This window comes from Brassica napus, unplaced genomic scaffold (genome assembly GCF_020379485.1).
Source record: "Brassica napus cultivar Da-Ae unplaced genomic scaffold, Da-Ae ScsIHWf_1139;HRSCAF=1618, whole genome shotgun sequence".
Classification (NCBI taxonomy): Eukaryota; Viridiplantae; Streptophyta; class Magnoliopsida; order Brassicales; family Brassicaceae; genus Brassica; species Brassica napus.
This window is the reverse complement of record NW_026014564.1, coordinates 1-64,845: the sequence shown is the minus strand read 5'-3', so window position 1 is coordinate 64,845 and position 64,845 is coordinate 1. Positions and strand designations below refer to the sequence as shown.

Here is a 64,845-nt window from a genome sequence, read left to right as displayed (position 1 = left end):
AGTGCAACAAAGGAGAAACAAGTTACAGGTTAATAGAGGATGCAAGCAACTTCATGGAAATTTGAAGTGGAGAAGTTTGATGGTAAGGGTAACTTTCGTCTATAGAAGTTATTAGATGATATGTCAGCTTGAGATTGTTGGTTTGGGTTCTGTTCTTAAGGAGAAAACTCTTTCTACTTCTATGGATGTTGAAGGTGAAGAACAGAAGGATTCTAAACCGGACCCTAAGGATCAAGACCAGGAGCTGCGTACAAGAATTTGATCAGTATGTGTCTGTCTGATCTTATCTACGGAAGGTCATGCATGAGCCAACGACATTGGCTATGTGGAAGGCTCTAGAAGCGGAGTTATCAGACAAAGACGTTACCTAATCGAATCTACATGAAGCGATATATGCAGGTTTCAGGATGGAAGAACACAAGACCATTGAAGAAAATTGGATGTGTTTCTGAAACTTGGGGCTGATCTAGCAAGTCTAGATATTAAGATCAGTGAAGAAGATCAAGCTATTCAGATCTTAATCATCTTACCTAAGTAATATGAGTCTCTCGTTGATCCTTTAAAAATACGGCAGCGGAAAAGAGACTTTAACGGTCCGTGATGTTACAAGCTCGGCTTATTCTAAGGAAGTGGAATTAAGGGAGAAGGGATTCTAACAAGTCTAAAGGTAACTCGGAGGGGCTGTTTGCTGGCGAAAATAGAGGCAGAGGTGAGAAGAAGAACGACAAGACTTGGAGAGCTAGATCTAAGAGCAAAAACAGATTAAAATCAAGACCTAAGTTCTCTAAAGAATGTTGAACGTGTTGGAGGACGGACACTTTAAAAAGCAGTGTCCAGAAAGGAAATCAGAAGCCATCAAATTCGGTCAACATAGCTGAAGAAAGAAGGAACCATTGGTACTAGTGGCTAGCCAGCAAGCTACTAAGCACAAGTGGGTACATGATTCTAGTTGCACATTCCATATCACTACGAATAAAAAGATTGTTTTATTTGATCTTGAAGACATAGAAGGAGGGAAGGTTTTGATGGGAAATAACTTTTTCAGCGAGATCAAAAGGATAGGAAAGATCCGGATCCTGAAACGATGATGGATCAAACGTGCGTTACATGCCAACAATGGGCAGAAACCTTATATCTAAGGTTTGTTGGAGAAGATGGGATGCAATATGAAGGCAAAGACTTCATGGTGCAGTTTTACAAAGGAGATCAGAAGGTTATTTCTGGAAAATACTGTGATGGCTTTTATTACTTACAAGAAACGGTATTGAATGGTGAAGTGCAGTCGCAGGGCGGATATCAATCTGACTAAGAGATGGCACTCTAGAGTTGGAAATATGAGTCTAAAGGGCATGCATATCCTAGTCAAAGATGAATACTTAAGAGAGAAGGATGTGAAGACACTGGAGTTTTGCGAGAATTGCGTTTTGGAAAAGCACATAAGTTAAGCTTTTCAAAGGGCAAGCATACGTCTAAGGAAGTCCTAGAATACATCCATTCCGATTTATGGGGTTCACCTTTGGTGGTTGAAAGTCTAGGAGGATGCTACTACTTTGTTACATTAATTGATGACTTTTCTAGGAAAGTGTGGATCTATTTCCTAAAGGATGAAGTGTTTAAAGAACTTTAAAGAATGGAAAGCCAGAATGGAGACCACAAAACATGAAAGAACGTGAAGTGTCTAGGACAGATAACGGATTTAGAATTCTGGAATACATAGATGGACACTTTGTGTAAGGAGCAGGGATTAAACGACACATAACATGCGTCTATACTCCACAACAAAACAGAGTATCAAAACGCATGAACCATATGATTATGGAGAAGGTTCAGTGTATGTTGACAGAGGCATGCTTAGAGCAAAAGTTCTGGGCGGGAGCAGCTTTGACGGCTGTCTACTTGATCAACGATCTCCAAGTTCAGAAATTAACTTCAAACTACCGGAAGAGATGTGGTCTGGAACTAAGCTGACTAAACCATCTAAGGAAGTTCAGATGCACAAATATGTTCACGTGACTCAAGCCAAAACCAGTCCAAGAGCAATGAAATGAGTTTTCATGGGATATCCTAAGGGGACTAAAGGCTATCGGATTTGACTACCAGAAGAGCTAAGATGTTCAGTAAGCAGAAACGTGATCTTTAATGAAGAAGATATATTTAAAGATATCAAAGGAATCAGCAGAGATGAAAGAAGAGAACAAAGAAAGTAATGTTCAATCCAGTGCTGATAAGGACCTTCAAATGTAGTTACTGACGAAGACACAGAGGATACAGTTCAAGGTGGATTTTCTCCAGCATCAGAAAACTCAGAAAACCGAATCCTTAAGCTCGGAAAGTGAAGAAGAAGTTATGGAAGCTTAACGAGAAAATCTAGATAACTACATCTTGCGGAGAGACAGAATCAGAAGAGAAGTGAAGAAGCCTTCTAGGCTTGATGATTCAGACTGCATGGCTTATGCTCTAGCTACAACAGAAGAGATAAATATGGATGAACCTAAATTCTATTTAGAAGCAAGAAGAAGTAAAATCTGGAAGTTATGGAACGAAGGAATGCAAGAATAAATGGACTCTTTGGAGAAAAATCAGACTTGGAAGCTGGTTGAAAAACCAGAGAATAAGAAGATCATTGGCAGCAAGTGGGTGGGTCTTCAAGCTGAATGAAGGCATTCCTGAAGTTGAGAAGCAGAGATGTAAAGCTATATTAGTAGCTAAGGGGTTTTCACAAGTTGAAGGGATCAATTACACAGAGGTGTTTACTCTACTGGTGAAACACGTGTCGATCAGAATTATGTTGTCACTTGTGCAAATTACGATTTTGATTTGAACAACTGGACGTGAAAACAGTTTCTTATACGGAACGTTGGACGAGGAGATTTTATGGCACAACCAGAAGGTTTGTTGAGAAGGGGAAAAAGAGATCAAGTTTGTCTCTTGTTGAAATCTCTTTACAAATTAAACAATCACCAGGACAATGGAATAGAATATTCGACAGCTTCATGAAACAAAAAGGCTTCGACAGAAGTGCATACGACCCTTGTCTCTACATGAAAGGTTCGGATTTATCTCATACGACAGAAGCGGCATACGACCCCTCGATGACAGTTGATAGCATCAAAGGATTCTAAAGAAATTAAGAGAATCAAAGATAGCGTGAAGAAAGAGTTTGAGATGAAGAACCTTCGAGCAGCTTCAAGAATACTTGGATGGATATTATTAAAGACATGAAGAAATGAACTCTAAAGCTATCGCAAAGAAAGTATTTATAGAAGGTTCTGGAAACTTTTAACATGGCAAAGAGCAGAGCAGTGGTTACTCCTGTCGGACCACAATTTAAACTTAAAAGTTTGACACAAGAAGAAGAAGACATGTAAGCGAGTATCATAAGGAAAGTACCACACGCATCAGCGGTTGGAAGCTTGATGTACGCAATGGTGGGATCTAGACCGAAATTATGTTTCACAGTGGGCTTGATCAGACGTTACATGAGCAAGCAAGGAAGACAACACTGGGAAGTTGTTAAGTGGGTGATGAGATACTACGAGGAGCTCTAGATTCAGACCTATTGTTTACTAAGGAGAAGATTCAAAGTACGAGGGTTATGTGACGCACACTATGCAACCGATTTGGATAGAAGAAGATCTGTTACAGGATATGTGTTTCAACTCGGAGGCAACATAATAAGCTATAGAGATCAGGTCTCCAACATATTGTCGCACTATCAACGACAGAATCAGAATATATTGCCTTAGCCGAAGCTTTTAAAGAAGCACTATGGCTAAAAGGTTTGTTAGCAAATTGGATTGAGCAAGACGATGTGAGAGTGTTGCCTGATTCTCAAAGTGATGATATACACTTAGCTAAGAATGGAGGATTCCATGAAAGGACTAAGCATATAGATACTAGACTACACTTTATGAGAGACGTAACTGAGGCTGGTGACGTTACGGTTTATAAGATTCACACATCTATCAATCCGGAGGTTTTCCTAACTAAGTGTGTACCTGGACAGAAGTTCGAGAAATGCTTGGAGATCCTCAAGGTTCTGCCTTAGTAGGTCTCATGTGGCTGCAGGTGACAAGGCTGTCGAGTTGTCACCTCGCGAAAGGCCACAAAAGAAGGAATCAGTTTCAGGAAAAGCAAACTGATGGTTTGACAGGAATTTATAAAGCTTGGTAAAAGATGAGTTCAGAAGATTGCCTGAAGTCGTATGGTTGCAGCGAGGAAACGTCTCAACAAAGCTGTAAACTTAAAGCTATTAGTTTACAGGTTTAAGTTCTTAAATAAATTGAAGAAACAATTGTGTCTGTTACCTAAAGGAAGCAACGGTGGTGAAGAGACGTCGACACCATGAGCTGGAAATTAAACAAGGAGATATGTTTAATCATTTAGCTAAGGAATTTCATTACAGGTTACAAAGGGGGCTTAAGACACTTATCAAAGTGGAAGAAGTCAAAGCAAAAGGAGATACCTTTGAGCTTTGACAAGTCTGGTTCGGTTATGTTGTGAGGTTGGTGTGCAAGAGGAACTTTGTCACCGGAGAATCACAGAAGTCAAGCTGAATCATCAAGGGACGAGCTGGAAATAGAAATCAAAGGTTAGGGTTTGTTCAAATGTCTAAGGACACAGACAGAGAGAGCAAACGAAACCTGAGATTTTAATGGTGGAGGCGGTGGAAGCTAACACGGTGAAGACAAGCGGCGGTGATGTTGGGATCTTGTCTGTTCACAGAGAATCGAAGAGAGGAAGTGTTCAAAAAGAGAAGAGAAGCAAGGATCGGAGAACGCATACGTCTCCCATAAAGACGGTGTCGAGGAACAGGTGGTGCGTCGGAGAAAACGAGGCGGCGAGCTCGTCGGAGCTTGGGTTTCTTTTCGTAGAGAGAGAGAGAGATGGAGAAACCGAGAAGCCAAGGAATGACCAAAGAGTCAAGATGGAGAATGTGAGGCCTTGATGTCTCTTGGGTCATTCTGGCCGGCTACTGAGCTTCGTACAAGACCTGAAGAATTAAAAAGATTTGGTTAGTTTCATCCTTATCCAAATTTTTTTATAAAACCTTATAAACTTAGGATAAACATGTTATTCCATTTACAACAAGAAATCACATTAGACAATTTTGTATAAATAGGGGTCTAGGCTCTCATTGTTAGACACATAAACATATAATCGTCCATAGAACACGCAACTAGTGCGAGGCTTGTAATATATTTGATTCATAGTGAAAAGTGTTTGTCTCCGGTTTTGAGAGACTTGCCAAACATATTGTAAAAACTAAAATATAATATTATGAGATTAATTCATGTATAAATATTAATATATCAAATATAAATATTAATGAAATTAAAAATTTAATGTTTTAAAAATACGGATCCGATCCGGATATCTGGACCTAAAAATTAAGATATTCGGATTCGGTTTGGACGGATCCAAGATTTTACTATCCGGATTCGGATCCGGGCACCCCAGATATCCTATTTTCGAAGCGGATCCGGAGCAGATCTCGGATCGAATCCAGATATCGGATAATAAGTCTCAGGCCTAATGTGTGGGGTGTTATGATCGTCCAATTTAACTAATTTGCAACTATATATTGTTTTGCTTGTTTTAATGATTACCATTGGTCACCATTTAGAGCCAAAATGATTCCTTGTTAAATATGGGATGGAACAACCATTCATTTTCATTCCTACAATTTTATTCCTATTCGTTCATTTTCTATTTGTTTCTCTTGTTTCCAGAATGGTCACCAGTCGGACAATATATATACATGTTTTGTTTTCTATATTTGTCCTTAATTAGTAGTTATTTTTCCTGTTTTTTCCTGTTATATATCGTCATGTCTGCATTAAAATTGTCAATATTTTGTTCTTGTTTTTGGAATAGCATACTTCAAAGGTCGTAGAAATCATTCCACATAACAATTACTGAAGAAGCAGATATCCAAACAACAGAAATGAAGTCCTCCTCCATAGAAGCACACATTACTTTCAACGTGTTAAACTAATGCTTCATAAAAAGTATGTGCATATAAACCGAGAATCAAAAACCAAACTGGAACCGAACAAAAAGAATGAATCCAGAACCAGACTGATGTTCACAAATAAAAGAGTTGTTTCTATATTTATAAAACCAAAAAAAAAAAAACAGAAACCAAACCATAACCGAATGGACATCGGAATATCTAAAATACAATTTATATATTTTAAAATGTCAATTCTATTTAATTTGAATATTACCAAATATTTTTTAAATACTACTTATAAACCGAATTACCGAGAAAAAAAACTTATCTGACTATTTTTATCCAAAATATTTAAAAATATTCTGAAAGAATTGAATTACCCAAACAGTTTTTATTCGAAATATTTAAATTTATCTAAGTTACCTAGAAAACTGAAAATGAACTAGAAACAAATTGGAACAGAAATTTAAGGGATATTACCCGTTCCTAACCATGTTACCTGAACGGAACCGAAAACAAAAATAATCAATGGATTTCATAAAAATCGAACAGTTACCGATCTCGGAATTTAAAAAAAAAATACATGAATAGAAGCACCTTGAAGATAACTATATTTTGATGAGATGAGAAGGGGATAGATCGAACCAGGCGGAAACCAACTGAAAATAGACTATTGAAGCTAGAAGACTCGCTAGACCCCACAAGATTAGAATCGGCGAAAGACATATTTGTCACAAGATCTTGATCAGAAAAAATTAAGTTGGTAATTGGAGACAAACCCCACTCAAAATATCAAAAGATATGGGACCACAAGCTCCACAATCACCCAGAATCAAATAGTTCTGACATAAGACGCATTTGCATCAAAACATCTACATGCATAAAAAACTAGACATAAAAGAGAAGAAAAAAATACACGAGCCCGACCGAAGATGGCGCTATGGCAGCCTCCATGGCTTCATCCACTGGCTGAAAAAAAAGGAAAAATGGAGGTTGATTCTTTATGTGTCCTGGCTTGCTATCATTTACACTTACTCACTAACAAAGTTACAACAATTTGTTGGAGATAGATTACATCCTCCGAACAAGATCCATCAAGGTAATTGAACTCGGCAAGAGAATAGATTTGGAGAAAATAAGGAAGGCAGTCAGCTATAAAAGGAGAATGTAAAGGATGAAGAAAAGACATTCAAAAATGCACACAAGTCGGTAAAAGATTAGGGTGTACATAGCTAATCTTGTTCTTGCCGAGTTGATCATCTCTTACGATATTTTAGTCTTTTGTAGTTACTTTTTAATCATTAAACAAGTGTCTTTTAAACACCCACCATCGAATTGTGTCTTCAATACGTATGTGCCGAATTCGTATTAAACACAACTTTACAATTAATATATTTTTAATAATTTTTGAATCTATAAAGTAACACTTTGCAATTACAGAATTAAACACTAACATATATCTTTTATATATTAATTAAGAAACATTACAATCTTTAAGTGTAGCCACGTGTCATCACCAGAATGAAATTCAAAATCCTTATAAAATAATTTGGTCCAATTAAGCATATATTATACTTTTCATTAAACTAATCATAAAATTAATTAAAGTGTACACTTACTATTTTCTTTTCTTTCCTTAAATAAAAACTACGAGATTACCAAATATGACTATATATATATGACAATTAGTGATTCTAATAATAAAGATTTGATAATATTTTTTATCTCATCCATCATTTTTTGTTTAATTTTATATTATTAAAATAAATTAAACAATCATATAAACTATAAAATTAAAATATAGATTTCGTATATGTTATATTTTGAATTTTTAAAAACGAAAAATTACTAAAACTGTTAAAATTATTATGTTAAAAATTAATGATCAAATATTTAACATCCTATATATATTAATAGAGAAACATTTAAAAAGTTTAGAACATGTAGTTTGTACTAATTAAAAAAATATCATGTTGAAGTTTGAAAATCAATTGAAATTTTGTTAGTCCAAAATTAAATTGCTAGGGAACGTTATATTATATAGTATGTTCATTATAGACCATTTATTTATCAAATTGAAATTTATTATATATTATTTTCCTTAAATAAAACCTACGGAATTACCTAATGTGATTCTGATATATATAGTAATTAATGATTTTAAATAATGAAGATTTGCTAATAACTCTATACTTTCTATAATTTTTGTTTAATTCTTAATTTTTAAAATAAATTACACAATTACATTAATCATATATTAAAATTTTAGATTTTTTTATATGTTATATTTTGAATTTTTCAAAACGAGTATAAATTACTAAAACTGTTAAAAATCTCACATAAACTTTTGTGATCAATGTTTAATTTTTTTTCTATAATAAGATACAACAATAATAAAATCATATAAATAAATATTTTATTTAATAGGTGTTTATGTATATATATATATATATGTACTTCATATCTTTGATTTATATGTGCAAGCCAATTTATTACATAATAGTAACTGATTTCTTAGTTATTTAATATACAAGACGTCTATCTTAACCTAAGTATGTATCTATTTAATAATTTTGAATCTTAAACATTTTCTAAATCTCAGGCCTAAAAAAAAAAAAAGAAATGAGAATAAACTCAAAAATCAATATTTATATCGAGCAAAACCAAAATGACACAAAAAAGAGAAAAATATCGAAGATAGATAGGATTGGCACGTGAACGTAAACTTATCATAACCATAATTAAAATTTAAATTGCTAATCATAATATAAAACCGAGCTGTCATAGTTTCATTAACCAAATAGTAGGCATGATATTCTCCGGCCTAAACGTTAGGTTTTTATGCAATAAATAATTTTTGACCTAAAATATTTTAAAAATAAGATCAGTTCACTAGTAAACAAATTATGTAATTAACAAAAAAAATTAAAAATTATTTAAGGGCCAGAAATATTAATTTGATCAATAATATAAATTTTATTTTCCTACGATATTTCTTAAATAATTTTCATATAAATTTTTAACCTGCGCAAAGCGCATGTCTTATCCTAGTAAAAGGTTATTAGTGGGCTCTACATACAGATTTTATTAAGGGAGAATTGAAAAAATGGGACACTTTGAACTTTTGTTTGTCACAATAAGATTTCTCATATTTTTACCAATTTTGGACATGTATTGCCCCCTTCTTTAATGGGAAAATAGTAAATTACATTTTAAAAATGTACAAAAATATGAAAACTATTGGAAACATAAGTATGACAATATATATGTTTAAACTTTTTTTACAAAAAATTGGAATCATATTTTATTTTATCTTCTAGGTACAGTTAGAAAACTCATTCTGGTAATCTACCTAGTTTATATGTTTGATTCTAAGTTTTAAACATAGATATATCAAGGATATATACCGTAAACTAACATTTCTTGTATATTCTAGCACATATAGAATCAATTACGTTATAATCAAGAAAGATGTATGCGGTCAACCTACAGTTTGATAACGACATATAGCCACAACTCAATGATATACTTGACATAACTTGTTCTGCCTTTTACCTTATATGACGCCTACATGAAGAATACATTTTTCACCTCCTATACGGTGTTCTGGTTATGTAGTGTACATATTCTACGCAAATCGTAAAAATATGGAAACTTCCATATTCTGTTAAAGAAGTTTCCTAAATCTAAACTAAATCTTCCCTAAATATCTCATAGAATATTATCTCCCACGTTTTTCTCCTTCTCCCACGATCTTTTCTCTTCGTTGTTTGTGTTTCTCTCTTCTTGATCAACATAGTCATCTCTTTTCTCTATCAATACAACATGATTCTAATCTATGTTAAATCTGGTGAATGGATGTCTAGTTGCAGTGATGAGTGGAGTTTCGTGGTTGACAAAAAAAAGACGTTGTCGAATGGTAACATTAGAAACTACTGCTACGTTGAAGCAGCTCAAGATCATGGTGTGTGAAGATTACGGGGTGGACCATAATGTCGTTAATACTGACTCATCATAATCATAATAGCCAATTATTGGCTTTAAAGCATTGCAAGTTCTCAAAATGTCTCAATATAAAGCTCATGTACACCAACACACTGATTAAGATGATAGAACTAATAAAGCAACCAAGCAAACACCACATTCAGTTTTTTTCGATCTTATTTCTCATATTCTTAGACAATGCCCAATGTACTTGTGAGATTATTATTGACAATCATCATTGTCCCATTGCATACTTCTGGGTCCACGATCGGGCAGTGCTCTCGTACTTGACACCGGTCTGTCTTGTAGGTGTGAGCTATTTCTGGAACCAAAGGATCATCAGGGTTTGGATCTGTCAGCAATGAACATATAGACAGAAGAACCTGTAGAAAACCAACACCAACCTGTTTTAGCACTTGAGAATATGAAAATTAAAGAATCTCAGTTTATCCACGAAAGTATATTCAAGCAAGTCACTCATGTAAAATATAAAATGGAAATCCAGATGTCATGTCATCAATATTGATAAGGAAGACCTTGATTAGAAGGTAACTCCTAATAAAATAGATAGCCCCTCGAGAATCACTGAGCTAATACCAAATATAAGCTCAATCTTTGGCCAAAACGAATAATCACAACAGAGGAGGTGGGTAAAGACGTGACTGTAACATATCATCACCGACATGACCTAAACAACAATCATCAATTTCATTAGAACCAAAATAACTCATACTGTAACATAAAAACACATTCACTATATACTGATGATACAGAGTGTGAAGCGAAGAGAAAGAAGAGACTGTCTGACGAAATCGTAGAGAACAAATCACCATTAGAGACGAAATAAAAAGGAGGAAAGACGAAAACGAGATTAGAGACGAAATAATTGATGATTTCCAATAAAGAAACAAGTATTCTCTGCTCACCTTAAATCACCATTGATAGGGGTTGAAGGTACGTTGGAGAAGAAGATTAAAGGGAAAAAGAAATTAGGGTTAAACGAATTGTTTTAACTCTTTCGTGGATTTCTATTAATATTCTTTTTTCTGTTTTTATTTTTCCCTTTTTAATAAAACTTAAATCAATTACAAAATATTAAGATTAATTAAGTTAATTGAAGGATATCAATACTATTAAAACAGAAGGCCTTTTTTTGAGGTGCCCTTCTGTTTTAACAATATTTACATGTAACTGCCACTGGCTAATACAAAACCTATGATTTTATTTACATAATCATTTTAATTCAACAGGTCATTATTTTTTTAATACTTTTCTCTTTTTAGTTAAGTTAATTAACCATAGCTACGCATCTACTATGCGACGGTTTGAAAACTAAACATATCAAAGTTGTACCTTTTTTTTCTTAAACCATCACAAGAATAGCTTAAACACACTGATTATCATTAGCAGAATATGTAACAATTTTTTGTATATTGAAATCTAGATCATCATGTTCACAAAAAAAAAAGAAGATCATCATGTTCCTTCCATCAACATTGACGCTTAAACATTTAAATTTGCTAGGTGTCTCCTCACAAATTTTGGATACTGCAAGCTTCAACATTAAAACTATACTTTCGTCAATGTTTTAACCATTCATAACTTCCAATCAATATTTTACTTACGATCAATTGCAAACTTCAACCATACATGGTGCTCTATTCAATTTTATGAATATCTAACAATCGTGTTTATATATATTTGGAAGCTTGCAATTTTAGATGTATAGCATGAAGCTACAAACGAACCCTAAACCCCAAAACCAGATTTTTTTTTATTTATTAATTAATTTATTAAAATTGTGCAATGTAAATCATATGGATAACTATTGGGGTTAAAAGCCGGTATATAAAGATATTTGATATACTAAATACCCAAATGTTGAGAATATAACGGGATTAACAACTGTGCAATATACTTGAACAGATTATTGTAGTTGCAAATCTTTTTTTCATAACAGATTTCCGGAGTTAATATACATAACAATAGTGAATATACTAAATCATAAATACCCAGCCAATCGTTATAGTTCCATATCTTCACCATATCAATCACATAAAATCAAAACAAGAAAGCGGGAACTTTGGTAACTTAAACATCCATTATAATAAACCCGAAAAACTAATTTTCCATAACTTGAATAAACTTGATAGTCAAGATATGAGATTTTCCTAAACTCACGGCCTATATTTTCTAACTAAATTGAATGCGAATAACCTAAACTCAAAGCAAACACGCTGTTTTCTATACGTTTCTCATATAATGTCTTCCAAGCAAAAGATTTTGTACCTTGATGATATTAGGCCATGGAAAACGACATTGTTGATCCAAGCCAAAGTGGTACATACCTGGAAACCAACCATTACCGGGTAGGTGAGACTTTAGAAATCATATTTGCAGACAAAAAGAGAAATACTTGCATGTTTTACGTTTATCCTTCATGATTTGGATTTATTATCTTTCATGCCATCTCTGTATTAAACTGTCTTGAGTAAAACACTAATCTTCTAAGTGTATGGATACACATCTTCGGTCCTATTTCATGGTAATTCCTGAAGTTTACAATATAAATCATATTAGAAACTTTATGTTTATATAAGTTTATAAATGACACTACTATATATATAACATATTAAGCTTTATGTTGATATAAAACACTTACCTTCAGTCAGTTTCGATTTTTTCACTCTTTAGATGACAAAACTTGGTAATTCCTGAAGTTTACAATCTTTTTCATTTGTATTGATCTTTGTGGACTCCCCTTTAGAAAACCTAAAACAAAAACCAAAACAAAAGAGAGTATTAATAATAAGAAAACAGCTTTAGAAGAATTGATAATCAAAATAATAATTAGGTCTTTAGACCTCACGGTATATCATTGAGAATACCAATTCTCTTACTGCGTTTAAGAAGATCTGCTGAATACGCTTTGGTGCTGTATATGTTGTTAACCACTTCTTCCGTTGCTCATGATTGAAAAGAATATGGAATTCCACCATACAACGTCTGGGAACTATAATACAAAATACCATATTAGTATTGTAACATTTAATATATGCTGCAATCGTTAATAATGTGACTGATCGAGAACTTCAAGACAATAGACAAAAGAGAAAACTTATCTTTAGTGTTTGAGACTTCGTACTTGCTCCCACTTTGTTGTATTTTATCCAACTACAGGACTTCCATGAAGAACATTTAAAACAAATTCATTAGAAAACGCATAATATAAGAAAATCAGAGAGAAAATATACTAAAAGCTCCAAAAGTACAGAAAGAATCTATGTTATAAGAGAACACTTATCTTTATAGTGTGAGACTTCAGTCATCCTCTGACTTTGCAGTATGAAACTCCTATAGAACAATACAGCAAAATAGCTCTTTTAGAAATCCAAAAATTATTTGGTGTCTACAGGTCAAAACTTCTACTAAGTCAAGCAAACAGTATTTTCAAGGACAAAACAAGAGACCTTATACTTTGACAATATTTCTATTAGTTTTGAGTCTTTTGACTAACAAAACAGAATAAAAAGTTCACCTTCTCTAGAGTCTTTATAGTACGATAATGTTGTTGCTAATTAAAAAAAAAAAAGTCTTCTCATTTGTTTGTCCTATCTAAAAAGTACAACATATGAAAAGAAGGATAAAAACCAGAAAATTATTTTAAACCATAGCTATATCTAAAACTTACTTCTATTTTGTCGGATTATGTGAAAAGGTGAACTTCATCTGTAGTTAAACCTTGCTTTGAACGAATCTGGACAAATCGGTGATTTCATATAAATGTACTTTTGTACTATTTTGTTAACAACTTGGATATTCTTGCATGTCAAAATACATACAGAGTAAGAGCACAAACAAAAAAATTGAGACACTAGAAATCTTTAATCAAAGCAAAAACTTACCGATTGTGAAGAGAATGCATGTTTGAAAGATCTCTTTCTGGAAAAATTTGATCCTTTAACTTCTCAATCCTATTGTTTTTCTTTCTTGAGTTTTTTCAGAATCATCGCTTTGGATGGAGAGATCTATCTGTCGGTTGTTCTTTTTTACAGACACTACTTTCTGATATTTTTCTTCTGGATAACTCCATGATTATTCAGACCACAAATTTTTAAAAAAATATAGGAGGTGATTGGTAGTGTCTGTAGAAGCTGTGGAAAGCCTATTTAACTTTTAAAACCATCTTTTAAATCAATCATGGTTTTATTTAGAAGCTGTAAATAGACTTTTAATTTCTATAGCCATTTTTAAAAGCAATCATGCTTTTATTTTTAAAATTGATTCCAAAGCCAAAACATTAAAATAAGAAATATGTTAGTTTTAGAAAGCAAAATTTTCTAGAGCTTTTAATTAGTGCTCTGAAAAATTTTCTACACCAAAATAAATTAAAGTCAAAGTTTAAAATTTAAAGCCTAAATCTTATAGCAAAAAATAGAAAGCTACAGCTTCAACCAATCACACCCAATAACTTTAGACATTTTGACAAAAAAAAAACTCTACATTGACTATTTCTGGACCAACAAAGCAACAATATTGTCTGAAGCCCAGTTCGTGTTTTACAATTAAAATTAAACAAAGTCCAAATGTAAGTATAGTTATTAAAGAAAAAACCTATATACAATAATGAAAATAATGGCTGAGCTAATCTCATCTTTATTTAAATTGTATTGATATACTATATCATTTATTCTAAAATATTTATATAATTATGCATATAAGAACCAAATTAACAGAATTAATACGAAAGTAAAAAATAAATGAGAACGCAAAGTAATAGAATTTACTATATTTATTTTAAAATTATCAATATTATAAACTAAACATAAATTGTACTGAACTTAAAATTTTTAGTTGATTTCTAACATTTTTTCTAAACAAAACCGAAAACTAAAAAAACGAAATGGAGTTTATAAAGAACTAAACAGTTATATATTTTTTTGAACCAAAAACTAACTCTCACAATCAAATCAGAACTAAATCAAAAACTAAAAAAATTACAAATTAGAACATATCCGAAAACCAAACGTCCATATCAAAATAACCAGAAATATTAACAAATATTTGACTGAAAAATATGTATACTAAAAAAATAAAATAACTTATAGACATCTAAACTCAAATGTTAAAATTCTAATAAAAATGTTGTAGCTATAAAACCAAAATAATTAATCTGAATATGAAGGATGAACCTCAAAATATTAATTATTCTTAGTTTAAAGTTGTAAAATATTTTAAAAATACTACTTATAACCGAAACACCCAAAAATAGATTACTCTACTACTTTTCATCCGAGATATTCAAAATTGTCTTAATTTTCCGAAATAACTGAATCACCCAAAAAAATTGTTTAAAATATTTAAATTTATCCGAGTTATCTGATATTGTATCTAGCAAAATCCAAAATGTAACTTTTTTATCCAAATTATTCAAAATTATCCAAATATGGAAACGAAAAAACTGAATTGAACTCTATTTTATCAGGTTCCTAAGGTTATTATCCGAATCAAACCAAAAACCAAAATAATCCAACATAAACTAAAATCATGTTCATAAATAACCAAACGGTTCCTATATATTTTGGACTGTATAAACAAAATCACAATCGAATTGGCACAAATAAAAAACTGAAACTGAACCTAAAATCCAACTCCTATGACTTAACATATTAGTGAACTGACGGATTAGTTGAATTTTCAATAAAAGATAATCCCGCGCTTTCAAAGCGCGGGTCAAAATCTAGTAATGGTATTAAAGAGAATATAAATCTTAGTTACCTAAATAATCTTCTACAAATTCTATTGGGACAAATCTTAGTTGAAAGTGTCTCTTTTTTCCAATTTTCTCTTTTATTCTTTTATTAATTGGTTGCCTTATAGTATTGAAATCTGTATTTTCCCATTTTCTAATGCATCTCATTTTTGGAGAAAAAGATGTTCCTCATTTATTTGTATTCAGTTTTCATCCTTTCAACGTTTGAACGTAATCAGTTTTTGTTGTTGTTCTGGTATGGTTGTTAAGAAAAGAAGAGATCATATATATTTGTTGCATAATGAGTACATTGCACTTTGAGTAACACGAAAATACATGAATATAAGAACTTCAAACTTATGATATGCATATTTATCATAGATATGATTTTGACCAAATTGTAATCAGAGGAACATTCTTAAATAATCATCCATACGCTTGTACTTGACATCCGGATAGAGACTTGACGCTTCTTCATCTTCTCCGACTTTGTGATCAGTGAGACATCCTTCATAGAAGATATGATAAAAATGTCCTATCCCTGCTTGATGTGGAATCTCCATGTCTACATTAATATAACAAATTAGTTAACATTTAATGGGCTTTATGTTTTAAACGGACATAAAGCCTAGTCTATTAAGCACGTGTAGCTGAAAATGATATATAGTTTATATACTATGTTACATTATTAGTGGACTTACGTTCAATGTTGGCAAGGAAGTCTTTTGCAGCAATATTGGTTTTCTCCAATTCGTTTCCGGTTAGCTTTTCCCAAATTTTAACCAATTCATTTTGAGTGAGAACGTTGTCCTGAGGTCTGATATACACGGTTTTGTTCACTGTTCGTGGATCGTCTAGTGTTTTTGCGGTGTATTTTGCGATATCGTCTTCATCAGCGAACACCACTACGAAGATAACACCATTAAAGATTGATTGCTTTAGAAACTTATGAGGTTAATCATTCAAATCTAAGAACTAATTAATGACCACACTTAGAAGAGTAAAGTTTTTCTTTGGAGGTAGTAATGATTTTTACCTTTTACGTTTCCGTCTCCATATATATTAGCTTTTTTCTTTGGAGGGAGTAAAGTTTCCATCTGAGATAAGTTTCCGGCAAAATATGCGGCGAAGCAAGCGCCAACAACGTAAGTGTAAGGTATTCCGGCAGCTTCAATAGCATGACGCACTTCCATTTTTTGGTCGAACGTTTCTCGTCCTGGTGGTAAAGCATGTCCCATACGTGGTGGATCCATACCAAACTCAGATGGTAAAAACCGCTGAAACAATTATTTTTATCAATCTTATTATTTAAAAATAAAATATAATAGACACCCATCCAAAGTACTACAATGAAATGTTTTATCAAATTAACACACTTTTGATTTGTTTGAAATATTAGGTTAAGTTTTCTATTTAAGCATGTTATTAGAAACGCAAAAAGTTAAAAACAACAAACTTATCAGCAGTTTTTTAATTTTTCTCAGCCCACCAATCTTAATCTCACCTTGACATTACCAGCCTCTATGATGGCTTCAACGAGCTTAAGCTGGACAAGGATGTTATGGCTACGGAAGTGAACGCCCGACATGGCGGAGACAACGACGTCTACGAGTTTCACGGCTGATACGAGGCTTTGGTGGTCGGAGAAAGAAGCCTCGACGAGACGAGCACCTAGTTTCTTGAATGAGAAAAGGAGTTGGACTTTCTCGATGTCTAGACCAATCTCTGGCCGCTGCAAAACATAAGTTTCGTGACCTTCAGCCAAACACGCCCTCACGATTCTCTTCCCTAAGTAACCCGTCGCTCCCACCACCAAAACGCGCGTTTTCTCGCCGCTTTTGATCCCTCCCATTTCGTTTTTCTTGATTTTTGTGTTTGGTAGAAGTCTCTCGCTCGCTTCTGTATATATATATGGGTCGAAACATATATATGTGTATATATAGATATATGTATGTACATCTAATGGATTATTGTATGCATTGTAAGTAAAGTTATTGAGGGTATATGACGCCTATAAAATAAATTAATACTTTTCAGCTGAATATTTTTTTAATGAATGATATGTAAACGAAACATACGATTTGTTTAGGAGAGATATGTTTTTAACGAATTAATGTTATGTTAAAGAAACATACAGTTTGCATCTTATGAATGAATTAATGTTATGTTATACACAGTTAGTAACATATAGTGTGGATTTCGGTTATAAAATTAAAAATATAACTTATATATACGTATTTATATATGATACTTGAGATATAATGTGATGTGAAAAAGCTTATCATTGGATTATAAACATTCATTGTGGTTACATAAAAGCACTGAAATTTGTTTATGTTCAAAATGTATTTGACATTGTATGTATCCTAGTTATATGTAGTGGTTTTTGTAAGACAGCAGTTTTGTAGTGTCTTAAAGCAATTCATTTGAAAATATAAATTTTTAAGCTTTATAATCTTTAGCGGAAAAATATTGATATATTTTTCTGGGCTTTTTGCAAAATTGACATACAACTCAAAGTCAAACACAAAACTAACTTCCTTTTTTTTAGAAATTAGTTTTACCCTTTTCACCTCACAAGTTCATATAATTCACGAAAATGCCATCAATTTTTTTTATTTTTTTTTTCGAAAATGACATTTTTACTCTCTCATCCTCATCATTTTCAAGTAATTACAAGATTGCCATTGTCATCAATATCCTAACCACCATGAACAACCAATTTGAAACTCTTAATGCTCCCAAAATCAATTTACTCTTCTTCTTTCTCCATTCTTATGAACTAAACACAACATCTCTATCACTTTCTCTCCACATTCAGCTAAAAAAAACCAAGATTTTGATTCTACATTTTTTATGGTTTATAGAGTCAAAGAAGTTAACGATTCTGGGTGGGTCACTTTCGTTTGAGATTATGTGTTCTTGGAGAAGCCTTATGTGTGCTAAGGAAGTTATTTCACCAATTTAAGGTATGAAATCGAGTTTTTTTTTCCAGATCTGTTCGTCCAGACGGCTTACAGGTAAGTCGTCTGGTTGTAGATGACTTACCTGGAAGTCGTCTGGTCAACGCAGAGGTTATTTTTGCAATTGACTTTGAAATCTGTTTTCTGAGACGACTGAAAGTTAAGTCGTCTGATTTTGTTTGGTTACAAAAAAATCTCCAAAGAACCTAGACGACTTACATTTCAGTCGTCATAGGTTAGTTTTGCATTTAACTGGATTATTTCAGAAGTTTGACTTTCCTCGACAACTTACATTTCAGTCGTCTGGTAAAAATTGAAATATCAATATTTTATTAAAACTAGACGACTTACAGTTAAGTCGTCATAGGTTAGTTTTGCAATTGAAAAAAAAACTTCAATATTTAATTATACCCAGACAACTTACAATTCAGTCGTCCGCACGACGACTTACATGTAAGTCGTCCAGGATTTTAATCTGAGATTCTGGTCAAACCTCGTAAATCATGGACGACTTACATGTAAGTCATCGGACAGACGACTGAATTGTAAGTCGTCTATATATAATTAAATATTAAAGTTTTATTTTTTAATTGTAAACTAACCTATGACGACTTAAATGTAAGTCGTCGAGTTTTAATAAATTATGGATATTTGAATTTTTCACCAGACGACTGAAATGTAAGTCGTCCAGGAAAGTCAAACTTCTGAAATAATACAGTCAAATGCAAAATTAACCTATGAAGACTGAAATATAAGTCGTCTAGCTTTTTGGAGTTTTTTAACCAAACAAAAGTAGACGACTTATTTTTCAATCGTCCCAGATAACAAATTTCAAAGTCAATTGCAAAAATAACCTCTGCGTTGACCAGACGACTTATATTTTAGTCATCTGGAAGACTTAGATTGAAGTCGTCCGCGTCGACCTAAATGGACGATTTCTCTAGAAGTCTACTAGATGACCTTCGTGGATGTCGTCTGCGTCAATGTTTAATAAACTTGCATTTTCTCTAAAATTATAAGAACTTTTTAACATTTTCTTGTTAATTCATGTTTATTAATGAATATTTGGGCTACTGAATGAAATTTATAACTTAATTGGTGATATTTATGAGGTTACCAATATTTACGTTAATTAAAATTTCTAACTGATCCGAGAAGACTTTCGTGGAAGTCTTCTCCGCTAGTTTTTAAGTCTTCTACGCTAGTTTTTGAATAACATGTATTTTTAAGAGTGATAAGTAACTTCAAGATATGTAAAACTCATATCTTAAAAATATGTTATCTTCCTTAGTTTTACTAAATTTGACTAAGTTTTTCAACACAAACTTATAAAAAATATGATATGATTTGACTAGTTACTATTGTTTGTTTCCATCTCTTAAGTATTATTGTTATAGACACTAATGATGATTATTGTTATGAGTTGTAAGAAGGATTAAAATACTTCTTAAAATGTTGTATCAATATGAAGCTACCAACATTCTTGTTTATTAAGATGAGAAAAAGGCCACTGGAGTTTATTATTGCATATGAGAGATCCAAATATAAGAAAAAGGCTACTGAACTCTATTATTTCATTGATTTGTAAATGTGTAAACACATTGTTAGCACATGTATTACATCTTGGGAAACATTATTACTGATTTTACAAAAAATTCACAACTAAAAGAGTAAACATGCAATTCACAAAACAGACCACAAACAAAACTATTATAGATCATTCCTCTACAAAGACAAGCTTGGACTCCACTTGATATGGAAAAAGACTTTTTCAAAAGACATCCAGGAAGTCCAGACGACTTCTAGGAAGTCCAGACGACTTCCAGACAACGTCCAGGAAGTCCAGACGACTTTCAGGAAGTCCAGACGACTGAAATGGAAGTCCAGACGACTGAAATGAAAGTCGTCTGGAAGACTTTCTGGAAGTCGTCTAGTGCATTATATTTTAGACGACTAACATGTAAGTCGTCCCAGAAGTTTTCCAGATCTGAAAACCTGCATATCAAATCCAGATCTGAAAATCTGCATATCCAAAAACATTCAAATGGCTTAAAACAGAAAAATGAGTGGAAGATTAGATAAATCTACCTTTATAGAACACACAAAAATACATATCTAAAATTAATAGATTTACCTATAAATGAGTGGAAGATGAGTACCATCTGATTAGAAACCTGCAAAAGAAGATAGATTAGTAAGAAAGACATGAGACAAAACTGAAAAAATCATATAAAGTTTGGTGTTTTCAAGTCAAAGAGATTAGAGAGAGGTTGAAGAGTTTTAGAATGATGAACATTACATTTTTGTTGCAGCCATTTGAGAGGAGGAGAGAGAATGTGTAAAAAAATTTATATAGGGAGACAAAAAATCCAATTAGGTTATTTAGACGACTTCCTAGACGAATTACTTGTAAGTTGTCCAGAAGGCTTTAATATTTTTAGCGAGAAATTAAAATATTTTTAGTGGAAAACTAAATAGAAGACTTCTCAGACGACTTACAAGTAAGTCGTCTTGTTTAAATTATTTAAGCGGGAATTTTTTTTTAAAAAAAAAATTAGGCGGGAATATTTGGACGACTTACATGTAAGTCGTCTGTTTTAATTTCTTCACCAGACGACTGAAATGTAAGTCGTCTAGATCCTAAACATAACCCCTAAACTTAATTAACTGACTTAACACTTCATAAAATCAAATTAAACTTCAAAAGTGTTTACTATACACAAAAATAAACACGTATATGTAAAAAAATTAATTTTTCAAAAAAAATATTCAAACTTTCCAAAATCTAACCCTAAGAATACATACAACACTACAATATATGTTGCCAAACCCTAGACCAAAGAGTACCATGATTCACTACCTACACTCATCTATGTTGAAAACAATTCAATTTTGTTATATTTTAATTTATATCACTTAAAACTGTTTATAAATACATTATTTTAATTTTTTGCTTATCAAAATATTTTTTTAAAAATTTATAAATTATTTTTAAGATAAGCTACACCAGAAGACTTACTTTGAAGTCGTCCAGATGACTTCCAACATCTTAAACGACTTAGACGATTTACTAGGGCTATATTCGTAAAAATGGCTTCTGTTTTTTTGTTTGGTCAGAAGGAGCTGGACTGTAATTTCACAAGGCTTGTAGGTTAGTTTTGCATTTGATTCAAGTTTGGGTATAAGTTTAGAGTTAAAATCAAGTTGTGGGTTAATTTTAGTAAATTTTCCTATTTTTTTCTCCATAGAAAACAATCAATTAATTTGGGATTCTTATGCATGCATTCATTTACAAGCATTATATCATTTATTTGAAATTTGATGTTGTATATATGTATTCAACCCACTATATCATAATTTTAAAGTTAATTTCAACGGTCACGAAGAAATCACCTGATCATCTTCATTTATTGTACACACGTAAACTCCTAAACATATGATAATTTGTATAACGTAGATTAAAATCATAGATCCAATGGTGTAAAAGTTTTGTATATATCTAAATTATCTCTGAAGTAAACAAACTTTTTTTTGTCTAAAAGCCGTTGAAGGGTGGATGTAATGTCCCACACGGCGCACTCTTTACAATTGTCAACCAATTTTGTTCAGTTTCATCTTTTTCTGACATGATTTCTTCAGATTTAATCTTTTACCTACTGGTTTTATATTACCCAGGGTAAGAAATTAATAACCGAAAGTTCACATATTCTCAACATCGTCACGTGAAACAGGAAAACAATATTTTACTTTACTTATTCATATTGATATTCATTAAGATGGGGCATGATCGTCTGATATAATATAATTTATAGCCTTTTTTTTTTTGCGTACAATTTCTAGCGTTTACCATAACTTTTTTTTTTAAATTGGGCATCATTAAATATAGGACGTACACTATTTTCTTACAATATAAGTTTTTTTTTTTTGAACAACATTTCTTACAATATAAGGTTAAACGTATATAGAAACTAAATTTCAACGATATATATATATATATATATATTATAATTATAAAATTTGCATGAGCTGAGGTCTTTTTTTAACACTTTTTTTTTATTGAAACTGATTTGGAATATGACATCAAAGCATAATATAGTTCCGTCTCAATACTGCAATCTGCAACATATAAAAATCCAAAAAATCAACATATAAATTCTATCCTTTGGGCTTTTTCAATTGTACGAACAACAATATTATAATTTTTAGTTTTCTAGAATAAAGATAATGATTTCATTTGAAGAAAAACAAAACTCTTCAACAACCCTAAATGGGGCGGTCTTCCATTGCCGTAAAGTAGTACTTGCAAAGCTTAAGAACAAACACAAACAAGACCAAATAATTGAGTTCATTAGCTCATAGCATGTTAACCTTTTTTTTTTAACAAAAAAAATGCATGTTAACCTTTTTTAAATACATTTTTTGTTAGAACATGCTATTTCGTTTATCATGAAACTTCACCAAATATCAAAGTTCATTTTAAAAACAAGAAAACCCATTAAAGACGATGAATGGTAAAACTACAAGTTGCTCTATACAATCATTCTAAAATTAGTGTAAATCATAAAACCAAAATTAAAATTAAAATCATGAGAAAAAAAACGAGAAGGAATTAATTATACCAATAGATAGAGGTCGATAGGGTTTGGTTGTCAAAAGAAAAAAAGAGAGAGAGAGAGAGAATGGGGTTGGTGAAGGCACCGTCATTGGTTGAGTTAGGTGCCACGTGTGAAGATATTGTGTTCTCACATTATAAAATTAAATTTTGATATCATAATCAAAAAGTATTTGAAACTTGTGTCATATGGTGATAGGAAGAAAAGCAAATGATGGTGGTTATAGTTTCAGTGTTTCACGCAATATTCAAGATACCGCTAGAGATTAGCTGAATCTTTGTTTGATATTGACATACACTCCGATTGCCGGTGGTTTTAAACCCAGGAGAAAATCTTAGAAACTCTGTACTACTTTTTGACCTTGAATCTTTTTGTTTTTTTTTTGGTAAAATATTAAAATGAAAAACTGTTTCACCTTTTTGCCAGAAAATCCGAATAATGCTTTTTGCCAGAAAATCCGAATAATGTAAAGACATCCGCATTGGCAAGTGTCTCCATAGATCTCTCATGATTAAAATAACAAAACACAAAAAAGTACTCACTCTGTTCCAAAATAGATAAAATTTTAAGATATTGCACAATTATTAAAAAAATTATTTTTTATTTAAAATATCATTAAATTATAAATTAAAAATTATTTAACCAATTAAAAAATAGTCTACAAAAACATTATTGGTTACACAGTTTTAGATAAAGTTAAAAAGTTACATTAATATATGGAAACATCATCTATTTTGAAACATCCAAACTTTCCTTAAACATCATTTATTTTGAAACAGAAGAAATAAGTAAAAGAAAAAGAGAAGGTGTTGATCGGTTCTTCTGAGAGGTGCTCACATCTTTTGTTGAGAAATTTTTATTAAATATGTTACCTTCTCATTGGGTAATATTTTTTTATCATTATAACAGGTCTTGAGAGATCCATCGTTTCTTTTTATCACTAATGTTGACCTAAATAGTTATATCCACTGTGAATTGAACCCAAATGAGGGTAGTTACAACCACAACTTCTTTATCACTGGGTCAACTCGACGTTGGTCCTTGAAATTTTCTTTGTCTAATGAAATATTCTCCACGTTTCAGTTTAGTTGTCGTTGTAGAGTAAAATTTTCGTTTTAAAACATATATTGTTTATAATTTTAATGCAAACTTTATTGACTTCATATTTCAATTTATTTTTTTACTGGTTGAAATGTGGTTTGATGTATTGGCAATGATGTTCTTTTCTAGTAAATATACAAAACTAAATTTTTCTTTAATATATGTACTCAGGTCTAAATCAATACTCCATTCCTTCCACAAAAATAAACTTTTTAGTATTTTCACACATATTAAGAAAACATATTAAATTACTATAATAAATGTATTATTTTTTGTAATTTTTAATTTTCAATAACTTTTAACCAATAGTAATTCAATTAATTCAATTAATTTTTTTGAAGTTTATAATTTTTTCATAGAAAACACAATAAATACATATATTTGTGAAACAAAAATTTTTTTCTAAAAAGTCTATCTTAATGGAATGGAGAGAATAATTTAAATGAAATGAACGAAGAAAATGGTAAAGTACATTTATTGCATGTCTCCACGGGACTAGTCAGTTGATTTTCTTGAACCGGACTTTTAGCTTGAATATTCCAATATTTTGCTGAGTCTTAGTAATTTGAAACAAACTGATTATTCTAAATTGTATATGGTTTTAGTTTCTTTTTCAAGAATTTCTATATAAGTAGTTAGATAATTGACCTTTATAGTTTTGATATTTTCACGTAATTTTCTTATGATAAATTCTGTACATGTTCAATATATGATTATATATATGTTGTACGAAAATTATTTCAAAAACATGTATATTAGCCATGGATTTCGTACTGTATTTATATAGGTGTGGTGAGTAGAGAACAAATTTACTCTATGAGCCAAATATGAAGAGAAAGATTGTGTATGTTAGTAATGGATTCGTGAAGACTCATTTTGCTCAATACCTCCAGTTGGAAGCAATATTAAAAATGCACACTATGTGTAGGTTACTATAATTTTTTTGTCTAGAGTTTCTCATTACTAATATATCTTTAAATGATAATAGTAATATCTTTTTAAGGCTTTTTTTACTAGCTTTAGTGATAAAGTCTTCTATCTTAAGAGTAAAGGTGCTATGTTCGGATTTCATCAACTGCGCCGAAGAAATGTAGCAACTAGCAACCAACTATTGTCTATGGTTCAAAAAAATTAATTATTGGTTTTCGTGTAGAATTTATTACGTACAATAAAAAATTCGTTTAAGTTTGTGATACAATTTTAGTATGTGCAAATAGAACAGTAAACACAATCTTAATTAAACATCATAATTGTTAAAGAGAATTTTAAATATGTGTATAAATTTCAGTTTATTTATTTCTGTAAAAAATATGAATATAATACATTTTCTAAAATAGTTTGAAATTTGTCTTGAGTGGTATATAAATAAAAGAAAAGTCTTTTATCTTCTCGAAAGCAGGTTTTAAGTCAACAATGTAAACTCAAATGTCAAGCACCAAATCTAACTTATACATTAACATATAAATAAATCTATTACTAAAGTTCTAGCTGACTATAAAAAGACAAGAATTCAACAAAAGTAGTTCGAACTTGGAAGTCAATTAATGTTCTGTTACTTGGCAGTTGGCACTACCAAACAACCGAGACAAACAGCCGAGACGGCGAGACATGATCATGAGCTGAACGGGAAATATTGTATTATGGTCTTATTATATTTGATAGGCTCGTCGTCGGCTTTATAATACTCGTCCTCGGCTTTATAATGCTCGTATTTATTCAAGCCCAGAGTAAAGACTGAGCCCAAAATTCTAAATAGTTCACTAAATATTCAAAGTTGACCAAATATGGATGTGACCGACCTGATAAAACAAAATCATATTATTTCTTTAGCTTTTCGATTCGCATTGTTTCTTTTCTTCACCTCTCTATCTTTCTAAATCAAATACTTATAGAGTTGGATATTAAACGTATCATCCTCTCTATCTTTTTCTTTTTGTTTTTTTTTTATCATCAGAGATTCAGAGTACTGAAACATCTTAAGTATCTTGTAAGAGGCGATAATATCCACAAAGTAAAAACTGGTAAAATATAGAGATAAATTGTTAGTTAATCCCTAACTAAACCGAAAAGAACTTTCAATTTTCTTGACAAAAATAGAAAGGAGCTAAATTCCATTATGTTACTATAAAATACCTGATCCAATCAAACTAACGTAGGTTTTCCTCTTCCTTCTACAATTATAAGATAACCTTTATCTTCATTGTATCACTATTCATACTCAATAAGAATTAAAAATCACTTTTACATCTTAAATCATACTTAAAAGATCAGTATATTAGTTTCTTGTACAACTCGTAGTATCGAATCTTAACCATAATTTCTTAGTGGATTCTGAGGTCCATCAAAAGGCATCATACAAGCCATGGAGATACACCACCACCACCACCACCAGTATGACTCATCAAAATTGTGGACAAAACAATGAGAAACAGAGCTCTCTCGCGGTGCAAACTAAAGGGCAAGCACGAGGATTGCCTTACTATATGTCGTTTTATGATTATGTACATAGATAATAGATTACAAAAACATTTATTTTCATATATTTTATAAAAAAATAATTAATTGTTCAATTAAACACAATTGGACCAATAATAAAATAGATTGCAGACTACAAATAATTATTTATTTATCTATATTATTATTTGTGAAGTGATTTTTTTGGAATCGAGCTCTCACGTTAAAAGTTAGAGTGGTCAAAGTCAATGATACTCTTAATGAATTTTATATATAATTAATTATACAATCAAAAACAAACTTTTATTAACAAAATTATTATTTTTAAATAATATAATTTTTATATATTGTGTTGTTATCTTAAAACATATTTTTCAACTATGAAAAGTTAAAAATAAGATATAAAACATTTTATAATAATTAAGTGGTTAAAGTCAATGTTACCCTTAATAAATTTTATATATAATTATTTATATAATTAAAAGCGAATTTTCATGAATAATATTAGAATTTTTTTTAAAATAAGTTAATTCTTATATATGGTGATTTTATCTTAAATTTTATTTTTTCAATTATAAAAGTTAGAAAATAACATATAAATTTTTAATTAAATATTAATTAACTAAAAACATTATTATAAACAAATTAAAAGAATTAAGTGGTTAAAGTCAATGTTGCCCTTAATGAATTTTATATATAATTAATTATATAATAAAAACAAATTTTCATTAATAATATTAGAATTTTTTTTAAAAATAAGATAATTCTTATATATGGTGTTTTTATCTTAAATTTTATTTTTTCAATTATAAAAGTTAGAAAATAACATATACATTTTTAATTAAATATTAATCAACTAAAAACATTATTATAAACAATTTATAAGAATTAAGTGGTTAAAGTCAATGTTACCCTTAATGAATTTTATATATAATTAATTATATAATTAAAAATGGATTTTCATTAATAATATTAGAATTATTTTAAATAGGATAATTCATATATATTGTGTTGTTATCTTAAAATTTGATTTTTTTTAAATTATAAAAATTATAAAATAACATATAAACAATTTATAATTAAATATTAATCAACTAAAAACATTTTGTATAAATATATTTTCTAAAATATTTCTAATATGTGAATGTTTTCTTTTAAAATTTCAACACAATAATAAACATATATATTTTAATGAAATTGCTTGTCATATATATATATGTATATATATTTATAATTTGATGTTTATTTTTTTTTGAAAATATAAATAATATGTTATCATGCTTGTTTTTGAATTAATAAAATTTAAACTAATAAATATTTATAAGACGATTAAATCCACACTTGTAGACAAAACACCAAGTATAACATAAGAATTTAATAAATTTTACATCAAAAATTGAAAACATCATCTAATGTTGAACAAATATTTTTTTCTAAATCTTCGTGTATTAAGAAACGGAGGAGTAGTTTGCAACCCGACAAAGAAAAGATATTTGATTCATTGTTCATTTATAGAAGTTGTTCTGTTTGTGGCAACTCTGTATCATCATGATTGCTACAACCTTGACTGATACATTAGGCTGTGTGGACTGATACCTCGATGGATTTTATTAGTGATCTTCCATCTTCTCTGGGAAAAACAGTGATCTATGTGATTGTGGATAGGTTCAGTAAAAGGTGCACATTTCATCGCTCTCAATCATCCTTATACATCAACATCAATAGCTCAGGCTTTCCTTGATACGTTCTACAAACTTGACGGTTTTTCACGGTCCATTGTCAGTGATGAAGACACTATGTTTGTCAGTATTTTTGGCAGAAACTCTTTAAGCTTCAAGGGTGTTCTTTAAACTTGTCTAGCGCTTATCGTCCACAAAGCGATGGACAAGCAGAAGTTGTAAACAGATGCTTGGAGACTTATTTTCGTTGTATGATAAGTGATAGACCTCATTTATGGTGTAGATTGTTACCTCTTGCTGAGTATTGGTATGACACGAGCTATCACTCATCTACTCAGACTACCCCATTGGAGATCTTTTATGGACATTTTATGGACAGCACCACCAGTCATTTACCATATGTTCCATGGGAGTCAAAATTTCAGGTGGTGGCTAGGTGTCTTCGAAAAAGAGAAAAGATATTTGTATTACTTAAATTTCATCTCTTGCGAGCTTAACATAGGATGAAACAGCAGGCAGACAAACATAGAAGTGAGAGGAGTTTTGAGATTGGAGATAAGGTCTTTTTGAAGCTTCAACTTTATCATCAATAATCAGTGGTTATTAGATCATCTTAGAAACTGGCTCTGAAGTTCTATGGACCATATGAAGTGTTGGATAGAGTGGGTGCAGTGGCTTATAAGTTAAACTTTCGTCTTCATCTCGAGTTCATCCGGTGTTTTATGATGCACAACTAAAGAAAGCGGTGGAAGTTTTCAAACAACTCACCATCTTCCTGCTATGGTTCATGATGTTTTCGTTAAAGAACCGGAATATTATCTGGAGAGGAAGATGGTGAAACGCCAAGCACGAGCTGCGACAATGGTATTGGTTAAATGGAGGTACCAAGCAGAAGAAGAAGAAACTTCGAAATTCTTATTTGATATCCAAAAGAAGTATTCAACATTTGAACCTTGTGGTCAAATTGTTTCAACTGAGGAAGATTTGATACATATATAAAGAAGAAGATGTTGAGGCACATGTCAGCTCAAAACTGGCAGAAGGAGTTTGATAGACCCAACGATTCAGCATAAACAGAGGAGGACACGTGTCGTCAACCAATTGGAAGGAAGATAAGTTCGTTGAAGTCGTTAGAAACAAAGTATAAAAACAAATTCTAGTTGTTTTTACAGATTCATTCAGAAAATTAATACTTGTAATCTCGTCTTGAATCTAATACATTATGTAATTCGTGAAGCTCATTACTGGAGAAGTTCTTCTTATTCACGAACTTCTACAAGTGGAACTACTAATTATGTGTTTCAATCGAAGCATTGTTTCAGATTATTGAGGTGAAACCTATTAACCTCAATCAAATATCAAAGTAAAATTTGATAGATCAACAATTGTGAATCATTGTATGATCTAGAAGAAGAAGAAAAGAGTAGTTTACAGCTGGAGTTACTTTTTCTTGAGTTGTAACGACTTGACATACTTCTCGTCTGAGGTATACTTTTTCCTTGCTTTATGAATTTTACATGTCCAAATTGTCCTCTCAGTAACGTGATTATGTTTTATTCGATAGGTATAAAGTAACAAGCTAGTTACTTTATGTATCATTAGTTAGTTTTAGTTTTCCATGTGTTATAAAAAAATGTATTAGTTAAAATTTTTACACCCCCATATCTTGTACATCAATATTTCATATTTAATATATAAATAAATATATATAAATGTATCTATAAAATAAACATATTTTTTTCTTTTGTTTTGATATCCATATGTATATATCAAATATATATTAAATAGAATCATTTTATTTGGTACAAATATATATCAATCATGGATAACAAAACGTGGTCAAGCCTAATAATCACTATCCTCATAACCTATGTTCGCTGACCACACGATTTATGACCCTTGCTTTTGTCCTTCAGAAGAGATCCCTGACCACATAACATATGTCCTTAACTGTTTCTCAGTTCAAGCCTATGCTTGAAGGTGGTAATTATGGTGGATTGTTCCTCCGTCAAGTCGTAGGAGATAGATTACGGGTTTTGATATTCTAGATCTACAATAGAAAGAAGGGCATTTAGGTGAATTTATAACATATGATTAGTAGATTGAAAGGGTAAATGATGTTTAGATCTAAAATTATTGATCTGCGACGGTGAGAAAGACCAACTTATCGGCGTCTAATATTAAAAGAAAAAAAAAGAGTGGGGTCAAGATATAGAAAGATAGAGTGGATCATGATAGAGAGAAAATAGTAAACTAAACTAATTTTAGTTTTGAGGGTAAATTAGACATTGCCACAGAAAAAAGTATACTGAATGGAGAAAGTACGTGTGAGTGATATGGACTTGAGAAAAAGTACGTGTAAGTGTAAAATTTTCAGAAGAAAAAAGCTCACTTAATAGCACAGACAATCTAAATTATGAAATTCAGCCTAAGGTGGTGCAATATCCAATATGATACCAAATAGCATAAGACAATACAACGAACCAGTAATTTAAATAAGAAAAAAACTGCAGTATTTGTAAGATGCGTTGCACCACGAGGTTTAGGGCCTGACTGGTTTAAACGCATCGGTTGCAGTTGCGGTTGCGGGAGTTTGTGGATGCGGACGGTTGCGGTTTCTAGCGGTTTTAAGAGATTTGTATGATTGGTACTGCGGTTAAAAATTGGTGCGTTTGCGGGTGACTTATGACTGATTAACTACCTAATGCGGTAACATTCAAAATAATAAATTAACAATATTTACATTTAATATAATTATAAAAATATCAAAAATCATAAAATTATAATAAATATAAAATTTATATTTAGAAAGTTATAATTTTAATTTTTGAAAATTTATTGAAATTGTTTTTATTATAAAATTTATAATATTAATTAAAATATAATAGATATATTTTAATATTTTCATAATTTCAATTTTAAATTTTTTATTAAATATTTTTACTTTTGTATATATATTGTTTTAAAAAAAGAAAAAAATTTTACCCTCCCGCAACCGCCCGCAACCGCAAACGCTAGCTGGAGCCAGCTTTTGAATTTATGAGATTCGGAACGGTTTGAAGCGATGTAGAGCGATTTGAGTGATTGTTGCAAACCGCCGACAACCGCTACCAACCGCAAAAGCTGCGTTTGCGGGTGGTAGCGGGAAAACCAGTCGCCCCTTTAGTGTCGATCTCAGAAAAAAACAAGTATGCTATCACCTGAATGGATATATACCGAAATTGAGACTACACAGAGTTTGCTAGGCCTCGCCATAGAAATCGATGGTCGTCGTAGAATTGCATTTATGCGGTTTTTTAGAGAAAAAGATAATTTAATGATATATGCTTTGATTTTCAGTTTTTCTTGTTAATAAAAAAATGAAAGAGAAAATTGCATTCTCGTAATAACTATCAATAAAAAGGAGTTTTGTGTGTTTCAACCTTATTAAGAAGCATGTCCAGATTACTTAGAGTTAATCTAATATTCTCTCTATTTCTGAAAGATCCATATTTTAGAAAACAAAATTGTTTAAAAAGATATTTTTTACATTTTCAATGCATAAATTAATTGTAAATTGTAAACTTCAAAACACATAATTGTTTTTATTAAAATTCTATTGTTAAAAGTTGTGGGAATACATAATTACGAAAAATAATGTATTGGTAACTAAAATCTTATATCTATCTATACCAATAAAGGAGGCTTTTCTCCCTTCTCCTTGCGCCACGTCAGCATGGAGAGAGGGGCATTCGCCGACACGTGTCGCTCAGCTAGTGACCCGCGTCTTTCCCTTCTGTTCGTGTTTCTTTTGTGTTTTAATGAGAACTGGGCTTTAAGTTAATTCGTTTGTTTTGGCCTGTGCATTTGGCCCGTTAGACCCAAAGGTGTTTAGGGTTCGTCGTTTCTTTCTTCCAGAAGCGACCTCTCCGATGTAACTCACGAAACCAAACCGTCGCCGAGCTCTGTAACGCCTCCCAATCCATTAATCCTTTCTTTACTCTGAGTTTTCCTCAATTAATCCACTCCACCCATGTTAATCAAACAAAATACCTCTTTGTTTTCAGACCTTGATTTCCATGTTCGATGCCTAAAATCCCTAGAAACCTCTGACCAGGAATGGCTGCCTCATCGACTCTGCTCGCCGGCTTGAAACACCGCCGAAGTTTGGTTGCTGAGATTTTGGGAAGCTCGGAACGATAGTCTCGCTATCAACTCAAAGAGCATGGAAGGATCTCTTGTGCTTGCTTTGATGCTGGACGAGGCATCATCCCCGGTCCACAGGTAACTATCGCTCTCTTTGCTTTGTGTCATTAGATTCATTACATACCACTCTTTGTGTGATGTTTATTTGTTTTTTTGTCCGCATATTATTAAAGGAACATACTACTAGACTCTTGATGGAACTTGCATAGCTAAAGCTCTTGAAAAGGCTAAGCCCCACGAAGTTGGAATCTTTGTTGTTGGTACTGAGAAAGGTATGCAAATAGATTCTTGGCAACTACTAATGGAAAAAGAGGGCGAATGAGTTTTAGAGAAAGTCATGTGTTTTGTTGTTGTGTGAGCAGGTAGCTTGGTGAAGGAGATTATTGAAGTCGTCTTGCAAGAACCATGAGGAGTTTAACTGGAGCAAGAGTTCCTTATGCTTTGAATTTCTTGATGTTAACAGAATATCCTCATTACATCCAGCAGTCTCAGTGTCCCACTTCAAGATTCACTTATCCGAAGGCTTTAGCTTCAAAAACCTACGTGGTATGGTCCACCAAAGGTTGTTCTTTTTATATGATTGGAACTTGGCTTGAACTATAAAATATCCTTGCTTCTACGAGTATATCCAATTTTAATCATATCAACTTATTTTTTTTGGCTTCAGGGTACCTCCTTAGCAGGGCCTTGGATGGAAGACAAACGTATATCTTCCTGGTGGCTGGTGGACTTAGGCGAACATCACCAGGTCTCCTCCATTACTTCTATTCCGATCACATCATTTTTTTCGTAAAGACACATGTAGTCCAGGAACTTCATGCTGAGTAGCAGAAAAGTTAGTTCGTGTTTAGTTTGATAGCCAAGAACCTAATCAGCTGCGTATTGTGGGATGCAGCTTATGTTCAACTACTACATTTTCAGACGATGGGTTAGAGCATACGTAAGTCCTGGAAGTTTCACATATCTTATCTATATGTTTGAGCCTAGACTTTGTCTTATTAAGACAAGCACCTTAGGAAGATTATGTGTGTCTTGATGGGCATGAAGGGATCAGTGGATGGGAAAACATGGACGAACTTGAGAACTCTACGGTTACTTGGAACTCTATGGTTACTTCCGTTGAAAATTACACTGCAATGAAATGGCCTGTTGACTGTCTCCACTACACATGTGTGCCTCTCAATTACCATATCTAGACACAGTGAATGAATTTTCCAAGTATGGATTTTTTCCTTCTATCTCTGGTGCTCAGTGAAATGTCTTTGTAATCTTACTTATACATGACATGGTGTGTTCCCAAGCTGGAGACAACAATTGATAGTGCAGGTGGTAGCAGATGAAAGCGATATGGAAGGTGTTCACCAGCTTGCTCGAGGATATTGAACTGATTTTGATAGCTTTTTCAAAAAAAAATCAAATGAGATTTTAGAATATAGTTTTCTTCTTCGTATAAATCAAAACACTATACGAACTCCTGGTATGAATCACTTCAATGTCATTTTTTATTATTTTTTTCCTGGCTTGGTAACTGAGAAACCTATTGGACCAAAGATTTATATTAAAAAAATAGAAGTTATCATTTATTAGATATTTCCTATGGAAAACACAGACATCTTCAGAAAATGAATGTACAATAACATCTTCAGAAAATGAATGTACAAACTCAGCTTCTCATCGACAAATTACTTCACAAGCAAACACAAGCAGCTCGAATAAAAATTGAATTTTAAAACTCTTCCTTCTTACATAACAAACTAGAAAGGACGTGATTTCGGAAAACGAAAAATGGAGCCACCAAATTTATTTGAACGAGAACCTATATTCTGGTTTCTTGATGATCAAGCAAATAAATTGTCTATCAATTTGACCCAGTCGTCTCAAACACATTAAAAAGTAACATAATCCATTTGTAAGGAATTATACTCAATCGCCATTTAAGTGAAATGCATAATGTCCACAAAGAAACCGTTTCATCCTAAACGGATCCTCTATAAAAACGTCTGGTTTATCAATGTATTGATTGATTTTATTGGAAGTCAACCTTAATGCTTAACTTAAAGAAGAGACATAAATATTACAGCAACTTACTGACATAAGATAGATTTCATTACACAAATACGAAATATGGTCAACCATTAATCTAAAACATTACACCAAAAATTACTAAATACAACAACATATGTGTCAAAAAAAAAACCCCACGTTAACAGACAAGAAAAAATGAGTCAAAACAAAAAATAGTTACATGGAAATCAAGGTCTGCGAACATACTAAACTAACAAAATAACTACGGCGTAAAATACATTCACATGAGTTCGCCCTATCACTCCTTCATCAGTTACCCCAAATCGCCTATAATCTAAGCTCCAAAATCCACATGCAATTCGCTCCTACATTAAGGAAAATTATAATAATTACCACTAACCATTAATACAACAGCCATAACTCAAGCAAAACAAAAGAAAATGTATAAGATATAAATGCTTACTCTTCTTCGCCACATGCTATTTGTCTTTTTCACTACACACTCAAAGAGCGAGAACCTATCATTTTCTCCTCGGCATATCTAACCATGACAACCATACGACTATAAAACTATGGAAGTACACATCTATTGACTTAAAATAAACCTATAATTAGCCCATTATAGTAAAATTACAATTCAAAATCAGCAACAAAACAATATGAAGACCAACGTTGAAAATTTAGAAACAAAAACCTCCCTTTTCTACTAAGATACTTTTGAAGATATTGTTCATTAATTGCATAATGCAATCTCTCCTAAACAAATTACTAATTTACTATTTAGTAGAAACAACTATATATCCTAATGAACAATGGAAAGAAAGAATCCCTAATAACTACAAAACACAATAACATAATCTACGTTTGCTAGAAACCGTATTGATCATCAAATGTAACATCTTCCAACAACATCATATGAAGCAGCTAAAAGAACATACACACACGATGTAAGAGCTTATCCAGAGATACTGGTTATTCCATGATTACAAACATTTTGGACTCCTTAGAGAATAAAATATATGAACCCGGCGCGTAGCGCCGGAATACCACTAAATATATATATATAAAGTAGAGTTGTGCTCTGCATACAGCCCTCCACCTCATCATCCTTTTTTGTGACACATGTCCACTCTCATTTACGTTGTTTGCTTCATTGATTTAACAGATCTCAGTTTGTAGGGTCTAAATAAAACAACCCTTTTATAGTCTTCGTTTGTTTCTCTTCAAATAAAGCCCATCAAATGATACCCTTTCTTCTCTCTAATCGACATTATTATCTAACCTGCAACCTAACGATCCCATTCCACTTCCCCCGATGAAATAACCTCCATAGTTATGGCATTCAATAAACAAAACCCGTTAATCCCACTATCATCTCTTCATTGTACCTTTAATCCATTGTTCTTAAACTTTTTCCAGTGTATACAAAGCTACAACAATGGTGAATTCTTCACCCTGCTTTGCAATCTGAACTGTTCCAAAGAGGAACAAAGGAAGCAGGAAGGTTCGAGAACACAAGTAAATGACTAGATCCATCGCACCCTCCCACTACTAACACTGTTTATAATTGTAAAACATAATTTGATATTTATGATGTTGGTGCAGTAGCAGAAACAAATGAGGAGAAGCAGACAACAACTCTAATATATCCTGGAGTAGGATTTAATCTTCTAGGCCAACACTCCGCTGAGAGGAATCAAGAAGCTACTGTTTACGTTGGGAATCTCGGCCCCCAGGTTCTTTTCCTTTCTTTCTCTCTCGCACGAACCTTAAATTTCAGATTGGTTCGGGAGATTTTCTATGTGTTTCTCAGTTTCTCTTATCTGTGAATCGTAGCTATCTGAAGAATTTCTTTGGGAATTGTTAGTACAAGCATGCCATGTTGGTAAGTTGAACGCTTTGATTCATATGAACAATCTTCGCTAAGTTTCTTCTTCTGTATCTTATGGTTTTTGGTTATACTTAGTAGAACTGGTCTTTCTCTGACATTATGCTCCTTTTTTTGTTTTTAGATTTTATCAATTAATGTCTATGTTCCCAAAGATAGGATGACAAATCTTCATCAAGGTTATGGATTCATTGAGTTCCTTAGTGAGGAAGATGCTTGCTATGTAAGTCTTTCTCTTTTCCAAGAGTTTTAACTTCTTCCTGTACACAATAGTAAACTTTTCTTTCCATGTGCAGACAATTAAGCTAGAGCTTGAAGCTTTGATATATATATTAGGATTAAGAGTGATACAGAGGAGGCTAAGAATGATCTGCGATGACCTTTCATTCAGATAGGGAGTTGGTACCGGATGGGTTCAAGACAGTCGAGTATGATGGGTTCGTCTCAAGTTATCAGAGACAGCTCTATCCATGTTCTTCCATGTGTTCTAATCGTTGCTCTTGGTCAAATTCCATTCAGTTTCACTGTAAGAAGAAAACTCCAAACCTTTTCAACTTTTTTCTTTTCCATTTGTAGAAAGTTGTGACTGATTTGTATCTTTTGGGTCCAGTGTGGTTATTCTTCTTCAACATTAGTTGCAATCCTATGGATCTCGGTTCAAATGTATCTGAGGTTCTTAACCAATCCATTGTTCTTAAACCTTTTTTTCCAGTGTTTAACCATATATATATGCTTTTTCAGTGGCCTCTCCAATTCCCGTAGAATTATTTAGATATTCTGTGATTTGTTGTTTGAAATTAAGTTCAATGTTTAAACTTGTGTGCATCTTTACACTAGTAAAAAAAGCCCCCACAGCCACATTTATTTTCGTGGCTATAACCCAAATTTCGTGGGTATATAGAGAGGAAGCCACTAAATGCTACGAAAATTAAATCGTACGTATACGATCGTAGCAAAAACTGACCGTGTCAAAGAACGTAGCAAATTGCCACGATTTGCTGCGACATTTTCGTGGCAAATATTGTTACATTTTGCTACGAAAATTTGCGTGTCTATTCTAGCTACGAAATAAATCGTGGCTAAAACGTGTGTTTTAAAAAAAAAAAATTAAAAAAAAAATTCATGAAAAATAAATTACTAAATTAGAAAAAAATAATTTTTATTAATGAAATTACAAAATATATAGAAAACAAATTATAAATATATATCATACATATATATACACAAATATATACGTCGGCTCAACCACCGGTACCGCCACCAGCTTCACCACCGACACCTCCGGATAGTTCGCCTGAAGCGGCGACTCGATTTGTTTCTGGAGCCACCGGTGGTGTTATTGATGAAGCGACGCTTCACGCCTCCTCCGCCGTCACGCTTCTTCTGCTTCCTCACCGTAGCTTCTTATCTTCAATCTTCAAGCCGGCTCAGCTCACGAGCCACCGCTTCTGCTACCTCATCCTTCATCAATCTCCTCTGCCTCCTCCACCTTCCTTTACCAAAATAAATAAACTCAGATTCAACGCTCAGAAGAGAGAAGGAGAGAGAGAGAGAGAGACGCTACCGGTGATGGTGGTGAAGAGCGTGACGGTGATGGTGGTGAAGAGCGTGACGGTGGTGGTGGTGAAGAACGCGACGGTCGTTGTTAAACGTCGTTGTTGTATATGGAGAAGAAGAAGGCTGTGAGTGATTGTGAGAGATTAAGACAGAGTTGTGTTGTTGAAGAGACAGAGAGAAGAAGATTAGAAAAGGCAGAAAAAGATATCGAGAGAAGAGACTTTGGAGAGAGAGAAAGAAACACAAATAAATGAATCTGAACCATTGATTAGATTTAATCAATGGTCAAAAATTGTGATCCTCACCCTCTTATCTTAACCAATAGAAAGTTATGAGTAATTATTAATTATGTTTACTCTATTCTACCTTCTTTTTTACAGCATTTTAGTTTTAATATATATGGAAGACAAAAGAGAATGTTTTATTTAATTTTATATTTTTTAAATTATAGATATTAAAAATTATGTTTATGATTTAAGATATGTTGATTTAGTTCAAAACAAAAATATAAAGTTAAGTGTCATGTTTATGATATATAATCTAGTGATTTAGTTCAAAATAAAAGACTAGTTTATAGTATGAAAATATAAAGTTAAGTGTCACTTTTATTAAAGTATATTTATAGTTTAGGATTTAAGAGCAAGTTTAGTTATACTATAGTGTTTAGTTTTTATTTAGAATTAAAGGTTTTAGGGTTTGAGTTTAGGGGTTATAGAGGGTTTGTTTAGGTTTAATAGTTTAAGCCTTAGAATTAAAGATACTGTTTTTTTTTAATTTTAGATGAAGTTTACATGCTTACCAAACAAAGAGATAAAGTTTTCGTGTAAAGATTTTAAATATTTATATAAATAACTAATAATTATGTATTGAGCATTATTTATTTAGTTTAAATAGTTAAATTCTTTAAAGATTAGGTTTTTGATTTGGGGTATAGAGATTGTAATTTATGTTTAACATTTGAGTTTGAAAATATTAGTTTTGGTGTTTGAATTTATGATTTAGGGTATTATGTTTAGGTTTAAAGTGTATGGTTTGGAATATAGTTTCAAGGTTAGATTAAAGATTTAAGAGTAAAACCTGAAAAACATTATTTTTTGAATTTAAGTTTGAGATTTAAAGTTAAAATAAGAATTTAAGATTTTTATTTAGAGTTTAGGGTTTTAAAAGTATATTTAGGGTTTAATATTTCAAATTTTAGTGGCTAATTCGTGATAAAATTGTGGCTTTTTTACACAGCCACGGAAAATTTAGTGGCCAAACCGTAGCAAAAAAGATATTTTTTACAAATTAGCTATGTTTATAGGGATGTTTAATTTCGTAGCAGTTTGCCACGAAAATTCGGTAGCAAAAAAACGTGGCTATAGTTTGCTACGTTTTACTTTGTGGTACTTTCGTGACTTTTTTTTGCTACGATTTACGTACGAATTGCTACGTTTCATATTTCGTGACATTTTAGTGGCATTTTCGTGGCTTTTTTTGCTACGTTTTATTTTCATAGTATTTTCGTAGCATTTTCAAATTTGCCACGAAAATTTCGTAGGTATTTCGTGGCTATGAGCAAGATTTCTACTAGTGTTAGGGATCGTATTTAGGAATGTGATTAGCCAGTTGTAGCAGCAATGATACATCATCTGCCCTTGGAGATCCAGAGAAGAAGAAGCTTTACGAAGCGAAATTGTGGGTGAAGCCATGGTTGAACTTCAAGGAGCTGCAGAATTCAAGCTTGATGGTGATGATACCCCTACCAGTACTCCCTTTGATTTTGGATGCAAAAGATATGAATACAGAATACAGAAGTTACATATATGTATGCAACAGAAAGATAAATCTTAAGTTTCAGGATGGAGGAAATTTTCAGGAGATGGTTTAGAAGACACCTCTCAGTTCAAGGCAATATATTTTGGCTTCTCAGATTACAATGACCATCTACCATCAACTCTCCAATTATAGCCAGAAATTAATATGAATGTTCTGTATGCAACGTTGATCAGAGGGTTCCATCAATGTGAAAAGTCTGAACACCTTTTGAGATCTGTTTAAGGAAGGTTCTATTTACTCAATAAGTGGGTTTGACGTAGCACGGAGCACCACCACCTTGATAAATACTTGAGAAGATGTTGCGGTATTCATTGACTCAACTCATCCGGATATTACAATACTTGAGAAGATGTTTATATTCTGCAACCACGAAAACTACTTCCGTTGGCAAATTTCAACACCCACCTACCCGGTTAGTCTCACATCCTCTGTATGTTAACCTCTGCTTTCAAGCATATCAATATTGATGACTATGTTTTTCTTGCCAAGACATTACTGGTGAGTTGTGCGTCATCAGGAATTCAGGATCACATTGAACGAAGAAACACGTACGACACAACATACAATGCAACCATTCGCCTTGACAGGTGCTTTTCCACAGTTATGTGTAACATTACGCATTTATGAATAACGTAATTCCACGCACATGGATTTTTCTGTTTGTCTTCAGGTCTTTCACGAGCTAGCCATCGCGTTTCAGAAAAAAAAGACAGTTCTATTGCTGCTCCTAATGTAGTTGTAGCCACTAGCGTTAACCCAAAAATCGTTGGTGGTGATTCTTCTTCTACCACTACTGAATCGTAACAATGGCAACCATTATGAGACTGTGAAAAACTGTAAATGCGAGTTCCATAAACCACATCACTGATACAATTCTTCTGCAGCCCGGTTATTTTTGACTGCCACCTCTTGCACCCATTTTTACTTTGATACACAGACTACAACAATTTAAAGAAAATGATGATCATGAGAATGTTCATCTATACGGCACACTGATGCTGGACCAAAAGGCCCACCCATACTTTCGTAAGGTTGTAAGACATCCACCTGTATAGACCTGAATATGTATTATAGGATAACGTTCACCTTAAACAACTCATTGTCTTTACATTCTATTTCTTGAGAGGTCGAAGTTGATGAATTTTTTCACCACCACGATCTGATTAGAAGTAACATTCAGAACAGACACATCGTCAACGACGGGTTATTGACATCCACAAGAGAACTTTTTTAGCACATAATTTAACTGAGAATAATCTGAAACATTATATACACTATTTCAGATAAAAGAAGAATATCTAATAAATAAATAAAACTATTTATATAATAATTTATAATAAAGTTACCTCAATATAAAATATCAGATTATTTTTATAAGATAATATAAAAATAAATATCAGAAGTTATTTTCATAATATAATAGAAAAATCAATATCAGAAGTTATATTTATAATATAATAACATTTTAATAATGAGTACATATATTTCTAAAAGAAGTATTATATTTGTATGGTTCTAGGAAATGTTTTTACAAAAAATACGAGGAACCAATTCCTCTTTTTCATATTATTTAAACATAATAAGTTTGAAATACAATATTTAAAATATAAAAAAATCAATAAATCCAAAATATAAACAGAGATAATAGTTTGTTATGTTTGTGTTGAATATCAACTGTAATATATTAATTTATTTTTATTCACTATATAATAAATATTGAAAAATGTAAAACAACTAAACTTTTTTAGTGGTGAGAAAAACCTATGCCCTTTTAACAAGATCAACAAATACAGATGGTTAAAATTATTATCAGTTGGATAAATTAAATATTAGAACATTAAAATTAATAAAAAAAATGTTACTTTTCTTTTATTCACTTGTCCGTAGGTTTATGGTTTAGGAACTTTGGTATAGAAACTCTTGATATGACTTTTACTCTTTTAAGGTTGCAAAATGATTCATTTGTATCTTTTTATCTTCGCTTATAAATAATATTGATAACAGTCTAACATAAAACAAACAATCAATTCATTACAAACCATTGACTCAAAAGACCAAACGCTTCTGAATTAAATTGTCCTTTAACCAAAATGTTACAAGAAATCAAGAAAATCGATAATTTAAACTCACCATCTATAAAAAAAATATAGCTATAACATCTTATACTTCTTAAAACTTTGAACTCATACAAATAACCAAAGAATGAATGACGAACCACTTTTATCTTATGAGTTCTCACACCAAACAAGATCTTAAGGAGCAAATCCCCGGCGCACACTCAAAGTCTACATCAACAGACCCAACACACAATAATCTATCATTGATTTCGAACTACCATCTATCACAGACCATCAAGATAATTTTAATGACTCAAAAAGTGAGGGCATAGAATTTATGATAACATACCATGAAATCGAACACCAACACACTTCAAGTCTATATCAACAGATCCAACACACAACAATCTATTATTAATTTCCAGCTACCACCTATCACCGACTATCAAGGTAATTTTAATGACTCCACAACTGATGGCATGGAATTCATGTTAACATACCATGAAATCGAGCAACCCGACTCAACCCTGCTTATTCAAGAAACAACCCAATACGTGATGAAATTACTAACAGATGAAGAGAATAACGTAACTGATGATCTTCAAGTTACTCTTACCATCACAGACTACAACCAAAACGCGACCGCAAGACCTGACGTCAACCTTATCATCACCGATCTTGACGCAACTAATAGGCCTCCAACTACAGAAAAAGAAAACGATACATGCACTGTATAGTTCAGAAATTACAACAATGGAACTATCTATGCTCTTTTACGCCGTACTTTCTATTTATGTTGCATTGATCAATGGCTTCGTACAAATGTAAGATTTCCCATATGTAGGGAAAGTCATATGTGATTCAGCATTATTACAATTTATATGGGGGTTTCTTATGTTCTAATTTTCAGTTTTATTTACATACTGCTTTTGATTTTCGTTTAAATTTTTAAACAATATAACATATAAATATTTTTCTTCATTTCCTAATATGTTCCATTACCAGAATTAGTTTTTTTTTAAACCAAAAATCAGATAAAAACATATATGAACAAAACTTCATTACACATGTTTAAATTCAGATTAGTCACTAAAATAAAATTTCAAATGATGTTTCTTCTATATACTATCCACATGGTACTTAACAGTATAAGTATGTTCTCTAAATAAAACATCAACTTTACTTTATATTTAAATTCCAACTAAATTAACTTTGTTACGACTATCGGCTTTTTATTATACTTTTATTGAATCGATTAGTTACAATCACTGATGCTATTTCACTTTGAACTAAGTAACTTTTTTAAAAAAAGTAATACACTAGGATCGCTAACCAGTATATTTTTATTTTCATATTTTTGAACATTTTTTTTACTAAGACCATAAAATGAATTGTAAATTCATGTAAGAATAAAACATACGAATCCGGTGCGTAGCGCCGTAATAACACTAGTATAATATATGTTCTTAATAAGTGTGAAAATCTTAAAACATACATCTTTTTAAAACAGAAGAAGTAACTAAATAAGAAATAAAAGTCAATAATAATTTTCTCTCTTTTTATTCTTTTGATTTATTTACCGTTAATGCAGCACTCATATGTAAAATAGTTTTTAATCGAAAAAAATTTATATTCATTAAAGAAAACAAAATCACAACTCCAAAACCGACTGCCTCTATGACTTGTGTAGTCAACGCTTGTGAAGTCATTGATGACATCTCCAACCATGATACTAAGTTTGGTGTTGAAATTACACCAAATTTGGTGTTTTGATGTCATACATTTTTTTTTCATATCTAACCATAACACCAAATATTACACAAAAATTAATATTATATATTATTTTATGTTTTCAGCTTTAGTAATTTTTATATTTTTATTATTTGTAACTGCTAAATAAAATTATTTGACCACACTTAAATATGTTTGTTTAATTATTTTGTAATTTTATGTTTATAATATTTATTTACATTTATGTTTTTAGTTTAAAAATATTATACTTTTATGTATTTTATTTATTATAAAATATTGTATAAAAAATACAAACTATTAATTTTTAAAAGCACATAAAAATAATATATTTCTTTTAATAAAATTCGTATTAGTTAGTAATACAAGTTTAACTATATTATAAAATAAAATAAAAATGTTATTTTAATGTTTGGTGAATTTAATAGTACTAATTAAAATTTCATATTGCTAAAATAAAATATAAAAGTTCTATGATGTTTTATTTTTTTACAATATAAAATAAATGTTAGGGGGTGTTATTGGTTCATATATTTTAAGGGATTTGAAAATACAAGTCAAATCTAGTGTTATTGGTTATGTGATTTTAAAATCTATATTCAAATTCATTGTTATTGGTTATATGATTTTAAAATCTATATTCAAATCAATTGTTATTGGTTATATGATTTTAAAATAGATTTTAAAATGGGGAATTGCCACTAATACCACTTTTCTAATACCACTTTTCAACTTTACACTAACCAATTTTACCATTAAAATTTTAATAGGCAAAATACCATTATATCCCTAACTAATTAAACCTAAAACTATTTTTTTCTTCCCCAAGATTTCTTCAAATCTCAGATCCAAAATGAACGATACCGACGAATCAGACGATATGTTGACGAGTTCTCCGGCGCTGAGGAGTTCTCCGGTAAAATTTCTGACTAGTTGTACGGCGAGATCCGACGACGCTGATGAGCTCAAATGAACAAGAAGAGTTCTCGGTGAGATTTACGAACACTGAAGAGTTTCCGACGAGATCTGACGACGAGTTTTCCGGCGAGATCTAACGATAAAGAGTTTCCGACGAAGCTGACAGACTCTACAAGCTCAGACGAACGAGACGATCTCTTTCCCTACGCCTAAGAAACGCTAACAAAGGTAAGAGGATAATAGATGGTGATTTTCGTCTCTTTCTGTAATTGTAGGTTGGTTTATCAAAATCGATCTGTTTCTCGAAAAGAAGACGAAATTTTTCTCATGAAGTTTTCAAATCTCAAATTTATAAGACCTTATAAATTGAGTCCTTTCGAATTTTACTGCTGATTTGTTAGCAATCAAAAGACATAGAGTTTAACATATATTTAATTACTAATCTAAGAGTAATATTATTCCTTGATTACTTCTTCTCTTGGTTGATCTGGTAATATTACAAAGGTGTGCTGTGAGCTTTTGGATTTAAAGGATGTTGTGGAGAATATGTGTGTGATATGCATATCAAGTACCTCACTTTCTTGAGGTAATACAATGCTACTATTTGTAGTTTGACTAGCAAGGTTTAGTATGTGCAATATATGAGTGGAAGGTTGGTATTTTGGTAATGTAACGTTATGTTTGGTACTTTATGAGATTCATTTTTTATGTCTTGTTTTGTGTATAATATCTAAAGAAGCAGTGGAGATGGAGATGAGTTTATTGAGTTACGAAAGCATATTATTTTTGAATATTGTTTTTGGAAGTGAGCTAGTGCTGATGTGTAGGAATAATATGTGATTGGCTTGCGTTCAGATTTTGAAGATCGACGAGGTTGGTGAGCTATTTGAAGAAGCAAGAGGGACTCTGAACAAGAACGTGGTTTATGCGATCAAAGAATTACATATTTATAACGCTTTATAAAAGTTGCAGAGTTGGCTTGTTAATACATTCTTCTATCTCATCTTCTTCAGACATCTCTTAATTAGGATGCTGTCGCGTCCAAGGGCTCAGACCATACTTGTAGATGGAGCTCTTAGGGAGGGCGAGCCGCTGATTCCACTTCCTTCATTTGAGATCTTGGTGCTTCTCACATTCTCTTCTCCATCCACATGAGTTAAGGTAAGTAGTAGTATTTATAAAACTAAACCTTGAAATGAGCTTGTTTGATTCTGATCACAAGCATGGTCTCTGTACAGTCTACAGAGAGGGTTGAGGCAGTATATCCTTTGCTGAAGGACGTGGCTCTTTCACCAGATATACCTTTTTGTATTGATTGTCTTTTTGAGGAACTTTAGAAAAATTAACTTGTAAGCCATTATAAATCCGTTTATAAATCATTTTTGAGTTCCTTATACTTATTCTGCCTAGCATTCCTGACAAGACTTCTCAAGTTCACACATTTATATGTTTTTATAGACATATGCGATCAACTCTTGTTTAAAAACTTCTTTATAAAGACTTATAAATCGTCAAGTTGTACTTTTAACAATATCCTGAAATCCAGATTTATAAAGAATTATAATTCTGTAAAAATGCAGTGTTCACTATCCGAAAATCTTAATCTTAACCAGAATTATTCAAATAACAAGTCCAACTAAGCCTTATTTGCTTTTTAGATAACAGAAGGAAGCAAATCCTAAAATTACTTGAACTCTTATTAAAAAACTTTTTTATAAAGACTTATAAATCGTCGAGTTGTACTTTTGACAATATCCTGAAATCCAGATTTATATTTTATAAAGGTCTAAAAAAATTGGAACAAATTTAACTTTTAGTAAATAACTGCATGATTAATGTTGTAGAGAGAAACTCACACACATTCTAAGACTGAATTGAACAACATTAAAGAGTTGACGAAGTTGGTTGTTTAGAACATATTCATATAAATTGTTTTTATAAATATTTTATAAACTCTTATAAATTATTTACATACCTTTATAAACCCTAGAAAATTATTTTATTAACTCTTATAACTTGTTTAATAAGCTTTTCTAAATAGTTATAGACTCTTATAATTGATTTAATATCTCCAATTGATTTCTAAACCTGTATATACCTCTATAAACCTTATAAATTATATACATACCCCTTATAAATGATTTATAAACTTTTATAATTTTTGTAATAAACATTTATAAATAGTATATATACTTTATAAATTGTTTTATAAGCCTTTATAGATGTTTTATAGACTCTTACAAATAATTTGTAAACCTTTATAAAAGGTTTATAATATTTATAAATTGTTTTTAATAAAATTTTATAAATGATTTATAAACTCTTATTTATTATTTTTTATGTCCTTATAAAGATTATTTTAAAAGTCTTTATAAATTGTTATAGCCTCTTATAAATGATTTAAGAGACTTTCTAAGTGATTCATAAACCAATAAACCTTATAAATTGTATGCATATCCCTTATAAATTGTTTATAAACTTTCATAACATTTTTATAAACAATTATAAATGGTTTATAGACTTTATTAATTGTTTTATAAACCTTTATAAAAATATTATAAACTTTACAAATTGTTTTATAAACTTTTATAAATGATTTATAAACTCTTGTTTGCTCTTCATCTTTCTTTTGCTCTTCATTTTTATCTTCTTTCATGTGTTATTGTCTTATATCATACGTTGCAAAATGTAAATTCACAAATCCTTGTTCCCATTAGCTTTTCTTCATTTTATATCCTTGTTGAACTGTCAAGATCCATGTTATCAAGATCAGGAGGTGTTGGGTTCACGAAATGTTTGTATTCCTCAGGGAATCCAAACATTGTATTAACCACAAGATGTAACAAAGAATAAACAACGTTTTATAAGTCTCTACAAATCTCTAATTTTTAATTTTATAAACTCCTATAAAACTACATTTATAATATTTTATATACACTTCACATTATTGACAAAGACACCGATTGGATAATCACTTTTGGATTGTCTACTGATTCTGTTCCAACTTCATAAATCCTCAGAGGCAATCTCAAAGATGTGCAATTCATTGCTATCTAACTGCAAGATGAAATAAAAAGATGATGTTAACTTTTAATCATGGTCTAAAAATACCTTATCCAATCATAATGTTTATGTATTTCGATAACAGCCTTACAAAGAATATATGATAATAAAAGACGAGACTTTTCAAATTCACACATTTATATGTTTTTTATAGACATATATGATCAACTCGTGTTTACAACCTTTATTTATAAAACCTTGTATTGCATTGAGTTGTACTATCGACAATATCCTAAGCCCCAAATTTATAAGAGGTTATAATTCTTTAAAATGCAATGTTCACTATCCGAAAATCTTTCTCCTAACTAAAACTATTCAAATGACAAGTCTAAATCAACCTTATTTGTTTTTTGGATAACAGAGGAACGAAAATCCTAAAATTACTTGAACCCAGATTTATAAAGGTTTATAATTTTTCGAAAATTCAATGTTTACTATTGAAACTCTTTTCCTTAGATCGACATGTTCTAAGCCTACCTTCGTTGACTTTCTTCGAACAAAAAAAAATACACAAAGTAGCTGCTTCCACCTCATCTGGTTCCCTTGACCATCTCAATCCACAATACTCGCCTGCTGCAACTTGCGTCGTCTTCGACGTAGCAAGAACTTTCTCCAAATCCAACTATGACAATGGCCTAGGTACCTGACAAACAAAATGATAGAAACTCACAACATCAACACTTGCTAATTTGGTGAATGCAGCAGCATTAGACATTTTCATATGAAACTTAGAGGACATGGTCTCCATTTTCATATCGGGCTCCACCCTCTCTCCCTTCAGCGTCACTTTCAATATCTCAGCTCTCTCCTTACGTTCAGGCATTCCAATCTTAAAGGCTTGAGGAAGACGCCTCATTATTGGTTCATCAAACTCTGATGGTCTGTTTGTTGCAGCAAGTACCATCACCCTCGTATATGCTACAAAGCAACCATTATACTCATTTAAAAACTACTGTATCCAAGTAGAGCATGCTCTAGACTGCACTAGAGTGATCTGAAAGGTGAAGGATGCAAATTACGATCAGTAGAAAACCCATCCCATAAAGCCATAAACTTAGTCTTCATGTTTGCCATGGCTTCGTAATCTGTGACTTTTGTACCTGTGACTTTTGTTTCATGCATCTTTTTTCTTCACTTATAAATCATTGAGTTGTATTTATCAACAATCTCATGAAACCCAGATTTATAAGGGATTATAATTAAATATTATTCAGTTTTCACTATCGTAAATTATCTCTTCCTTAATATGCAGTTTTCACTATCGGAAAATCTCTTTCTTAGCCGGAACCATTCAGATCAATCTTAATATGACTTCAAAACCAGATTTAAGTTTTCAAATACTCAATGTTTTCACTCTCAACGTTTCACTATCAAATCAGTTTCTCTTAGATCGACCTCTTTAAATGAGATATCTAAGAGAACCTTGTTTAATTTTTCGATAAGAGAAAGCACACAATCGAATCAAACAAAAATACAGAAATTAGAGAACAAACAAATACAGAAATTAGAGACATACAAGTTGTGAATCACGTATACGAGTCGACATCTTGGAGATTTTGAATCGATTTCGTCGCCAAAAGTCTACGGTGAGAGAGAGATCGACGGTGAGAGAGACACGCCGGAAACTAGACGGTGAGAGAGAGGCGCCAGAAGGAGAGAGAGACGACAGTGACTCGATGGTGAGAGAGAGACGACGGGGACTTGGGGAGAGGGAGAGAAACCGATAGTGGAGAAGAAGATAAGGTAAGGGTATTATTGTCTTTTGCTCATTAATGAAAGTGGTATTTCTGAAAATGTCCTTAGACTTATGGTAAAGTTGAAAAGTGGTATCCCACAAAGTGTAAAAGTAAAATTTCCCCTTTTAAAATCAGGTGTTATTCAATAATAGTAATTTGTTTGAAGATTTGATTTAAAATTAGATTTGAATGGATTTATGAATGATTTTAAGTTAAAAATACAAAGGAGCAAATATTGAGTTGAACCTTGATATTTTGACAAATCTGTATTATTGTACGTAGCTGCTCCTGTTTTAAATCTTGCTTCTTAAAGCAGTTAATCAGTGTCTATCTTTAATCATTGAACTTATGATTATCAGGACATAAACGAACTGATATAGAGAGTTTATTTGAACAATGTTAGCCGCAGCCAGTTACAAAGACGTTTGTTTTCTGTGTCCATGTAAAGCTAATGAGAACTTAAATGCTACAGTATGGTCCCTTCTATGCATCACATGGCTTTAACAGTTTCTTGTCTGGAACATCCCACATACCCAATCTTTATCCCTTTAGGGTTAGTCTATTTTGTATATACAGAGTGGAGGTTAATTCACTTTCATACGAAGATACAACTTGTATATAATGAGGTAAACAGTGATATAAGAAGCTGTAGGCACTATCTGGGATATTAACATGTTATCATTATGGTATCTCTACTTAACTATTTGGCTGATTTATGATAATCCAGTTATTTTGATTTTGAAATCTATATCATTGATTCTGAAATCTAATTATTTGACTTTAAAATCTATGTATTTATCAAAAATTTCTAAATCCAAGAAAGAATCCTAAATTCATTAAAATACTACAACCAATAACCTCCACTTAATAATCATTTAGTGATTCTTACTTTAAAAATAAAATAAAATATTTTAATTATGTAAAAATAATTTAAAATACAACAATACAGTATATTTGTGTTTAGTTACAAATTTGAACTAATTAATAATAATGATTGAATTGTATTATAAAATGAAACATAGTAAAATATGTATATTAAATATTTGGTGTGACGAATAAAGGCGTCAAAATGGGATAATCCATGAGTTGTTTATAGCATGAGTTACATTCTGAATTTGTCTTACATTCAGAGACACATTCAACATTTGATGCACTTTTCTTTGGCATTTGCTATTTGATCAGACAATAATGCCCTTGATGAGAGCTTTGTTATTAATTTCAGCCTCATTTATTTATCTGTTTTTATCTCAAATATTAATAAATATAAATAAATAAATTTGATGTAATAAATTTTAACTTTTCATCATGTACATTTTGACATCCATTTATATATACTTTAGAAATTTTAAAATAAAAACATAGAAAATGTTTTTATAATTAAAATATTATAGATAGTATTAGATGAATAAGTCATTTACAAAAAAAATATAAATGAATGAATTGTGGACAACGAAAATGTGGACATAATTTTATAAAAATGAGGATCAAATTTCATCAAATACATGAATTTATAGTTTGTGTTCGATATAGGAAAGGTAAGAAAGATAATCTTCTTTGTCGATAGAATCTCTCAGGTTGAAGCCACCCACTAGTTCCTAGAGATCTGTTCAAACATCCACACATTCCCAGAGATTTGTTCAACCATCCACGCTCCAGCTATCCACACACCACTTATTCATGCAACCCCCATCCACAAGCTATCCGTCCACATGTTTTGCAGATCTGGAATATGAAATCGTAACTTTGCAGATCTGGATTTTGAAATCCACAACAACACTAAGAAACCAACAAAACGGGAATCGATTAAAAAGATTTAAAAGATCAGACAAATTCGGAGAATCTAGGATTTAGAAGATCAGAAGGTTAAACTACCTTCTTCCTTTTCTACATCTTTTCATTTTTCTTACAAGCTGTAGTCTTTCAGTTTGCTTTTTTTTTTCCTTTTGTAGGAGAGAAAAAAAGAAGTGATAGAATCATTGGAAGATGAAATTTGAATAAAGTCAATTTGAAAGAATGAGAGAGACAAAAAAGTAAAAAAATGTTAATGTACATAATTTTTTAATTAGTGAGTTTTTGGTCTTTTTAACACTAGAAAGTGTTTTACGAGCACATTGTGTTTTGCAGTGTAATTGATAAGACAAAATGTGCCTCCAAATGTAAAAAAATTAATAATCCATAGCTTTAAAGTCTTTGTGAAAGGCGTTCCTTTTTTAACTTACCATGGTAGAAACATTCCAACACTTTAGAAACAGATGAAACGAAACCATACGAAAGGGATCAAGCACAACAACTTTGTCACCGTACTTATCCGCAGATGATCTCCATATATCAGGAACAGCCTTCCATTCATTAGATCTCAAATCAGTAGCAGCATCATCCCCTGGTATTGATGAGCGTTCTAAGAACGGTGAACAACGCCTTAGCTCCTTCTCCCGAACCTGTGAGAATAATACACAGATTATGATGTTACAGATTCATTCAAAAAAGCTGATAACACTGGGAACAACCGAACTAAGACAAGTCAAGAATTCAGGGATCAAGCTCTGGTGAACAAAAAGCGATATAGCTGTCGTTAGACCTAAATTAGTCTGGTTTAGTGCAACCTATAAAGTTGACAACCCAAAAGTCAACCCTCAGAAAGACAAACGCATACAACAATCTTAGCAACCAATAAGGCCAACAAAAGATCATACGTACGTCCTTTCTATCACCCTTTAGCACACATAAGAACTTAAATAAATCTAAGCAAGTCTCGTGAGTATTTCTCCAAGACTCCAACCAAACTAAAGTCCAAAAGCTACAAATCTCAGATTCGCTTTGCAAGAGCAGCTACAAAAACTTTGAAGAGACGTTGTAACGATTTAAAGAGTCAAGTGTACTTGCCTTAATAAACGAGAGCTGAGCCATAATCAAAACCAAACACAGAATCAACCCAAAAACCATAAGAATGACCAAACAAAAACACCCAAAATCAAACCAAACACGGAAGCAAACAACACAGATCTGTACGTTCAACAAGTAGATCAAACGATGAGCACCTAAAAGAAATGAAGCAATCAGATTAAGATATCAAGCTTCGATTGATCTGAGATATCTTAGAGTCAATGGAGTCTCTTCTAAACTAACGAGTTCCTCGATAGATCAAAGCAAACCAGAAAATACACTTCAATCGATCATAAATCAACAAAATCAATGACCCAAAAGGCTAAATTGAAGAAAAATAGACTTTTGACTCTCCCTCACAACGAAGGTGACGTTGGGTTGGATTGGATAATCCATAAACCCATTTTGATCCAAACCAATATTATTCCAACTCACTAAACTCATTAACCCATAAAAACCATTAATCCATTAACATCCAAATTATTGATTCATTAAAACCATGGGTTGGTTTGGTTTGGATCAATCCATTCATTTAGATCCATTTTTACACCTCTAGTGATGAATAGTGTTACAAACTTGTGATCATATTCCTTACACGTCATAAACTAAGCTAGTAATCATCACTATTCACTAACAATGTAGGCTTGTTTACAAGATATTTTTATCAATGTAAAAAAGGTCATTATGATGAAGCCATGACAAGAAACTATCTGGAGGTTACAATACCCATGATTAGTGTCATTTTTATTAAATCCGTTTGATGATATTTTGTCTCGCTAGGAAAAAAAGAGAGTAAACTAATCAATTGATTATCTAATGAAAATAAAATGAGAAGATTGTAGGGGATGGATTTAATCATCCCACAAGGCCCAAGGAATAAAAGGTCCGGCCCGGACCAGGGAAAGTGATGGCTTGGGTAGTCAGCTTAAAAGGTCAGTCTCTCGGCTCGCTTCTACAGTATCTCGAGCCGAGCGACTTCGACTAAGAGGCACCCAGCTCGGCGACCGCTCGGATGAACGCGGGCCTCTCGGCCCAATAAGGAAGGCCCACGAAGACGACCTAAATTAGGTCAAGAACGACACATCAGAGGACTATATAAGGAGAAGGAAGGGGAACGAGAAGAGAATCCGAAATCATCTGACTAACACTTGGCGGCTAGATTAGGGTTTTCACCTTTGCTCCATCTTGCCGTTGTTTGTACTTTTCCGGTAGCTCCCCGAGTTACCGGCTTCTTCTCTGTCGCACTTTCTTACCTCTCTTGTAACCGACTGATTGTCTCTTCCGACCATAATAAAACGTCTTTGTTAAACCCACGTCTTCTTTACTACCGTTTTCCGATCAAACAGTAGGCGCCCACCGTGGGGCCCCTTTTAGCAAAGTAACGTTAGTACTATGGTTGTCAGCAACGACAGTTCTTCGTCAGGCGAGGAGCGCGAAGCTCTCGAGGTGATGCCGGCTCCCGAGGTAACACCTACGCCTACACCAGTAACTCCGCTACCCCCTCCTGCGTCCATGGAAACCATCTTGGCACGCCTCGCCCTGCAAGAAGCGGCGCAGAAGGCGGCGGTCGACCAAATCACAGCGATAGCAAAAATACTCGCCCCTATCGCTGCAAACGCCGAAGCTTCAACGGCGCAGTACCGTCAACACCTGTTCGCCACTGAACGAACCACCAACGTAGCACCTGCGCGGGATAACAACAACCAGAGCACCGGTAACAACAACCAGAGCGCCGGTAACGACATCAACGCAGACACCGCAAGCGAGCTAGCCGCGTTGAAACAGTCGGTCCTCGACATCAACTCAAAGATCCACCAGGTGACGACCTCGGCGCCCCAAATCGAGCACGTACTCGCGGAATCTCTTCGCACACCCTTCACGCAAAGGGTCACCGGCGTACGGCTCCAGAAGATGGAGAAACTTCGTCTTCCAACCTTCAAGGGTCTCTCCGACCCTTCTACTCATGTCACGTCCTTCAACATAGCGATGCGACGCGCAAATCTGACCGACGAAGACAAAGACGCCGGCTTTTGCCAACTCTTTGTCGAAACCCTAGAAGGACCGGCCCTTACTTGGTTCACAGGCCTCAGAGAAAACTCCGTCGATTGTTTCCACGACCTCTCGACGGCCTTCCTGAAGAATTATATCATGTTCACCAACCAAGAAACGACCGTGTCCGACTTGTGGAACCTCACTCATACCAGCGGCCAAAGCCTCCGCGACTTCATGGAGAAGTTCAAGGCTATCGTCTCGAAAGTTGATATTCCTGATCCTATCGCTGTCGAGTCTCTGATGAACACTTTGCACGTTGACTCCACGTTCCGTCAGGATCTTTACCGATACCCGACGAAATCTGTGTCTGACGCCATCGCTCGCTCGAACAACTTCATCCGCATGGAAGAAGACACAAGAGCAAAGTTTGCAAAAGAAGCAGCAGCGAAGCAGCGACCCGCCCGAACAAACGACACCCGCCCTGAGCCCCGCCAGCACTCATCCGGTGGGAACACCACTCAGAAGCGAGGCTACGTTAGCTCGGTCGCCGACGAGGAATCGCCAAAAACAGCAGCCGTCACGCGAGAGAAAGCCTGGAACCACTGGGATCGCGAGTCCGCCTCGAAGCAATCAAAGTCGTCCGAGCCAACGAGTTTAAACTCCGAGGAGCCAAAGAAATGGTGCCTTTACCACAAAAGGGATTCCCATGATACGAAAGAGTGCAAAGTCCTCATCGGGCAATTTTTCGACGGGATCACTAACGGGACAATTCAAATGCCCACCTCTCCAGCGACACCGAAAAACACCAAAAGTTGGAGTAAGAACAAGGAGAAGAAGGCACAGAAGTCTCAGCAGAACACGGCCCCCAGCGAGGAAAGAGCGAGCCCTGAGCGCACTCCTGTCAACAACGTCGGCCCCGCCAACGATTCATCCGAAGACGAACATCCGCGTCGCCGGCGACGAGTGGAAGTCATACTCTCTCACCCTTGTGACTCCTCTGACGACGACTCCTCGACAATGCAACCAGATTTACGCGACAAACTGAACAGCAAAGTCGAGCAATCTCTCACTTCCCCGACAACAGACAAAGATCTGCGCACCCTATTGAAGCGAAAGAACGCTACGAACGAACACGTAGGAAGCGCCGACCTCCGCGCGACCATCTCAAAATCCAGCGCCAGGAGAATAGGTCAAAACGGCGACCTTCGCGACCAGCTCAATTCAAAGGCCGATGACCTGCGAATCCAACTCAACCGTTCAAAAGGGTCCGATCTGCGACGACGTCTCGAATCAAAAAAGAAAAAGTCCGCAGAAACTCTTCAATTCGAGAACACAACCGATGACTTAAGGAAGCAACTCGAATCAATGCGAGCTACCCGCAATCCGCACATTAGCGTAATCATGGGAGGATCACCTCCTTGCGGCGACTCAGTTCGAGCTGTCAAAGACTACAAACGACAAGCCACCACCTCCAAGAACTGGCCGCCTCCAGTCGAAAATGATCACCAGATCACTTTTTCGGCACTGGATACCAAGGGCGTCCATACGCCACACAACGATCCTCTCCTCGTCGACCTCGACATCGGAGAATGCCTAGTCGCAAAAGTCCTTATCGACACCGGCAGCTCAGTCGATCTCATCTTTCGCGACACACTCGACAAAATGGGAGTCGATTTGAGAGATATGAAGCCTTCCTCTCGCACGCTCACTGGCTTCAACGGGGCCTCGGAGCAAATGATCGGAACAATTCGTCTTCCAGTATACGCAGGTGGTATAACCCGTACCGTCAAGTTCTCCGTCATCCGAGCCAAAGCACCCTACAATGCCATCCTCGGAACACCATGGTTGCATTCCATGAAAGCCGTTCCCTCGACGTACCATCAATGCGTCAAGTTTCCCGGCAAAGACGGAAAAACACAGACGATTCGGGGAGATCAACAAGCCGCGAGAGAACTGCTGATTGCAACCGTAAAGATGCAGCAACAGGCTTCCCTCGTCAACTCCGTCAGTAAACCACTCAGCAAGATATACCCCCAGAAGGAGGAAGTTCGCGAAGTCGCAATCGATGAATCCGACCCAACGAAAATCATCCGAGTTGGCGTCTACCTGTCCGACGACATATGTTCAAAGATCATCTCTTTCATCAAAGACAACGCTTCAACGTTCGCCTGGAAGACCTCCGACATGAAGGGATCGACCCCGCAGTTACCTCCCATGAACTGCACGTCGACCCGACTTTCAAACCCATCCGACAGAAGCGACGCAAACTCGGTCCAGAAAGATCCAAGGCAGTGAACGACGAAGTCGACCGGCTCCTCGACGCGGGTTTTATTACCGAAGTTCGATACCCTGAATGGTTAGCCAACCCGGTCGTCGTCAAGAAGAAGAACGGCAAATGGCGCATATGCGTCGATTTCACGGACCTCAACAAGGCATGCCCAAAGGATAGTTACCCACTCCCTCACATCGATCGTCTCGTCGAATCAACCGCTGGTAACGAACTCCTAACCTTCATGGACGCTTTCTCGGGCTACAACCAGATCTTGATGCATCCCGATGATCGCGAGAAGACAGCATTCATCACCGACAGAGGGACTTATTGCTACAAGGTGATGCCCTTCGGGCTAAAAAACGCCGGTGCGACTTATCAGCGACTCGTTAACCGAATGTTCGCTGATCAGCTTGGCAACACCATGGAAGTGTACATCGACGATATGTTGGTCAAATCGCTCAAGGCCGACGACCACCTAAATAACTTACGCGACTGCTTCAAGATCTTGAACGACTATGGGATGAAACTCAACCCGGCCAAATGTACCTTCGGTGTCACCTCTGGGGAATTCCTCGGCTACATCGTCACTCAGCGAGGAATCGAAGCTAACCCCAAGCAGATCTCGGCGATTCTCGACCTTCCAAGCCCGAAAAACAGCCGCGAAGTGCAGCGACTAACGGGACGCATAGCAGCTCTCAACAGGTTCATCTCGCGATCGACCGACAAGTGTCTTCCCTTCTACGAGCTACTAAGGGGAAACAAGAGGTTCGTCTGGGATGAAAAATGCGAAGAGGCATTCAATCAACTCAAGCATTATCTCACGACCCCACCCGTGCTATCGAAGCCAGAAGCCGGCGACACACTATCTCTCTACATCGCCGTCACATCCTCCGCCGTCAGCAGCGTATTGATTCGAGAAGATAGGGGAGAACAGAAACCAATCTTTTACACAAGTAAAAGAATGACGGAGCCTGAGACGAGATATCCAACACTCGAAAAGATGGCCCTAGCTGTCGTCACCTCGGCAAGAAAACTGCGACCCTACTTCCAGTCGCACACGATCGAAGTACTGTCCAACCAACCACTCAGAACGGTTATGCAAAATACTAACCAATCGGGGCGGTTGACCAAATGGGCGATGGAGCTGAGCGAACATGACATCGTATACAAGAATCGCACAGCAGCAAAGTCACAAGTCCTTGCCGACTTCTTGATCGAGTTGACGCCAGAGCTGGAGCAAGACCTCATCCTACCAAGTGTAAACTGGATCCTCCACGTCGACGGTTCATCCACGAGTAAAGGATCAGGAGCAGGAGTGCAATTGCAATCACCAACAGGAGAACTCATTCGGCAGTCATTCAGTTTCGTTTTGCGGCATCAAACAACGAAGCTGAGTACGAATCCCTCATCGCGGGGCTCCGTCTCGCCAAGGCGGTGAAAGCCAAACGAATCAGCGCTTACTGCGACTCTCAACTCGTCGTAAGCCAATACCTCGGTGATTACGACGTCCGCAACGAAAGGATGGACGCCTACCTCAAACTCGTCCAGGACCTTACGCGAGACTTCGAGTTCTTCGAACTCACGAAGGTTCCTCGCGGAGAAAATGTTTGTGCCGACGCCCTCGCCGCTCTGGGGAGCAAGCTACACGACCAAGTCAAAAGGACAATCCCGATCCACAAAATCGAGAAACCAAGCATCGACACGAAGGCAGAACAGGAAGCGATAATAGCAGTGATCAACGACGCAATGGACATCGACGAAGCGGAGTCTCCCTCGCAAGATGATCACCCAATAGATTGGCGCAAGGAACTCATCGATTACCTCGCGGAAGGTTTACTGCCCGTCGAGAAATGGGACGCCCGGCGACTGAAACGACGCAGCACACACTACGTCGTCATGGATGGGGAACTATACCGATGGACTGCAACAAAGGTACTACTCAAATGTATCGCCGGCGAAGAAACGAGACTCGTCATGGCCGAAACACACGAAGGAGCAGCCGGCAACCATTCAGGCGGGCGAGCTCTCGCACTAAAATTTAAAAACCTCGGATTCTACTGGCCAACCATGAACGCCGACTGCGAGACATACGCGCGCAAATGCGATAAGTGCCAGCGCCACGCCAAAACCATACACAGCCCAACGGAGTTTCTCCACACCTTGACTGCTCCATACCCATTTATGCGATGGGGAATGGACATCATTGGTCCGATGCCGGCATCTCGGCAAAAGAAGTTCATCCTGGTCCTCACTGATTACTTCACAAAATGGGTTGAAGCCGAAGCCTATGCCAGCATAACCGACAAGGAGGTACAAAACTTCGTCTGGAAAAACATAATCTGCCGACACGGGCTCCCATACGAGATAATCACGGACAACGGTTCGCAATTCATCTCGCATCATTTCAAGGGCTTCTGCGACAGATGGCGCATCCGACTCAACATGTCGACGCCGAGAAACCCGCAAAGTAATGGTCAAGCCGAATCGACGAACAAGACCATCATAGACGGTCTGAAGAAACGACTCGACTTAAAGAAAGGTTGCTGGGCAGACGAACTAGATGGTGTCCTGTGGTCCCACAGAACCACTCCTCGCGGAGCGACAAAGACTACACCCTTCTCAATGGCCTACGGCGTCGAGGCAATGGCTCCCGCAGAAGTGAACGTGACGAGTCTGCGCCGATCGCGAATGCCACAGAACGCCGAACTCAACCGCGACATGCTCCTCGACGCCTCGACGACATCGAGGAAAAGCGCGACCAAGCGTTACTCCGTATCCAGAATTACCAACATCAAATCGAGAGCTATTACAACAAAAAGGTCAAGTCGCGTCCTCTCGAAATGGGCAACCTTGTCTTAAGAAAGGTCTTCGAAAACACTAAGGAGTGGAAAGCCGGCAAGCTCGGAGCCAACTGGGAAGGACCATACAAGATAGTCGAAGTCATCAAGCCAGGAGTATACCGCCTCGAGACTTCAACAGGCGAAGCAGTACCGAGAGCCTGGAACTCCAAACATCTCCGCCTCTTCCATCCTTAATCAAGGCAAACACCAACCCGAGTAAATGCGCCCAAAGGCCACTTTTACTCGCAATCTAGGAAACGAGTAAATGCGCCCAAAGGCCACTTTTACTCGCAAAAAAAAAAAAAAAAAAAGAATCGAGTAAATGCGCCCCAAAGGCCACTTTTACTCGCAAAAAAAGAATCGAGTAAATGCGCCCAAAGGCCACTTTTACTCGCAATCTAAGAACTACGAATGGCTTGATTCCCGTAAAGGGATACGTAGGCAGCCCAAAGAAAAAGGGTCCAGCCGAAATAAAATAAAAAAAACAAACCCCTCCCCGAGGATCGATCTCCGAAGCAGACGATCACTTAAGCGATGCCTACACGAGTACGCCCCGGCTCCTCGAACAAATGTATCGGCACTCGCATCCCACGTTGAATACGTCCTGATCAGACACATATTCACGGGAGTCGACCGCGTTGCGACCTAAACCAACACGGCCGAGACAATGACTCCAATTCATCCTATAATTAACTAAGTAAGGTCTGGCCAACCAAACGCTTGAAAATTACGATAGGATCGACTTGGAACCGTCAAAGTCGAAAATTCTTAATTAACGATTAAAACTCAAAGTGGCAAACAATCGCGACTCAAAGAGATCGACCGAGACAAAGTCATAATGAGCTTAAAATTATAACGATTCGATGTCTCGAACAGCATTTACACCGAACGAACAGAGTCACTTCAAATCTTGAGAAATCACGATTTTTGATAGACAAATCTAAGTTAAGTAAATCAGTTCAAGCGACTAAAAGAGGTCGAGATTGCAAACAAAACAACAAAATAAAAGCCTCAAAGGCAGAGTTTCGACAAACTACAACAATGAGTCATATATGACTCGAAAGATACAACAAACAAGTAAGCTAATCCTCTCGGTCGCTCTCGCGATCGTTAAGGGCAGATAACTCTGAAGCCCGGAACACTCGACTCACGAGCAACACCTCCTCATTGACTCGATGAGATCCCTCGGCCGAAGTATCCGAGAGCACAAGGACGGGAGCTCCATCTTCAGCAGCGTTGGTCCCTCGATTAGGCGTCTCCCCTCAAACGCAGCCGTAGAACCTCAACAAAGGGCGTCGGGTCATCGCGACGTTCTTCGATCGGATGAGAAGGCGGAGCGAGAAGATTCGCTACGGTTTCGGAGTCGATCAGGCCGGCGTTGGACCATAGGGGTCGAGACTCGCCAAAATCCGAGCATCCACAAATTGAGAATCTAGTACAAGAGGAGAAAGTGCGAGATCTTCCTCGGGTATCTCGCCAACCTTGAGCTCCTCGGCCTCCTGCTCGTACTTCTTCTCCTGCTCCGCGAACAGATCGATCGTGGCTTGCAAGATGTCGCTCCCGGCCCTTTTCAAGGCCTCAAGGCACTTCCTGGTCCCGAAGGCTTGGCTATGAAGCAACCGGGCCTTGTCGTAAAGATTTCGCCTTTCTTCTCGAGAGCGAATCTTAGCGAAGCGACGGTTGGCCTTAGCAGTCATCTCAGCCTCGACTCTTCCCCTCTCCTTCGTCACTTCCAAGATCCTGGAGTCTCTAAGGCGCTTCATCTCTCTTTCGTGAGATGCAGCGAGCGAAGCCTTCTCGCCCTCAAGCTCGGCGTTTCTCTGCTCGAGCTCATGAATAACGCCGCGAGATGCATCCAAATCGGCTTTGAGCGCATTTCTTCGAGCAATCGCGCGAGTAACCATCCCGTTGAGTCTCTCGACGTTAGCCTTCGATGTTTGAGCCGACGAGCAGAAGCTTCCTCTTTCTCCGCATGCTCCTTCTTGGCCAGCTCAAGTTCACTCGAAACTCCTTTCAGGGCAGTGTCGTATTGTCGATCACGACGTTCATCGCGCTATCCCCCTAAAACGGACGAGGAGATGAAAATCGTAAGAAAGAGCCAAGTTGATGAGACCAAAAAAAAAAAGAGAGATCGAAATGTTTATTACCAGCAGCTTCGCCCTCGCAGCTTCCTCATATTCATTCCCGAATATGAGGTCCTTCACGGCAGGTAGAGGCTTCGCCCCCCCCTAGTTGGCGAAGGAACTCTCCGCACTTCTCGGGAACATACGCCAGAGGGGCCGGCCCCTCGTAGTGAAAGGAGACCTTGTCTGGAAAGTTAGCCCCGGTAACCCTCCTTAGGATGGCGGAGCCGCGAGAAGACGTGCCGATCTGAACGGCCCCCTCCCCAGTAAGAACTGGAGTTTCCTCGCGAGGAACGCCAAGTAGGAGATCGTACTTCATCGTCGATCTCGTCGTTGTGCCTCCTCATCAAAAGCGGCGACTCTCCGCTATCTTCCTCGGAACCGTCCGGCGGGCGGCATTAAGAGAAGCCTCAGATCCATCAGCTTCCCCCGCATCATCCTGCTCTCTCGAGACTTCAGCCTCAGAAACTTCCTCTTCGGGATGAGTTTCTTCCTCCTCTTCTTCCTCAGCTCCAGTTGGCTCCTCGAGATCCTCTGACCGAGCCTCGACAGACCTCTTGGTCTTCTTCCTCTTCTTCTTCTTCTGAGGTTCACCAGAAGGGGGAACATCGCTCGCCTCCTCAGTACTCCCCTCAACTCCGAGTTACCCCTCTTCCTCTTCCTACCCTTCCCCGTATTTGCAGCATCGGAAGGGGGAACCTCGCCGGCGCGAGGAACAGCGTCGAGGGTCCGCCCCCGCTAGTCAGCCCCAGTTGGGCAGCTAGTATCGCGCTTAAGTCAGGAAGGGTTCCCATTCTCTTTGCCTCGGTGACTTGCTTCTGGATATCCCTCGGAAAAATTTCTAGTCTCTTCTTGCGAATAGGAAGAGCTGTCGGAAGATCAGATCTCCACCCCCCTGAAAACACAAGGCAGAAAGGTCAGCACGCGATAAATAAACCATACGGCCAAAAGAATACCAAAAACGGCGAGAGAACGCACTTCGAGCAATCCGGTCTTTAAGCTCGTAGGTTTTCTCGACGGTGATCTCAGACCAACGGTAGATTCTGAGTAAAGCGACGGCTTGAACGCTCTTCAGGAATCCTCGGGATAGACAGGAGACGTAGGATGGCCAACTGCGAAAAAAGGGAAAGAGAGTCTCATTAAGAACAAAAAAGTCAACGTAGTTCGCGACAAGATACTCTACCACAAGAACGGTTCCAAAGAACCCGATAGTCCTCCTGAGGAGGCTCCTCGAAAGCCGAGTCGTCGGATTTGAGAGAGAAATAAGAACGCTGCCAATTCTGCGTCTTGTTCGGATGGCCGGCGCATACGTTACAGTTAGGTCGCATCTTCACCGAGTAGGTTCCATCCTTCATGTCGGTTATCGAGGTCATCTCCTCGAAAGACCTGACGCTCATCGGCATGTCGATCTGCTCCGCTAAAACCGATAGGTGACGGCCAGTCGCAGCGAGCCATTCAACAATTGGCTAATCGCGATGTCTCGCCGCCTAGCGTACGCGGTGATTAGTCGCGGGATCGGGAACCAACAGCGAGTGTCCCCCTGGAAGTAGGATTCGTATACTGTCTGATATCCAATCGGAGGCGACCAAGGTCTCTCTGCTCCTTCGTAGGGATAAGGAAGGTTACGCCTGTAGCGCCCTTAGCCCGAAGAACCTTCTTCACACTCCTCGGGGTCGATTTGGTCTCTTCTACGCCCTCCCAATCTTGACCAGCCACGAAGGCAGGACGAAGTAGGTCAGGCAGAAGCCGCGGAAGCTCCTCGAAAATCCCGTCGGGATAGAAGGTCGTCGGGACTAACTCAGCTTCAGGGTCGTCATTTCCAGAAGGATCATCCTCCATAGGGCGAGCTCTCAAGTAACCGAGTCGACAGGCATCGCCCGCTCTGCCCGTCTCTCGCGCATTCGTCGCGTCTCTCACAGCGACGTTTCTCATTCCCTTCCCTCGCAAGCCTCGTAGCATCTGCGACCAGAAGCCTCTGGGAACGAGATAGACCGACAGTGTCCATCATCGCCGCATGGTGATAGACTCGAGATCCCCGATACGACCTCCGTCGGGATCCTTTGCCGGCGTCGACGTCGCCGCAACCGACTTTCCTTTCTGTTGCCTCGAAATCTCTGACCGACGACATGGTGAAGCAAGACGGCGAAGATCACGTCGAACGAAGACTATAACACTTAGAGAGATAAAGGAAGGAGAGAGAAAGTACCTTTGATCGCGGAGGAAACTTAAAGAAATGAAGGGGAGTCCGCGTATTTATAAGGAGAAGAGAGGGAGGAATTCGAGGCGTCATCATTAGGTCTATTCGGGCCTAAATAGGCCTCGGAATTCCCCCTAAAAACCCAGCGGACCCTCGCGGCGTTTCGACTTCTCCATGCACTCATGAGGGGTAAAAGGGGGAAAGATTCGAGATGTCATGATTAAGCCTAAATGGGCCTAAATGGGCCTCGAATTTCCCCCAAAGACCCAACGACTCCCGCGACTTTCCGGCTTCTCATCTTAATTTACCTACGGTTATCCTAAAATCGGCTAAACCGATAAATTAATTAAGATTTGCCGATCAAAATCTGGGAGCCTGCGACTCAACGACTCCGAGAGAAGGCATTACCGCGGCTTTTCCCGCGATCCATCGACCCATCACTTCAATCTCCCGACAGGACTTCTATTCCTTTGAACCCTCGAGTTCCAGAATCCATCATGAGCTAGGCGACTCTTCGCTCACTGATGGACCGGGGGGACTTACTGTAGGGGATGGATTTAATCATCCCACAAGGCCCAAGGAATAAAAGGTCCTGCCCGGACCAGGGAAAGTGATGGCTTGGGTAGTCAGCTTAAAGGTCAGTCTCTCGGCTCGCTTCTACAGTATCTCGAGCCGAGCGACTTCGACTAAGAGGCACCCAGCTCGGCGACCGCTCGGATGAACGCGGGCCTCTCGGCCCAATAAGGAAGGCCCACGAAGACGACCTAAATTAGGTCAAGAACGACACATCAGAGGACTATATAAGGAGAAGGAAGGGGAACGAGAAGAGAATCCGAAATCATCTGACTAACACTTGGCGGCTAGATTAGGGTTTTCACCTTTGCTCCATCTTGCCGTTGTTTGTACTTTTCCGGTAGCTCCCCGAGTTACCGGCTTCTTCTCTGTCGCACTTTCTTACCCTCTTGTAACCGACTGATTGTCTCTTCCGACCATAATAAAACGTCTTTGTTAAACCCACGTCTTCTTTACTACCGTTTTCA

General features: G+C 35.3%; 3 protein-coding genes and 2 long non-coding RNA genes across 10 annotated transcripts; all 5 read right to left on the bottom strand.

The window, feature by feature from the left end:
• Window positions 1-9,949: 9,949 nt before the first annotated feature.
• LOC106451750 lies at window positions 9,950-14,017 on the bottom strand. Of its 4 annotated transcripts, none has more exons than XR_007330838.1 (8): window positions 13,846-14,017; window positions 13,632-13,697; window positions 12,841-13,294; window positions 12,603-12,712; window positions 12,370-12,492; window positions 12,230-12,288; window positions 10,867-11,509; window positions 9,950-10,323 (listed from the first exon to the last, which is right to left on the bottom strand). It is a non-coding gene; the product is annotated as an uncharacterized LOC106451750 (long non-coding RNA). The 4 variants fall into 4 exon arrangements; XR_007330837.1 differs by having other exon boundaries at window positions 10,867-11,488; XR_007330836.1 differs by having other exon boundaries at window positions 10,867-11,495; window positions 13,846-14,016.
• Window positions 14,018-15,957: 1,940 nt separating this feature from the next.
• Window positions 15,958-17,596, bottom strand: LOC106451753 (pinoresinol reductase 1). Its single transcript, XM_013893731.3, has 4 exons — window positions 17,197-17,596; window positions 16,729-16,969; window positions 16,394-16,597; window positions 15,958-16,257 (listed from the first exon to the last, which is right to left on the bottom strand). The coding sequence occupies exons 1-4, from the start codon at window positions 17,542-17,544 to the stop codon at window positions 16,097-16,099; spliced, it is 954 nt and encodes a 317-aa protein (XP_013749185.1). The 5' UTR covers window positions 17,545-17,596; the 3' UTR covers window positions 15,958-16,096.
• Window positions 17,597-37,742: 20,146 nt separating this feature from the next.
• LOC125596115 lies at window positions 37,743-39,479 on the bottom strand. 2 transcript variants are annotated; one of them, XR_007330833.1, is made up of 2 exons: window positions 38,165-39,479; window positions 37,743-38,093 (listed from the first exon to the last, which is right to left on the bottom strand). It is a non-coding gene; the product is annotated as an uncharacterized LOC125596115 (long non-coding RNA). The 2 variants fall into 2 exon arrangements; XR_007330834.1 differs by having other exon boundaries at window positions 37,743-38,089.
• Window positions 39,480-47,520: 8,041 nt separating this feature from the next.
• LOC125596116 (outer mitochondrial transmembrane helix translocase-like) lies at window positions 47,521-49,522 on the bottom strand. 2 transcript variants are annotated; one of them, XR_007330839.1, is made up of 3 exons: window positions 48,782-49,522; window positions 48,240-48,680; window positions 47,521-47,756 (listed from the first exon to the last, which is right to left on the bottom strand). XR_007330839.1 is itself a non-coding variant. In XM_048771396.1 (2 exons), the coding sequence occupies exons 1-2, from the start codon at window positions 48,882-48,884 to the stop codon at window positions 48,385-48,387; spliced, it is 399 nt and encodes a 132-aa protein (XP_048627353.1). In that variant the 5' UTR covers window positions 48,885-49,522; the 3' UTR covers window positions 47,521-48,384. The 2 variants fall into 2 exon arrangements, 1 of the variants encoding a protein (XP_048627353.1); XM_048771396.1 differs by having other exon boundaries at window positions 47,521-48,680.
• Window positions 49,523-50,873: 1,351 nt separating this feature from the next.
• On the bottom strand, window positions 50,874-52,825 carry LOC125596114. The gene is made up of 3 exons (XM_048771395.1): window positions 52,742-52,825; window positions 51,718-51,936; window positions 50,874-51,274 (listed from the first exon to the last, which is right to left on the bottom strand). The coding sequence occupies exons 1-3, from the start codon at window positions 52,823-52,825 to the stop codon at window positions 51,170-51,172; spliced, it is 408 nt and encodes a 135-aa protein (XP_048627352.1). The 3' UTR covers window positions 50,874-51,169.
• Between the last annotated feature and the right edge of the window lie 12,020 nt (window positions 52,826-64,845).

Bases quoted from the DNA above. Each gene is read 5' to 3' on its own strand.
- LOC106451753 (XM_013893731.3), bottom strand. From the start codon at position 17,544: ATGGGAGGGATCAAAAGCGGCGAGAAAACGCGCGTTTTGGTGGTGGGA. The intron at 16,598-16,728 runs GTAAAAATCATT...TTATCTTCGTAG, and splicing joins TGGAGACGGAAACGTAAAAG to TGGTGTTCGCTGATGAAGAC. The intron at 16,258-16,393 runs GTAAGTCCACTA...ATATTAATGTAG, and splicing joins CTTCCTTGCCAACATTGAAC to ACATGGAGATTCCACATCAA.
- LOC125596116 (XM_048771396.1), bottom strand. From the start codon at position 48,884: ATGCATGAAACAAAAGTCACAGGTACAAAAGTCACAGATTACGAAGCC. The intron at 48,681-48,781 runs GTAATTTGCATC...GTTGCTTTGTAG, and splicing joins GGATGGGTTTTCTACTGATC to CATATACGAGGGTGATGGTA.
- LOC125596114 (XM_048771395.1), bottom strand. From the start codon at position 52,825: ATGAGTTTAGTGAGTTGGAATAATATTGGTTTGGATCAAAATGGGTTT. The intron at 51,937-52,741 runs GTGAGGGAGAGT...TTATTCTCACAG, and splicing joins AACCCAACGTCACCTTCGTT to GTTCGGGAGAAGGAGCTAAG. The intron at 51,275-51,717 runs GTAAGTTAAAAA...TTGGTTTCTTAG, and splicing joins GTTGGAATGTTTCTACCATG to TGTTGTTGTGGATTTCAAAA.